This window comes from Amblyomma maculatum, chromosome 4 (genome assembly GCF_055883805.1).
Source record: "Amblyomma maculatum isolate TAMU_Amacu chromosome 4, ASM5588380v1, whole genome shotgun sequence".
Lineage (NCBI taxonomy): Eukaryota > Metazoa > Arthropoda > Arachnida > Ixodida > Ixodidae > Amblyomma > Amblyomma maculatum.
In genome coordinates, this window is record NC_139347.1 from 49,704,768 (window position 1) to 49,776,572 (window position 71,805).

Consider the following 71,805-nt stretch of genomic DNA (forward strand, 5'->3'; position numbering starts at 1 on the left):
TGACTACGAGGCAAACATCCAGGGATCATTAGAATAGGCCTCTTCTCTATCCCATGGGTGCACCCCACACATGGTTCCAAGGTCGCGGTGACAGGAATTACTCTTCCTTTTTCTTTTTTTTTTTTTCTACCCTCTTTAGCGCGCCAATTTTCGCCTGAAAACACATCGTGTTGGAGCACAAACGCTCAAAAGAGGATAAAGTATTTGCACTCAGTTTTTCCGAAGAATTCGCGCCGGAGACTTCGGCGAGAATTTAGCGAATCTGGGCAGGTAATTGAGACCGCGGGCCGATCCGTATAGTCTGCATATTAAACGACACGGGAGGAGAGAAAATGTGCAGCGACATAAAGACCGAGTTTCTTCTGGGTATTCTCGTTATCTTCGCAGCAGAGGCTCGGTCTCATGGGACGAGACGCGGGAGGAAAAGATAAAACAACAGCGCTAAAGAAGAACGCGAGGGAGGAGCGCTACATCCTGACACAGGCGCCAAGAATAACAAGAGTTGAGAGAAGCGCCGGAAATGAAAGAAGCGCCAGTGTGCCACGATGGAACCGATTGAAATTAATAAGCGAGCTGTCTCGGCAGAAGCGCCGAGCGAGGCAGAAATTATTTTTTTACGTGTACAGTTATTCGAGGGGTGGGTGGATATTCGGGCCCGGGCTTGGTTGAACGGTCAAAAAATAAGTCAGGATTGGGGCCGGGATGAGGTGGATTCTCGGCGGCTGCAGAATACATGCTACTGTGCCGAGGGAAGAAGAAACACGAAACAGCGCGGCCAGGGAGGAAACTGTCGCCTCCCCCTGCGCGTCGCCTCAAATTATTGCGGCGCGACGCGTCGGTACACTGCGGGATCTTAATCATCATTAACAACCCTTATTGGATGGCATTTCTGGCGTCCCGAGTTTAGGAGCGGGTACGGCCCAATGTGCAGCCTCCCCCTCCCACCCCTCCTCTTTTTTTTTTTTTGTTCTCATTTTCTTTTCCTTTTTCTCGGTGTCTTTTGAATTGCCGTCAACGGCGAGGGGAAAGGGTAATCGAGGCAGAGGAACACGTCCAACGTCAGTAACGGCAAAAAAATAAATAAAAAAAAATGAAGGCCTTGAAAAGGGAAAGAAGTGGCCGCTAACGTTTCGAGCCATGTTTCGGCGAGCCGGTGGTGGCACCGCTTGCCATTACAACGTCGTCGCAAGCTTGTAGCAACAAGGTTTCTCGCGTGTAGCCGTCTACAAGACACTGCTGGGAGGGGAAAGGAGGTATAAGTGAGACGAGAGAAGGAAGCTGGAAGGCAGGCCGGAAAGAAAGCTAAACTGAGGAGAGCACATAAATGTATACATGCACATTCTTGACGTGAAAACAAGAGACTGCGCCAAGGAGCGGCCAGGGCTTGAAATATGTAAAAGGGGGGAGCTCGCGAATAACTTTTCAGGTTTCTGCTCTGGCAACGCAACTTCCGCTGCTTGCTTTTTTTTTTTCTTTCTTTGTCTCCTTTCTTTCGTACTATAGCTTTCGGCCGTTAGTCCAAGTTCCTGTTTGCGTACATGATCGATGACAAAAAAATGTACCCCAGAATCCGAAATGCGCCTCTGACACTTATAAAGATGGACAATACGCGTGGTGTCCCTCGCGTTGGAGGACGTTAGCGGAAAGGAAAGGAGAGCGGAACGAAGAAAAGAGAACGAGGTGAATGATAAAACCGTACAGTGTTATAGAAGTTATATAGACCTGGCTGCAGACGTCAAGGATTCGAATGCGACAAGCTTACTGCGTGCAAGAAGGATCCGTCCGCGTTGCACTGACTGATTCAAATAGCCAAAAGTGCACACGTGCGCCTGCAAAGTTGATTGGCAGTAAAACAGCCTCAAGGCCCCAGTACATAAGCACAAGAGGTCGACACCGCGGACTATGGTGGTAACCAGAGTTTACGGTGATTGCTTTATTTCGTATTTGTCTGTGTTATCTACCAATCAGTCTACAGACAATCGAGAATACGGGCGAGGTGGTGCTTTATTGCAACCAAGCAAAATAAAAGATGCAGACTATTCACTCATTCGATGTGCTTGTTAGGTGATGTCTGGTTGAAGGCATAGCTTCCAAGGTGGTGTATGGATTTAGGGAGACGGAGTGTGGTGCGACCTTCAGGGTATAAACGAAAAGAAGAGCGTATCGCCCTTTTTGTGAGCTAAGCTTTGCATAAGTACCTACTTTATATCCCTGGAGAAATACGGCGGCTTTCCCTGGCCGTGTCGCCGACGCGCTGCAAGACATCGCTTTACGATGGATGACGGTGATTGTTCTCTCGAAGGCGATATGTCCGCCCAGCGGTCTTACCCCGTACACGCGCTGGCACTTTGTACCATGTTGGACAAAAAACACGCAATTATGTGTGACAGAACAGAGTAATTGATGTTTTCGACGCCTTACTGTGTTACCGTTCAGAAATTCGTAGATGCCGGGGGAGAAGGGCAAGTTCAATGTGATTCACATTGAGAGCGTTACGTGCGAGCACGGTGTCGGAAAACAGGATGGACAGGAGGAAAGCACGGTCGCTTCGCGCTTTTCCTTCATTTTGGGGATTTAGCTCTTATCAGTTTCTTGATCGATTTCGTGTCGTCGTCGGCGGCGGTGTCCGCAGCGCACTACGGTCCACATGTGGAAAAGTAGAGAGGGAAATCCCATAGAGGGTGGAATTGTTACCCCAGTTAGTAGCTTGCGAGGCTGTGGTAAGAGTGGAGCAACGCGCAACCGGAAGGTGGCCGCCACGGATAAAAGTCGAAGGACCGATAAGTATACCATGGAAGGAAGACTCATGGCGAGGGCGTAGGAGTGTATGCGATCTTTTGAAAGAAGATGACTTCAAAGTGATACTGTAGCCCTGAGCGAGTCCGGATGTGCCTCTGACGCGAGAAAAAAAAAAACATGCTTGTGAAAAATTATTTCCTGCCACACAGCAGCTAGCAGTAAATAACTGCCCTATGATTTTAGAGCGTAGGTCTACTCGACGCAAAAGCCAGTTTTCATGTCATCGCTGGCATTTGACCTTCAGCCAATTTCGAAGTCAAACAACAATAGCATCAGTATTGACTCATGACCTTGTCATGACCTTGATTTTTGACCTTAAATGCAAGAGCCAAATATTAGTTTGCGGATGACATGACCGATTACTGAATTATTGGAAGGGTTGTGTGACGTAATTATACCGCATGCTGTCTCAAGGTTAGGAAGCGCTGACAACTCACATTGCTCATTTGAGATGGGGGCGAGATAGTAATCAATCTTCTAGGGCTTTTGGATATCAAGCCAAGCACGCTACTCCTGTAGGCAATCCTGACACATCCGTATACAATATAATACATATTTATTTTCCAGGAAGAACTGGGTGGACTCTTCGGCTAAAATATACACAAAAAGCTTGAAGAGGCCTTGATGACTTGGTTAAGGTGGGTTATGTCGGTTGGTCAATTGCGACCAGCAGCTGAATAACGTGGTGTCTGAAGAGGGTTGCCGTGAAAACTTCCTGGGCCAATGAGATCGTTGCCAGCCATGGGCTAGAGACCATCTAGTACCTCTCTTTAACCTGCTTTGAAGGACGAAATAGATGGTTTACACTGTAGTCACTGTAAAAAACATTCCCAGAAAAAAAAACGCTCATGAAAAATAAATGACTTCTCAAAATGTGGCCCCTGTAAACGATCCTCATTTGCGAAGAAGGAAAAAATGCCTCCAAACTAGTGCATTGCAACGCATCGTAATGTCAAGCTTGCCTGGCGCCTGGCTTATCTGGGGTGAATTGCTTTTACTCTGACCCTATTTTGGTGATTGAACATTGAATTTCTTTTGTGGGTTTAGCATGAACCTTACTTGTATCTTTTTGTTTACTGTCGCTTATGCTTCCCACGTGCTGCAATTCTGTTTGCTTGTTTATTTTATATTTTGTCTCTGGATCATTCTACGCATCAATAACACGACTTATTGAGGTGATATGTGTTGTGGTTTTTCATATGGATGGATGGATGGAATATAGGAGCGTCCCCTTTGAAACTGGGTGGTAGCAGTTGCTATCATGTTCATTTTTCTCCCTATATCTTAATTATTGTATTAGATTGGTTAACTATACCATCATCATCTATTTATTGAATTTTAGTTTCTACATTACTAAGCATGATCTGCGCAGCTCTTGTGGTGATCTGGTACACCAACAGCGGCCCCGTCGACAGCGGCTTCCTCTTAAAGCTAGCGCTGACCACCTGCTTCGGTGGGCTGGACTTTGGGCGCGCTGCTTCAGGGTGGTCATGGTCAACGGCTGGTTAAGGCCCCAGTCTGTCTTCCCTAGAACAAAATCTCCAACAACATCGGAAGTACAGCAAGAATTTTACACCACCGACGCCGGAAAGGTTGAAACTGTCACGAGGTCTGTTCCAGAGACACCTTCTGTAGTGGATAGTTCTCCGAGACTACCAATGCTCTCAGCCGATCGCACCTTTCTTAATGAGCAATATTGGACAGCCTATTCGAACTGCCTTAATGAGCTGGAAAACTGGGGAGCACGCACTGTATAAAACTAGCCGGACTGCATGTTATGGCGGCAACTTCCACTATGGTTTTTAGTCATGCATTCTCTAGTGCCTGCAGATATATCAGATACCCAAAAGACCCAGATCTCGTGCAATGGTTACATTGATTCTCAAGACCAAGAAACATCCAATAAACTCCAAATTTCTATGCAAAGCTAGTGCCGAAAAGAATCATTATTGAGGACAATTTTTGTTCGGGACGTTTTAGGCCGCTCTCTCAGGGGCCATTTCTTCTGGGAAAGACTTTTTTTTTTTCGAGGACATTTTTGCCTACACCCAGCTGAGTACTGTATGCTAATGCTACAAGATCGCGTGATCATTTTTTATAAGAGCCTGCGAACCTCTGCCGAGCCTGTTATGAATCAGGAGCCGAGAACATCCAGCGTTAAGCCCACAATACTGCCTAACTTCAGTGTCGCCAACTATGCCGAAATCAAATCGCCCAATGGGCATAGCTCGTCGAGAAAACGAATTGGTGAATCAATGATAGCGAAAGCAAGATAATAAAAAATTGCCCACGATTACGTTACTTCCTAATGCGAAATCTAAGCGCAGCTAATCAGCTGTTTCACCTTTTCCATAGATTGAGGCGAATATTTCGAGCAAGACAATTACAGACAACTTTTTAAATGTTCCACACGTATTCCTCCAAGAAACACTCCACTAACAGTTATTGGCTGTCATGAAAAAAGCTTTGTGGTCGGAGAAATGAAGAGAGCAATTGAGTTATCGGGAGGTTGCGGGAAGCAGCGCATGGACCCATAGGAACGTTGCGCGACGAACAGATAGCAGCGACTGACTGATGCCGCTGACACCGCTAGCGAGTGAAGCGAGTGAGAACGGAATGCACGCACCGTAATCCGCTGATAGCGAGCCGGCGTTTCGGCAACCGGAGAGCACCCTCGCCGCCGCGCAGGAGGAGGGGTCCCCTGCTTGGCGGCGACGGTGATCTACGCAGTCACTTATAGTCCCGTTGTTTTGACTCGCTAGCGGCGTCAGCGGCATCAGTCAGTCGCTGCTATCTCTTCGCCGCGCAGGCAGCGATCCCCCCCCCCCTCCTTTCTTCGCGTTCCCCGGTTGCTGAGCGCGCTCCTGCCCCCATCGTTCGCCGCTGAGTGCCCCCCCCCCCCTTCTTCCTGCGAGGCTCCGGTTGCCGAAGCACCGGCTCGAAATGGGGGCGAAGCTGGTTACGAGGCCGACGAGGCCGACACCGACGCTGACGCGAAACCCAGGAACGGCCGCCAAAGAGCTGCGCTCTAAAACAGTGAAACTCCAGAACTATCAGAAGCACTGCTCGCATCTAACCGGGAACGTACTCGTGAACGAAGGCGCGCAAAATGTGCTGTAGAATTCGTCACACAAGAAAGCGCTCATGCATCTGATGTCGCCAACCGAACCAAAAACCTATAGCGCAGTCACAACGAGTATAGCTCGAAAAGAGGTTTAACCAAATTAAATAACTGCTATTTTTGCTCTCACTTGAGCGTAGTTAAACGTATATTAGCCTCGAGAACACGCCAGCGCAGAAAAATTTACAGGTGTCTACTTAACTCTGCTTACGTGCATAAATGCGAAAGCATCACGAGTTCCGTGTTGTTTCGTTACGCGTTCTGCATTTTGTTCTTTAGTACGTTGCTTAGTTGCCGTTTCTATTGGTTAAATTCGGTCAAAGTCAAATTTTGCGGGTCAAGGACCTACCTTTCGCTGTGGCTAACTCAATTTTGGAAATCACCACGAGTTAGCGATACTCGAATTAGGTTCAACATCAATTCTAGCCAAAATTTGACTAGGTGAAATATTGGGGGTCCAGTGGTTCACGTTTTGGGGGTGGTCCATCCAAACTGGAGGTTACCATTGAAACTTGGTCATGCATACACGAATTAGGTTAGACATTTATTTTGGTTCATATCTTACGAGGTTAAAATTTTGGGGTCCAGAGGGCCAAATTTAGGGATGGCCCATCCAAATTTGAGGCACTGGGGGTCCAGAGGGCGAAATTTCGGGAGTGGACCGTCCAAATTTTTTGGACACATATCAAATTTGGATGGAGCACCACCAAAACTTAATCCTCTGGACCGCTCCTCCCCCTCCTATTTTGACCTCGTCAGATGGACCACCCCGAAATTTGGCTCTCTGGACCCCAGTGTTCCAAATCTGGATGCCCCCCCCCCCCCCCCCCCCCCAAATTTGGCCTTCTGACCCCTAGATTTTGACCTCGTCAGATATGGACTAAAACTGATGTCTAACCTAATTCGTATAATAACCACAACTCCTGTTCACAGCTCCCATCTAAAGCTCGGCAAGTAATGGTTTCGCTTTTACGATCCTTTGTTGCAATTTCGCCTTGAATGTTGTCACAAAAATGAAAGAATAAGTCTATCTGACACTACGCAATACGAGTGTTTGACTCATATACCCGAAGACCAAACTGTGCAACCTACAAGACCGCTACGCAGAACTTTATCTTTTTTTCTTTTTTAATATGGATCTCAGCGATGCGTTTTGGCGCACCGCCTACAATATTATATGGGCAGCTTGATCGAACGTGTCCATATCATGAACAGAAAAACAATGTTGTTGCGAAGATCCTGCACTGCATCACAATGCACATGAGTCAATGCTGTACTGGTGAAATATGGGATGACGGGAAAATGACTCAAGAACAAAATGTCAAGGCTTTTGCAAGAACTAAGACCGCGCTAGATATTGAGCATTTGTCAAGCAATGACTTGGAAGTTCCGAGCGCCAGGCATCTGCACACCACCAAAGATGTCCAATCGCCATTTTAGGTGATCGCCAGAGCGTTAGCTCTACTGCTCACATTAAACCAATTTGGGTGATGCCGCAACCGACCTTTGACGTTACATCAGGTGTTTGCGTCAGTGTTGAGACAGTGCACGTTTCTACCGCGTGATCTCATGCATACCTCATGGTTGGTTGGTTCACAGGAAGGGAAAGGCGCAGTATCTGTCACACTTGCTCTGTGGACACCTGAACCGCGCCGTAAGGGAAGGTTGGTTGGTTGGTTGGTTCATAGGAAGGGAAAGGCGCAGTAACTGTCTCACTTGTTTTTTGTGGACACCTGAACCGCGCCGTAAGGGAAGGGATGAAGGTGGGAGTGAAAGTGGATAGAGAGAAAGGGGGGCCGTTGTGGAGGGCTACGGAGTAATTTCGACCACCTGGGGATCTTTAACGTGCGCTGACATCGCACAGCACACGGACGCCACTTCGTTTCGCCTCCACCGAAACGCAGCCGCCGAGGCCGGGATTCGATCCCGGGAACTCCGGCACAGTAGTCGGGCGTCTTACCACTGCACCACCCCGGCGGGGCGCCGTAAGGGAAGGGAGGAACGTGGGAGTGAAAGTAGAAAGAGAGAAAGGGGAGCCGTAGTGGAGGGCTATGGAGTAATTTCGACCACCTGGGGATCTTTAACGTGCGCTGACATCGCACAGCACACGGACGCCACTTCGTTTCGCCTCCATCGAAACGCAGCCGCCGTGGTCGGGTTCGAACCCGGGAACTCCGGCACAGTAGTCGGGCGTCTTACCACTGCGCCACCCCGGCGGGGCACATACCTCATGCAAAAATGAAAATAATAAAACTAAAGTAAATCTGTCGCGACATTGTACTAGCTCCACCGATCAATTTGCATATGTCCGACAGATGAAGCCCTGGTGTTTCATAGTGTTTCATGAGCTTATTGATCATCGGCAACGTCGAACGGCTTGAATTTTTTTAGCTATTTTGTTTGTGTTAAACACTAAGAGTGGTGTAGCATAACAACTCTGACCGAAATATATTCCGCTGCTTTATTAAAGACCATGTGTAAATAGTTTTCTCATAGTGTAAAGCTATCCATAAACATTTCGTGCGTTGCGCTCTTTTTTGGGGCAATAGGTGATTAAATCCATACATTTATACATATTTATTAATTTCTGCAACTTTTTATACAGATACTAAACAGTTTGGAGGTTGGCTGAATTGATAACAACGAATCAAAGAACACCGCAAAGCAATCAGAAGCTATAAAGTGTAATGTTAGACTATTTAACGCTGACAGCGGACTTTGACGTAGCCTGTAGCACGGAAAAAAAAAAATCGTTGATTACACCGAACGAAGAAGGCACACGAAAAAGTGCTAATAGGCTTTAGTGTGCGTGTTAACACGTGTCTGATTCTCCATCTTGGAGCATGCACACTTAATTAGCTTTCACTTTAAAATTCAAATTGCCTAATAGCCACCGCATATCTTCAGAAAACATGTCTAATGCACGTCTCTCTTGGTCCCTATATCACAGAAGGTAAGTGTACGAGGAAAAATATTTTATGTGATCTATGTGCTTCAAAAGAATTTTCTTCAAATGTAGTGGTCTTAAAAATGTCCAGACAAATTATGTTATATAACTGCTATGAAATTGAATATGTGTCCTCAGAATTTCGCCTTTTTTATTGCATAGTCGCTTTATACTATTCAGTCATTTAAGCATCTAGGACCAAAGCATTGACCTACAGTGAGGTTAAATTAATAATAAAAACCATAAGGGTTTAATTCTGAGTGCTCCCAAGATCGGGCGACAGCTGCACATTTATATCTACTCGTCGGAACTTTTTCAGCGGTATACGACTTGACGGTGTATCGTAAAGTTGATTTGCGTAATTATAGTCATTAATACCTGTAATTAGTGTACTGTTGTCGTACTAGATATAATCTATTCAATGTATGACTTGATGCCGCAGCGTAAACTTCAAATTTTATTCACAATTACCTAATTAACGTTAATTAATACCTAACATTAGGCAAATGCTGTTTTACTCGACATTAGCTATTCAAAGATGTATGACCTGCTGCTGTAGTTTGACGTTCGATATTTACTCATAATTACCTGCTTGACTACAAATAATTACGACGCATAATTAGTAAAGTGGTCTGTTAGTGGCGTCGAAAAAACATTCCGTGAGTACTATGAAATCTACGGTGCAGAAATGCGAAAGCTTGAGCGTTGCTGCTGCACACGGTGCATCACGATTGCTCTTATTATCATTTCAACTAAATGCAATTTGCCACGAATAACTAAAAAACAATCTAGCATGCCTTTGATCGAACTGTTGACCTACCTCGCCTTTTTCGGTCGCAGAAGTCGCGGGCTCTAATTAGTTTATACTGTGAATGAAGGCTTGCCTCGTCTCATGGAAAGTTATGTAAAACTATACTGGTGTGCTACTCCCACAGGGATAACGATGCGAGCGCGTAAAGCCAGCGGCAGCCGCGGCAAAAAGCGCGCGGTTCTGGCGAACGCATAACGCGCGTTTCGCGACTACATTCGCTTGCGTATGAATGAAAGATTTTGGTATGTAGTACGTACCTGTCGCTATTCTTAGTCGGAGCGCAAATGTTTTGTTTCATGCGCCTCATATTGAGATGAGACTGGACAAATTCCATCCAATGGTGGGCTAGTCTGCTGATTTTGTCAATTGCTTGGGCTAGAAAACGTTTTTCCGCAGTATCGTATGAAATTCGCATAGCGCACGTAACGCAACTGTAAACGAGTGCTGAATTAATGCGCACCACCTGCTGAGTGCTATATTTCGAATTAACGTATACGCCTCTATGGGTTATATCTCGATTTGCAAGCTTTCGCTGCAAATAAGCGACGACATTTGTTGCAGGTACTAATTCGATGCTACAGAATACCTCTTCTATTTAAGTCGCATAAACAGCAAATAAATGTCGCATTAACACTGCGTGAATAGCACGCAAAGAGCAGCAAATATGAAATACTGCACCGATGGCGTTGTCACCCTATTCGTGCAATTTAGCAAGATCTCCAGAAAATTCGACATTCCCGGCGTTGTGAGCGAAAATTCAAATGTGGCAGGTGGTTGGCAGGTATGTAGAAGTCACGAAACCGCATGGCGTGGCCCAATTCGCATAAGCTGTTTACGGAGGGTATGTGAGATGGGAGTTTAAACTGTGGCCCTTAGGTGCGCAGTCAGACACACGGACTACGCGCACCTTAGACCACGCAGGCACGTTCCGCAGGTTCAGTTCAATTCGGCACCGAACATTAGAATAATGTTATAAAAGTGTTATGTAAGTTGCTGGAATGTTTCCAAACGTTGGTGTGACTAACCATTAGCAGAACATTCAAAAGGAACTATATGCCAATGTTGACTTTTTAATGTTACTATAATGTCATGCAATGTTCATATTTTATTTTAAACATTATTTTAATGTTTCAAAGAAATGTTTTAATATCCTCTACACATTAAAATAATGTTTCATTGCAAAACAACATAACAAATACATTTCTAGCACAGAGTTCCAGCACATTTTAAATTTTTCTTCAATAAAAAATGCTTTTAAGAACACTTATTTGGAACGAAATCTTAGAGATTATGCCTGCCATAAAGCTGGTACATGCATAACCCTGTTAGGTAGCTTTGCTTATTATCCATTCGCCGCTATCAATCATGGGACACCACTCGGCGATGAATATACAAGCATGAATCTATGATATTCGTTCAAAGGGGGGGGGGGGGGGGGGGAGTTGTTCTGTATCATGGAGTTGTGCTGCATTGTGGGCTTTGCAAAACGTGCAAGCTGTGTACCATCACGAGCGGTTCATGGGCCTACATACTTGTGCAAGGTTACTCTATCATTTTCAAGGGTGTTACATTTATGTTGCCTAAAGATTTATCTTGGTCGAATATTTTGGGGGAATACCCTAAGTTGAGTAGGTTTGCAGACAGGGAGTAATTACTCATTGACGTCCACCCAAGTGCAGCCATAGTACAGTGAACTAGAATATTGTAGTTCACTGTAGCCATAAGGTTACAAAGGAAGGCTGTACAGCTTTTCCGGACCAGGAGGAATTTTTCCTTCTCTGCGATATTTCTGAGAAAGCTTTATAGCTTTCCTATGTAGCCGTATGGCTACGCTTAGGTGGATGTCAATGAGTAATTACTCCCTTATTACAGGTTTCATCATCAACATTGTTTATGTTGTTTAAATTTTTACTGAAACATTATACTAACCTTTATATGTAACATCAATGTAATATTTCGGTGCTACCTGGGTCACACGGATTTGTTAAGGAGAGGCTTTATATCTAGTCGAGTGGCCTTTCCCGAATAAAATATGCCCGATGTAATTATGGGGACAAATTAGGGGAATAATGATTGAGCCAGCTGCAAATTGCATGTAAGCGAACGAGGACACGCGAGGGGAACCGCTGTCGGAACGCAGTCATGTCATATCCTTATTTTAATCTATTATAATAACCTTTATTATGGCCCCGACGTGATGAAGTTTTTCGTTGGAGACGAGGCGCCCATGTACTGCACGGTGTCAAGGCACGTTAAAGAAGAACCCCAGGTGGTCGAAATTTCCCCTCCACTAAGGTGTGTCTCATAGCCAGAGTCGCTTAATTTGAGACGTTAACTCCATTACCAAACCAAGCTCGCGGCTACGGCGTCCTTCATATCACTCTTTACACGGCGTTTTGGAACGTTAAACCTTATAAACCAGCCAATTTTAACAACTCCGATTCACTTTCGCGACATCTGCTACTTTACTTATTTCATTCAATTGGTACAGCCTCCAATTTGCTGGATTTCCGCGTGACAACGGTAGGAAATTTCTCTTCAAAACAAGTTACATGTCGCCCGCCGTGATGTCGTCGAAAAGGGTAATGTCTCCACATAGAGCTAATACACACAGTTTGTGTATTAGCTCTGTGTGTCTCCACCAAGAAGGTTATGTATGTATATATATATATATATATATATATATATATATATATATATATATATATATATATATATATATAAAAACTTGTCTCCACCCTGAGCAAAGTAGGGTAGATTGAAGGGTTAAAGTAGTAGAGTAGAGCTGTGAAGTAGAGTATCAGATCGAGAAAGCCACTTCAGTCCAGCGCAATCCAATCCAAGTCGTTACAAGCGTTCTTGTTTTGATTATGGTAGGGTTTACCTGTGCAGAGGCGTTGTTGGCGGTGCATTCTAGCTCCAGGCGTGCTTTGCTCGCCTGTCTGCTTCGAAATGTACTCATTGCCGGCTTTGTCCTTTAGTACATTAACGTGCGCCTGATTACATGATCGTTAACTTGCAGTACTGCATATATATCTCAGCGTCGTCACCTCAACGTGTATTATTATGATATCGCTACTGCGATCGCTTCATGCCACAGCGAGACACCGCCGGTACATCAGCTTGAGCTCCTCGGCTTGCAGTAAACTGCGCAAGTACGTATGGCATTTAAATATACGTTTTTCATTTTCTTGCCGGCTGTGAAAGCTAGACAATAACCGTGTTTATCCTTTTTTTTTTTTTTTTTTTTTTTTTGTCAGCAAGCTGAAGGAATGGGAAGCTGTAATTGGCATTGAAGTCCACGTTCAAATAGAATCAAATTCAAAACTGTTTTCAAACTCGCCCTACAAATTCGGTCAGCCTCCAAACTCCCAAGTTTCAGCATTTGACGCGTCGATCCCCGGAACATTGCCTGTAAGGTGTACAGTTCATGCTTGATAGCTCGCACCTCATCTTATGTGGTGTTGGTTTCGTTTTCAGGTCCTCAACAGGAGATGCGTCGAAGCAGCGATTTTGACTGCGCTTGCACTGAATTGCAACATCCACACTGTGTCGCACTTTGACAGGAAACATTACTTCTACGCAGATATGCCAGTAAGAATGTTTTGCCTGCCTAGAATGTTCGTAAATAATTGAGTAACAGAAACATGGGTTTCCATGTTTCCACGATCGCTACGTACGAACTCTTTGTGCATTTTGCGTTTATTGTGTGTAATCTTCTATGAGCAGTTACTACATAATTACCCTTTGTAATTTGGCTTGGGAAAAAGCATGACAACAGATCACATCTCATTCCACAGTGTGGTTACCAAATTACCCAGCAAAAGTCACCTTTGGCAACTGGTGGTTACCTGGACTTTGTTGTTTTTGCGCCTGGCTCACAAGAGACCTACTCCAAGCGCGCCACTCTGAAACAACTCCAGCTTGAACAGGACAGTGGAAAAAGTCTGCATGATGTCGTGCATGGTAGAAGCCTTATTGATCTCAATCGTGCGGGTGAGTCACCAGCTCCACAGCCTCTGAGTGCCTTTCTATTCTAAAAAATTAATGAATTCGCAATTAAACCCATGGAAAATTTTGCAATCATGTACTGGTCATATCAACAGGAGTTGGCCTGATGGAGCTAGTTTTTGACGCTTGTCTCAAGGATGGTGAAGAAGCAGCCAGTCTTGTGAAAGAGCTACTGGCTACACTGCGCACTTTGTGTGTATGCAACTGCAAGATGGAAGGTGAGTTAGCACAGGCCAAAGTAACAACACGCAGTTCATCTTGTTTACTGTGGGTGCAGCTGTTGGACCTTCTGAGAAGTGAATGCCTACACTTCGGTTATTTACAGTGCATGGTGCTATATGTCTTCAATAACTTTACTTTGCAGAGGGTGCACTTCGAGTCGACGCGAACGTGTCTGTGAATCGTCCAGGAGAACCTTGGGGAGTTCGGACAGAAGTAAAAAACTTGAACAGTGTGCGTGCTGTCGCTAATGCCATAGGTATGCTTGTAATTATAACATACCATTGCATTCACTAGCTGTACACTGAATCATCTCAGGCAGGCTTGTTAATACTCAAGCTGCTTTCACCACTGTCATCTTACGGAATCAATTACCATATGTTCAGGGATAGCGAAGGCAATTATCATGAAAAGCTCAGTTATATTCTTAACCGACATAGACAAAAAAATTAATGAAGTTGTTCCTGATCATAGTCGGGGGCTAAAATCCACGGGGATTTCAAGTGGCTACATGTAGCATGTAGTGACACCCATTTTGAATGCCTGCATTTTATTTAATAAGTAAGATACAGCAAGGTAAAAAGAAAAGAGTGAAAAGTAGAACAGTTTAGGTGAAGTAGTTTTATGTATGTCTCGCTCACGCACTGTTAAAACGTTAGCCAGTTTTAAACAGCAGCAAGAATGCGAAGAAAGCGTTGAGGGTTGCATGGGTCCATTACTTGAATGTGCAGAATACACTTTGGTGTCTCAGTTTCAGTCACAGATTGACTCAATGCCAGAATAGCAGGGGCTTAAAGATAAATAAGGTCACACATAACCATGGCATATACTATGATTGTTGGCTCCTTGTAATTATGACAGCACTGTTTTATGAACATCTGAATCTATTGAACCATTTTATGAAAGTGAAATATCTTTATCCCACGGCTTTCTTTTGTTGCATGTGTGGCTCATCATTCAATGCCGACCACATAGTCTTGGAGCGACCCTTGGGCAACGGTGTAATGGTGTCCCCCACCCCATTGCCTAAGGTAGCACCCTTGGCAACATGGCTTGGTTGACTTTCTGGCACAGAGACAGAGATATGACTCGGAAAAAGTTTGGGCAATAGAGGCAAGCTCTTTCTTGGCGGCAAGTTGGCGTCTGGTGGGTTTTTTGAACAGGTCGCAGAGCTGCTGCTTACTTACGTCCCAAGAAGCCAGGTCATCTCCGTGTCTCAGACTACATCCTTGCCCAGACCCAGTCAAATAAAAGATGACATTCCCGAGCATCAGCATTCTATCCCACCTACTGTACTTGCTGACGCATTCGTATAGAGCCAGCCACTCATCCACTCATCGACGTCAGCGTCGTCGATCCTGCAGAAGATTCCAGGGTCATGGGGGTGGGCCATGATGGCAGTTGATGCAGCGGCCATAGTGTGGGCGGCATCTGTAGATATTGCAGTGGTACCGAGTAGTGGCCGCTGCGGAGATCCAGCTTATGGCTCGGGATTGAATGGTGTCATCTCCACCAAAAGTTGTTACGTGAGAGATTAGCAAACGATAGTCTTCCGCTAATTGAGGATCGATGGCAGTGTGAGGCAGTCTGCGACACTTCATTGTCCTCTTGTGCCCCGCCGGCATATACCATTAGATAGCAATTTTTTTTTCTGTGGATGCACAGACTAACTCTATGGAAAAATGCCAGAGGCTCACCAATTGTTCTGTTCATGAAGTGCTAATGTCACTTGCCACATACGTAAAAACATTAGTTCCATAAGAAGAGAAAGTTAGAAAAAAAAGTTGTTTTCAGTCATAAGCTTGTATGGCACACACACTACCTTCCTCTTCAAATAAACACCAGCAAGAGATGCATAGTCCTGCACTTGCCTTTGTTTTTTCCTTCAGTGTGTTTGTGGCATGCTGGCATGTTAAGAAAGCTTCCAACCTTTGACTAGTTTTTCTGTTCCATTGTTAGGCATGCTTTAGAAAATGTAATTTGTTTTGGTATCAGAATGGGAAAAAAAAAAATGTTGTGAATGTTGTCCATGATGCATGTCTTCCTCTTCGGTCTTTTTGTGCGCTAACTGAGTGGACTTCTCATCATGGCTCAATTCAGAGCCTCTTATTATCTTCAAGGTGCTTGATCACTAGCTTTATTTGATTTACAGAATATGAAATTTCAAGGCAGATTGGAGTTCTTTCACATGGTGGCAAAGTTGTCAACACAACCATGGCCTTTGATGCTGTGCAAAGGTAACATTCTTTTTTGGTATGCATACCTTTCATGGTAGCTCGTATGTTCATTACAAAAAAGTCAAATATAAAGGTTAGCTCACGCTAGAAGAATAAAGAGGAGTGTTCGTGCTGGAATAGGAGGGCAGTAAAGTTGGCAAGTGTGCACATTTAAGAGCTTTCATCCACACGTGAAAGCTGTGGCTTCTGGCATTATAGGCAAAAGGTGAAGTTGATTTAAATAAGGGCAATAGAGAAAAGAAAAAACACAGCTGCACGTGCAGCACCAAATGGGAGCCATATAGCAGAAAACAGTCAAACAGGAGGTAAGAATGGAATGGGGTGAAAAAGTGTGTTCGACCTGTGGAAGCAAAAGGAATTGCAAAAAAAAAAAAAAACAGCAGCTATTGAGATTTCAGAGATAACCGATAGCAGTGGGCTTAGCACAGGATGTGGTTCACCATTGCGAGTTGTGCGCACTTGGTATCTGTAAGCAGTTTGATTCTGTGTGTTGAATTTTGTGCTCATAAAATGGCATGAACTGTTCTTGCATCTGCTTCTGTCATAATGGCAACAGCACACTATTTTCATCACAAAAATGTAACAAGCATGGAAATGTGTGTAAGCTTTAAAATGCAGTGTAGTGAATTCTGTTAGGCTGATTGATTAGAAGTAAAACTTGGGGAAAGCAAACATTGAGGTGAGATTTAGAGGTTATGACAAGAATTATCATTGTGCATTTTCTTCACTTCTAGAGGTTAAGTACTCATGAGCATCTGCCCTATTATTATTATTTTTTATTTTTTTTTTACTAAGGCTTCATATACAGTCCGTTCTCTCTCTTATATCCTCGTTGCCTTAATCCTTTTCTAACTGCGAAGTTCAGGCACTGACAAAGAGTCACTGACGATTTCCTTTTAAATGTCCGATAGACTCCTTTCCTTCTTCCATCTGCCCCATCATTCATTGACACAGCCCACTAATGTAGAGTCCTAATGCGCAAAGGTCATTTCAGGCAACAGTGCAGGCAGTGTACTGAACATGCTGTTCTCTTACAGATGCACGGTTCCTATGCGAGACAAAGAAGTGGTTCAGGATTACAGGTTCATGCCTGAACCAAACTTGCCCCCTCTGGTGGTTTCCTCAAGTGAGACAGATGACACGAGTTTGGTCAGCATTGAAAAGTTGCGCAAAGAAATGCCTTTGCTTCCATGGCAGCAAAAGCAACGGCTCATAGAAGATTATGGCTTGACGCCACACCAGGCACAGACAATAGTGGTGAGTTGTGTCAATATGTAAAGTTACGAAAGAGTGGGAATTGTGTAGAATGGTTATCTTTGCTTGCCTCAGAGAATAAAAAATGCAAGGCTCTTTTATTCTCAAACAAGTCATGAGCATATCAACGTCAACTTGTAATTTCATGCTCGAGGTCTTTTGTTGCTTGATGGGCCTTTTCAGGTGTGGTGAGTACAGTGTTCTGCAACTTTATTGGAACTGTTTTGAAAAATTCTCCAGCCTCAAACGGAGGCTCAAAGAAAACCCAGCGTGGGCGAATTGGGAGGTGGCCCTGTCCAGCTCTGACCTTGCTGCACAAAGGACCTTGCTTGAGAGAGCTCAGGCAGTGGCTTCAGCCAACAGAGTCTCAGACTGAGGACCCGACTAAGCCCGCCCTTAACCCAGAACCCATTTTCCCAAATAAATGTTTTATACTACTGCTACTACTACTAGGAATGGGTCACTCCAGAGCGAGCCAGATCTTCGGAGCCGCTCCTTTCAAAGAGCAGGGGAGCCATTTGGCTCCGCAAAGTCTGAGCTGAATCCTCCGGAGCCGACGGATCTGGAGCGGTCAGAGCCTGACCGGTCGGAGTCGTCAGATTTTTCGGAGAGCTGGTTGCTGGTTCTCTCGTTCAGTGAACATTTTTCGTCACAGGCGGGTGTGACTTCCGCGCCATCTATTAGTGATGTGAGGAAGCAGCCTCCTGCCCTTTCTCGCAAGATTCGTAATAATGTCCTCGTCCTCGGCTGTCTTTTGAGAGGAGTGGGCCGCTTTTTTGGAGAGCGAGTGAGGTGGTTCTTTTGAAAAGCCGGTCCTCTCTCGTTCAGTGAGCCTTGTCTGTCGGAGCCGGGTGAGATTTTTCAAAACGCAAAGCGAAAAAGCAACTATATCGCCCTTCTGACCTTGTCAGTGTCACAACCAACCTATTGCCTTCGAATCTTCCCGCGGGTACCGCGGGCGCACTGCTGCTGGTGCCCGCACGTTTTTTTGCCTTGCAGTTTAGTGGTTTCGTTCCATGCCGACGAGTGGGGACGTACTCGTATTCGTCTGCTGTGTAAAGTGGTCCGCGGCAATCCCTTGGGCTCTGTATGCATAATATAGTGTGACACCCGATGCCACTGAAGGGGGGAATAAAGCAGTCTTAATTGACAAAGAATGGCGCCGTTCATTGCCATGCTGCTGTTCGAACGATGTCTCACGACACACATCGGTCGTGCATTGTTCGCTGTGCAACAACACCATTTGAAGACGAAGTCATTCGTGTCTCAAAAGACAATCGAGCGTGTAGTTTACTCTTTTAATGAAATAGCGCGTAAGACGAGGACGATAATAGAAGGGGACACAGAGAGCACTGACTACAATTATTATACATCTGATTGGAAGAGAAGTGAAAGAAGTCAGTGGGAGGTAAGAAGAGGGAAATAATAATCATATGCCCGTTGCACTCATCGCACAACTGCCGTTTGCGCCAATCACAAAGAAGGGACTGGTCACCAGGTCACTATCATGAGCAGCAGAAGACCCGGCGACGACGGTTCAGGGCCATCTTCCCCTGATGCCCTCGAGGCCGGGCATCAGATGATTGAGGCCAATGTTGTCATACTTCAAGCGGGCTTGGTACGTGCTGTTTTTTAGTTTCCGGAGAGGAGAAAAGCAGAGCGAAGTGGTCCGAATGTTCCGCGTTCTTTCGTAGCGCCTTCCTCAGTCGTCTCAACAGGCAGAAACTGCAACTGCAATCACAACCGCAGGCAGAAACTGATGCTACATGCCACCGCTTGCTGTGTCACGTGAGGGCCAATATTGATTTTACTTTTTATCAATATATATATATATATATATATATACATATATATATATAAAAGATCTGGCCCGTCCTGAGCGATCTACTCACCTCTACAGATGTAAGTGAGCCAGTGAGCCGTTAAGTAAGCGGGCTCACTTTAGTGAGCGGAGCAGCTCCGACCCACTCAGTACAGTGAGCCTTCTTGCCCATATCTAACTACTACTACTATTGATCCCAAGGTCATGGAATCGAATTCAAGCCATGGTGGCCACATTGCACCTCTGGCCGTATTTCGATGGGGACCAACTGTAAAAATGCCCATGTTGTGCAGGATGTCAGCACATGTTAAAAGACACAGATGTAGTAAATTAATAAAGAGCTGTCCATTCTGCCAGAGCCTGCACAACCTTGCTACATGATGTCAACCTCATTTGCTTGAATGCACTCAGCATTGTACTTTTTGAATCTGGTCCACAGTCGATGTGTGTTGGAAGGCCTTGCCTGAGGTTGATTTGCTTTTTTTCCGATGTGAGTTATTGTACGGATTGACAACAGAAAGCTCAGAGTCAAAAGAAGGCAGCTAGATTAACAGCGTTTTGGGTAGCAGTAACATTGACTAGAGCAATAGGCTGAACGCTGCACAAGAAGCAAAGTTACATTTGTTATTTCAGTACCCACTCAAGGTATTACTTTTTCTGTGATTGAGTCAATATGTGCTTTACATCTCTCAGTTAACCTTTAAAGATACGTTTGCTGAAATTTTTGATTAATGCTTTTATTGGAGCTAAAAAAACGAGAGAAAATATATTGCACAGCAGTTTTCTTTTTGCTGCAAGTAAGAAAAACCAAAGGCTTTATCAGGGGTTGCTTCTTAGCGGTTTAAATGGCATCTTGCCCATTCAGTCACAGGGGAGAAAGGGTACATTAGAAAGCTAGTGAAAGTTTTTTTTGTGCACTTTTGACGTTGCTTCAGTGTAAATGGTTCACACTTTTCTCTTATTGGGTTTCCACCACACTAAGATTGACCATTTCACTGTGTGACTTGTTCTGTTATCTTCTGCCAGAGGGAAGATGGATTCCTGGACCTTTTTGAAAAATTGGCCAGCTTTAATGACTGTGAAATCAAAGCTATTGTCAACTGGCTTCTCATTCATTTGCTTGGGCAACTACACAAGGCTGATATCACCCTGCCATCCAGGTACAGTATAAATCTCAAGGACATACCAGAGGTCCAAATGACAGTGGGTTGGTTTCTACCATCAACAGTAAAAGTTTATGGAAAGTAAAAAAAATGTTATTTCGACGTAGTCACTTAAGGCAATCACTTGTGTGTGAAAGTGGGAGGGGACTTGTGTCATTCATAAATCGATGACAATGCTACCTGGCTGCTAGACCACGAGGCAACGCGAGCATAAATGACTTTCTGAGAACATACATCCCATTAACTTTTGCTTTTGCTGCCACATATCCGTGGCTATACACGCCGCGTAACAGACAAGTTATGAAGAAATAAACACCAAATTGATGCTGCACTCGTAGCTGAAGCTCTTAAGATTAGCTAACAAAACTGAGCGCAAATGCAAAAATCAAACAGCCCAAGATAAAGCTGAAATCCCCAAGATCATTCACCTGTATAAAGCAAGTGTGTCACTTTCACATCAATATCAAATTTCAAGTTTTCCCTCCTAATATTAGTCTTATGTAAAGCTAGTGATGGCTGACTAATGCAGACATCCCCTGCTATCTGGACAAAAAGTCCCACGTACCACTCTATTTTTGTGCGTGAATATAATATTTGTCATCATTTGAAATATTGATCAACGGGATCATTCTAGGCAGCAAATCACAAACTAGTGCCGGTGCCACTTCTGGCATTGCTGGTACACTTCATATACTATTTTGTGTTTGCACACCGACACCACTCCTGCAGGCCTACCTGTCTGCATTTTCTCCACTCCTAGAGAATTAGCTGGGCTCCTGAGTGCACTGACATCTCCCCCGATCATAAGTGCACTAGTCCATGCATACCTTATCAGGCAACTGAGAATGATTGCTCCGTGGTCCCAACTTTCCCTTTTTGCTTTTTCTCGTGTATCTAGCTGAGCTGCACCTTGCGTGGAGAATCCTCTCCCCTGTCCTCACGTTCATTTCTGGGTGAAAGCTCAAAACTGGCATTTTTCTAGGCGCCCTCTCATCTCCCACTTATAAACCTTTCCTTGGTCCGCAGTAGCGGTGCCCTTCTTCACATGGTGTTTATGCAGTGCCAAGGTGCTCCCTCGATACTTTCTATTCCTCACCCTGTACCCATGTTTTTAGTGGAGTGTCTTATCAACCAACACTGCCACTGGCCAGCAGTAGCTTCTGGTACATGTGGTCACTCTAGGGTCCCCACTCGTGAAGAAAGCACACTACACCGCTAGAGCAAAGATTGTTCATTCATGCACATGGTCTCATATTCAGGACAGTTGGCAGCGGCATGCATAACACAATACCTATAATTTTTTGCAAAGTATTAATTATCATGCTCACTCTACAATATCACGTTTCTCCTCACTCAAGGCCTGCTAAATAGTTTGAATGCTGCAGAAAAAGAGAACACTGTACCGTTAGACTACACATTCCCACTGTCTTTTTTTAATGCCACGAAACAGACCTGTGTACAGCAGCCAGCAGAACATAAATATTGATATGTGGAAAGAAGGTTAGCCCAGGAAACACAGGAGACCTAACAGCTGATGACTTGTGTAAATGTTCCAGCAAGCGCCAACCTCCTTCTTAGCACCAACCACCGTTGCTACAGCTTCATCTTCTGTCTTCCTGTTATGTAAGGTCGTCTCCTTTAATGGATGTTCAGGGACGCAGGGCATATATGTGACAGTATTTGATGCGAACATTCCAAAAAAGTCTGTCTAGTCAGCATGTCAACTAGACAGAAGAGAGCGTGGCACCATGACGAAAAACGTCATGAGAAAGCGCCTCCTTTCTCCCCTTCTTGTCACACCCAAAGAAGCCAGCCATTATTGAAATTTCAAGTTCCTTGCTATGTCACGTTTTATCGGAGTGTTGCATTCTTTTTTGTCATATATTGGATGTAATTAATGAAATGTAATCAAATCTTTAAAGAAATAGTTTGTCCTAATCATTTTTATTGCTTGATACATGTACATAGAATTATCAGAATTACAGGAAGTAATCCCGAAGTGTGCATTCTTGGGAGAACCTCCTTGAAAAACAGTTTGGCTCAAAATGTTTGCAACAAACTTCCATTTACATACCTTTTTACCTGCCTAGTGGGAAGCACCGCAAATTCAGGTCTACCGTCTTGAGCACCTCAATGTGCCTTGTGAGACAAAAAGATCCATTTATCTCCGAAAGGCTGTTTCTGGTACTGGGCACTGAATAAAGGCTAAGCGGGGTCTTTTGTCTGACCTTGCATCTGGGAGGCTCTAATAGCATCACCATTACATGGTCGATTTCATATTTTGCATACTTTCTTCTAAATGGCAATTAAAGACAGCTGCACAAACAGTGCGTACTTTGTTGCAAACGTTTCAGCCAGTCGTTTTTCAGGGTGATCTACAGTGTTCAGATTAACACAATTTTTAGTGAAAGCTACACTACGGTAGGTTTTCAAGACGTCAGGTGGCCGAGGCGTAGGTACAAGAGGAAGAGGAAAAAGAAGAGGATGAGGAGGAGGAAAAGGAAGAAGATGAAGAAGAAGACAGCGAAGAACAAGAAGACGAACAAGACGACGCAGAAGAACAAGAAGATGAAGAAAAAGAAGACAGAGATGAAGAGAAAGAAGAACGGTCGGTCACCCACAGCTAACATTTTCGCTCCGCATTCGGTTCAGCAGTGTTGAAGCCTTCTCATTTTTTCTAAAGCCAGTATTAAAACAATTAGGGAGAAACTTAATCGCTGCCTTTGAGTGTATGCTCCCATCTGCAAATCCTTATTCACTTTTATGTACTTGGCTGCTCTTTTAATAACTTATCCTTTAATTTTTGCCTCTATTATTTCATACATATTTATTAGCACACAGTCCTAAGCTACCACATTTTGTGAACAGTCGCCTGACATACATATAAAGCTCCGCAATAACCAAGCCGTACAAAGCTGCCAGAGTGACCTAGGGTAGACTGGCTTATTCAGAATGCACGCATTCCAGTTTCAGTTCCCATCTCATCCTCCCATCCCACAGGAGCTATCTAATGTGGCAACCCTGCCAACTGTGCCTTGTTACGTGGTCTCGTGATGTCACATGACCAGCCGTCCTATCAGTGCCCAAACATGTCACCTGTCAATTATCAGAGGCACGCTCGTGGTTTTTTACCTCACAATGCTGACAATCCCAACAGTGAATTTTCTGGAAAACAACATTTAACGCCTTTAACTTAGAGCGGCGGTCTTTATTGCCATTGTGATGCAGGCCCACTTGCATAATATCCCCACTGAAGGAACGACAAAACCCAGTTTTTTTGTTGTGATTCAGCAGGTACACTAATGTTACCGACGTCTTCAGCAAAATCCCCTGTACAGCTATATCACTCTGAAAGGGAATGGAATCTGGTCACTGATTTGCACATTAGGCCTCATGCTCTCCATGGGAATGGTGGTGCAGCTTTCTTGTATTCTGGAAATGTGGCGCAACAAACACAATCACATGAGAAGAAACACAACACAGGCGCACTGTTCTTCTCATGTGATTGTGTTTGTTGCGCCACATTTCTGGGTACTATGCAGCACCAACTTGCCCCTCAAGCTGTTATTCTTGTATTCTGCTTTGAAATTCAGTTTTTTGTTTGTTTGTTTGTTTGTTTGCTTTGTTTGTTTGTTTGTTTATTTATTTATTTATTTATCTGTGTGCCCACAGTGCCTGTATGGCATTACATGTTGAGCGGCACTACCTGCATAAGACTGTAGTTAGAGCACACGAATTACAAGTTAAGAAACAACTCTAGGTGCTAACAGGTCAGTCTTGTGCACAAGCGTACCTTGCTCATGAAAATAAACATTTGCAACTTGACCATCGTGCCTTGTTCGCTGCAAACAGCAGATATTTTTCCTTGCAGCTCCATATTACGCTTTAAATATTATTTGCCTTGCAAGGATAGTAATACCGTAAGTATGATCAATGTGTGCTTTTCATTGTCGCTTGAATGGATTGCTAACTTAGTGGTAGCTGGCCGAAGCCATTGCGCACCGTTTGATAAGTGTCGTGCATGCAGATTGGTCTGGCAGTAGAACTAGAGTGCTGTGAAATTTTGTAATAGATTTCAATGCGCTATGAGAAATTGCACGCTTATATTTAGAAACAGTATTTTAGTGTAAGCCAGAAATTAATGATAATTTCCAGAAGCATCAGACACGGTTGTGAATTAATTTATCTCAAAATAAAAGCATATGCTGCTGAATATCTATTGCATATATATTTTTAAAAAAAGACAGCTTGTTTGGGGCAAATATTTGATACAAGAATGCTGTCTGGATGAGAGAGTACCCAGCGTGATACCCTTCGGGTGCTGTGCGTAATAATGAGCCACAAGGTGCAAGAGTTTGAAAACGTAGTTCTCCTGATGCATCCTGTCCAGTGGGCTTAGGCCAGCCTACACAGGACACAGAGAATAGTGTAGAGGCCAGATGCGAAAGTGAACATTCTGTAGCAGAAAGAGTGTTGAGCCCATCACATGGTGGGCCCAAAATAGGAAGACAAAGTTGCCAGTACACAAATCCTGGATGTCCACAGCAAATATATAGCCAATGTTGAATTCTATCATTCGTTTATCATGCATGTATTCAAGAAAAAGGCCATACGACATATTACTAGTGAAGAAGCAAATGCACACACAAGTCCGCTTTTCTGAAATTTAGGCTTGGTTTCTGTTCGTGATTTTATTTATTTAATTTAGTGAAAAGATATAGAAATTCTGAGCACTTTCTGAAGACAGTGGCAAATCTGTTGCCGACGATTCGCAGTTTCACTACGCGCTCATCTGAACTTTGGAATGTACCCTTCTCTCATTCTTCATACAGTCAACAAATGTATCAGCACTGCCTTCCGACTTTGCTGAACTGTTTCAATTATTATAATATTTCCCTCGTAAATTTGAGCAACAAACATCGAAATACTGTATAATTTTTGTTTTCCTGTATCACAGATGTACTGTTTTTGTAAATACTCGCTGTCTGCTATTGTCGAAAAGAGGCACGAATGCCGTCAAGTAGAAAGTTTTCTACTTTTTTTTTGAGCCCCTCTGTTTTGGCAAAAATAAACTCAACCAATCAATCAATCAAAATTCTCAGTCACCAGAGAGCTCGGAACAAGCCATATTTCATGTCTGACGCCTTGCTGTTTGAGTAATGAGACAAATGAAATGCCTGTTATTGCAAGTACACTGTGAAAAGAATAAAGCTAGAAAGTTATAGAGTTTCTAGAAGTTACCTGGAGGAATGAGTTGCGCCACTACCTATGTTCATTTCTTAAGCAGCATTTCATTCACCACAGAAATACCAGGAAGATAAGGTTTCGTATTTTGCTTGGCTAGTGTTGTACTGAAAATGGGGATTCTGTCTCTGAATTGATAGCTCTCCTCGCTGCACAGGTTAAATTACTTTTCTTCACTTTAATAAAATTAAGGCAATCAAAAGTTTCACATTAGACTGGTATGAAAAGGCTTCCAACATTTCTGAGATTTGCCTTCAGAAAAGCTGTATTGTTATAGCTGTATCCACTTTTTATGCCCAACAGCAGCGAAGGCAAATTTGAAACCATGTTTTCCTAGCGTTCCTGTGACTGTCCATGGCAGATGAATTACTATTGCAGTTCCACTTTTTCCTATTGGTAATACATATTGCAAAACTTTGTGCATATCATATTGTAGCGAGTGTCACATAACAACAAAAGTGCTCCAAGTGCAGCTCAACATTCTATTCTATATTTTGTTGACTTTACCTCTGCTCAGTGCCTTCAGTGCATCGATTTAATGCCTGCTCTTACTAGCTCACCATCTCACTGTGAGAAGCTTTTAGCTCTTAAGTGTCAATTTATGGTGTTCAAGTATTTGTCACATACCAAGGGGCATATACAGTGGTTGTAATTTTGAAAAATAGTGCATTTTTTTTTATCTATGCAATATTGCAATATTTTTGCACAGCAGGTACAGCAAGTATAATTTTGTTGGCACGCTTAGATGTGGTAAGATCTTTAAAGTGCAGACATGTGTTTCTCTCCTTTGTAAGTCTGAAAGACTCTTCTAACCTGAAGTTTGTAGCTGTATGATTTGACTTTAGACACAAAGGAGTAGGCTGGTAACTTTTCCTGCTTTAAGCTTCACAAAATTACATACTCGCTCCTCTCTTTTGTACTCAGTTTTGTAGATGCTGCAAGATTCCACGAGCTGCTGCTGCTTCTGCAGCAGCAGCAGGTTAGCCACTTCACGGCACAGGAAATTTTGGAGCTGCTAATGAGTGGGGACTCAAGGACTCCCAAGGAGGTGAGAAACGGACGGAGAAAAAGAGAGGAAATCTCTGCGTTGTTAGGTGCCATGTGGTGTTCATTCCTGTGGTACGGGCTGTTTTGTAGTGGTGCTGACATCCATATGTATTTGTTAACAAAGTGCATACGTAAATTTCTTTTTTTTTTTCATGGCAACAGAATGAAAGATTTACAGTCACACAAATACAATGTAAACTACGGAGCTTTGTTAGGTATCTATGCATGGTCAAGTTTTTGTGGAAAACTTACCTAAGCATATCTCTTTCCAGTATCTGTCCCTTTTAAAGTCACTCCTTGGAAGACTTCTATATTCAACGTGACATAACATGCATCATGATGCTGTGATGTATCGGGGCATTTTTGTTTGCACGTTGTGCAAAATGCGTCATGTTCGTCATATTCAAATTCATGCACCAAATTCACATCCAGTCTTTAGTATGTGCACTTTTCTAGGTGTATTAAATGGGATGGAATACTATTCACACCGTAAATCTCATTGGCAGTGCCAAATCATAAGCCTAAATGATGCAGAGAAAATAATGTTGTTTTCTAATTAAGATATTGCATTGAGTGGTACAATTTCTCTGGATTATGCACTTGACCACGGAATGTTAAACTAGAGTGACTGCATAAGGGCTATTCACAAATTACTCTTTTCATGTCCAGTTCAGTAGGTAGATGCCGAAGCCAGTACCATCAATTGTGAGCATTCCAGCATGTGATCTTTACTTAAATGTAATCAAGAAGCAAGTCATGGCTTACTTTTGTTGCCTTATACTTAATTGCAACTTGTGCTTCCATAGTGGTAATTTCCCTGTAGGCGTATTAAATTTTTGGTAGTGTAGCCTCTGTATATGCTTGTATAAATATTAATAACACTACTGGTATGTCCTCAGTATTCATGCAGTGGGTCTCAGCTTCTTTGCAAACAGGTCTTTCCTAGCATCTGCAATTGTTAACATTCTTTGTGTGTAATTAACAGTTGTTACTCAATTGTACTGGCATTCTCTTTTACAGATTGTTGAAGACAACAACTGGTGGCTAATCACAGATGTAGAACGGCTTAAGCATCTATGTCAGACTGTGATTAATGATAACCCAAAAGATGTAAGCACTGTCTTGTTTTTTTTTAATCACTTATTTATTCAACCATGTTACTGTGCTACCACCTTTAAAAAAAGGAAAAGTCAAGGCTCTGTGTTGTGTATTGAGTAGCTGACAGTTTTAAAGCTCAACAAAATTGCCATGCTTAATCAACTTGCAAATTAAGAATTCTGTTAAAAATGCATTGCACATTAAGAAACTAGAACAACCAAGAAAAGCACAGCAAAATTTCATTTATGTGACAGTGTTAAGGCTCTCGCTAAGTGGAAAGCCCAGCATTGGCTTTGTAGGAGTTGTCAGTGTCGTGAGCAAAAAATCATGATCATGCCTCTGGTGGTAACTGGAAAGTGACATGGCCAGGCACTGATTGTTCGGTGGGTCTTGTGACATAAGACCACATGATATAGCCATGTGAGCAGGAGCTTTACAGAGGGCGAGATGGGGATCAAACCTGAAACTCTTGGATGCTGATTCAGGCATGCTACCACCAGGCCACCCAGGCACGTTCATACGGATTGGTTAAGTCAGGGCCTTAGATCTGTGTTGGGGGGGGGGGGGGGGATCTTACATTTATTATGGCGAAAGCCTTTAATGGCTCATGCTGTCGTGGACAAAGTGTGTCCCGCTTTTGGGGCGTTCTGATTGGCCGAGGTGAGATGCGTCCCTGCCATCTGCAATGGCACACTTGAATGCGCGCCAAAGAACGCCACGCGACAGGAGCGATGGTGTGCCATCCGAATTCACACTTGCCGGAGAAAGTTTGATAGATACTGCACCTTTCCTTTCCTGTAAACCAATTATAATTATATGTAGCACTGCAACGAATGCCGACAAGAGGCTAACGATGGGAGGCAAATATAGGATAGGAAGGGTAGGCTTTCGCCATTCTCCTCTTAAGAGACATCTAAGAGACCCTCTATATAAGAGCGACCGACCCCATTGTTATGATAGCTTGCAACTGTATGCTAATGAGTATATATGATATATTAGAGGCATAAATTAAGGGATTAGGGATTAAATAGAAAAGTGCATGTAAAGTTTGTCTCACACTTACAGGGAAACTAGGAATGCGTGGGCGCTACACCGTGAGAAGTGCTGCCGCCAATAACAGGGGAGAATTCGCACTCACACTCATCACCAGGCAGCTTACTAGAGCTTATACCTTTTTGCTCTAATATTTAAAGGAATCCCCAGTATTTAGTAAGCCCTTATACGAACAAATAAACATGGCAAATTCATTACGCATAAGTTATACACTACTCTTTCAACAACTTTAGCTGTACATTCAGAATTCAAATATACTGCTTCTTCTATACTACATTGCATCCTTTTACACTAAGATTTTCAGGTGATTTTCTCAGTAGTTTGGCAGTTTGCTTGCTATTTGTCATTAGTTCTGTTTTCGTGTACCTCATTTTCTTATTTTTTGTGCTGTTTATTTGAACAGGTGAAGAAAGCAGTCAAAGGAAAAGAACGCTACCTCAACGCACTCATAGGAAAAGTGAGCACATTGTCGAATGGTCAAGCACATATGAAACTCGTCAAGGCTATCATGACTGAGCTTATTGACAGATTGAAATAAATACTAGTTGATCAGTTTTCTCATTAGTAGTTTTAAACAATACATGCAGATACGTCCAATGTATTACAGAGCATGCTTCAGCGTTTTAAATGTCCTCACTTTTCCATAGAGAGGATATAATAGTTTAGAAGGCTACTGGTTGATAAGCAAGGGCTTCAGCAGCATGTGATAAACATATGTGTTAAGTACTTGCTAGCTTTCCTTGCGTAACGCAAGAGTTGTATCGATGAAACCTGCTCGTATTATGGCCGAAACTGTACAAAGATCATGTGGTTTATTTTTTATTACTTTTTTTACAACATACTGCTAGCCTCATTCGAGAGTCTATTGCAGGACAGAGGTAAGTACATACGTGGCAAAAAATTGGATACATGCGCAGTCAGGTTACTTCGAAAAGGCAAATGAAAATTCTTGATTGCAGAACACATGAGCAAAGAAAAAGGCAGTGTAGTAAGCTTATCGTGCATATACACACACAAAAATTTAAAAAACTCGGGACACAGCACCTATTTCCGTTATACTATATTTCACGAGCCATCCCAAAAAACGTCTAAACAAAGAGCGGGTGTCAGCATCATTCTTGTCTCAAGTGTGAATTTGCAACCTTTTAGTGTTTCTATTTAGGGAAGGTGCCCCATGTGCATAGTTGCCAATGAAAGGTCTTCCTTATTTAGACCGAACTATGATATTGAATGTTCAGGTTTCAAAGCTACACTGTAGGCTATAGGACTTAACACCTTGAGGGCTCCAGTTTAGTCGTAGCATAATTTTCAGTATCTTGGGCTACTTCAATAGCATAAAATCACTGTGCGTACACATTTTTCTAGTTCTGTCTAATAACCACGGTGCTGCAGATAAAAATGCAGTGGCGGTGTAGTGAACCACCCATAAATACTGTTTCATGGCATACTTACAGTATAGACCTTAGTGGTGTATTGTAGTGCATTTGCCTGGTGTCGTCCCTTCACGGAAAAATACTCGAACAAGACACCCACCTGCCCTATGACTCGATCATTACATATGTAGATCCCCCAGCATCTAGGGCTGCGAAATGAAAACTGCTTTTTACTGTCCCTTCAAGCCTGCACTTAGTAAAACATCCAGGTTTCAATTCGTGGAACCACCTTCCTTCTCTACTGAGCTGGATGCTATCCAAGACACACTTCATTCTGTGCCGCGCCTCCGCACTGGGTGCGAGTGACCCTAGCGACGCCACTGCCTGGCAGCAGTGGGTCTTTTGCCAAACAGCCCATCCTTTCCTATTTGCTGAACACAGGGGCCCCATCAGCGCTCCCTCCTAGACTTTAATATTAGATGGCCAATCTTTTCTCATTTATTTAACCACTCCATTTTTTCTTTAACTACTCCCTTTATATGCCGTGAAGCAATAAACAGCATTATTAAACAGAAAGTCTCTGCTACAAATTTAACAGAAATCAAGGTGCTGGGCCAATACATCCCCCAGGAAAGAGGCAACGACACCATAATAAAGAAACTATCCAACACGACAGACCAAATTTTAAGAATGGTCCGCAGTATCCGTAACAAACACCATGGCATCCGTAAAAATTAGGCATTTAGGCTGGTATAGGCCTTCATAGTCTCGAGAGTCACGTATGGTAAAGCCTTCGTCAACCTCAAGAAAAAGAAAGTGGAAAAGCTAGAAGTCTTGATCAGAAAAGCATAAAGGCGTCACTGGCCATACCAGACTCAACCTCAACGACATGACTCTTACAGCTGGGGACTGCAACACGATACAGGAACTGTGGACAGCACAGCAAAACTCACAACTAGTGCAACTATCCCTTACGACAACCGTTAAGGCACTGCTTTAGGAACTACAAATAACTCTTCTTATAGGAATCGAACAGAGGACGAGATCCTCAGAGAATTGTGGGCTCGTATCAAAGTGACCCCAATATCAAAAAACATGCATACGAAGCGCAATATTGGCCGGAGACGAGCAAGAGCCATACAAGTGTGGGATGAAAAGCCAAATACACTGTATGTGAATGCAGCAGGTTCTGTAAACGGGGTTACGACCGTACCGGTAGGGACCCCAAATGGAGACCTCATTAACTGCGTCTCGATCAAGACCACGGACTTGGACTGTGCAGAAGAAGCCGCGGTAGCTCTCGCCGTAACCACAGACCCAAAATCAAGAGTCGTCACGGACTCTCACAACGCCTGCCGCAGTCTCCTAGCTAATTAGAGGAACAATACACAAAACAGCACTAAACTAATGACCAGATGCCCGCCAATCCTTGCCACAGTGGCGTGGTTCCCAGTACATTTGGGACCTGACTTAGGGGAAAGTAATGAGGCCGCAAATAGTTTTGCCCGAGCACTTCTTCAGCAAGCCAACCCCCACCCTCTCGTATCCTCCACATTGCACGGCATGGAAAGGGATTCAGATCAACGTCAGCGCAATGCCGTACGAAGAACGACTGGCTCTACACAGAGTGCCTGCCACCTTACAAAACAATAAGCCAAGGAACATACGCTTTGGCGCATACAAACAAACACAATCACTAAACCGAAAAAGTTACATCAGTGATATACCGCACGCTACACAGCCTTCAATGTAGGCACTGTGACCAAATTTTAGACACATACTGCATGAGGAATGCCAGAACACACCCCTGGTAGATCCAGCCCCGAACCTGTCTAGAGAGCAATGGGAGGCCATTTTGTGCAGCGATGACCCACAAGACCAGTGAAGACTGGCGAACAGGGCGAGGATGCTGCGCTGAAGGCCAATGGACTACCAGACTAGAAGGTCCACCCATCATGGCTCTAAGGTGGCCTTTTGGAATTGAATAAAGAGTTTTATCCATCCACCAGGAAAAAGTGTTCTATGAAACGAAATTTCAGCCATGAAAGATATTAGGACAAAGAACTGCTGCTGATCACAGGCTGGCGAGCTCCTGGATATCGGTACAGATGGAAATGAAAGGGCCTACCTATCCCTCATCACTGTATATACCACTTATTCGCGTCTGAACCGTTTTCTTACTACACAACATGCAGCCTGTGTTGCACAGCCAAATAATTTATTTCGCGCGCTGCCTTTTATGGCAGGTACCTCTTTGCCTAATAAGGTGCCTGTCATTTTTCCTAAAATCTGACCTTTGATAAAGGAGGGGTCGCTGCAAGCTCCATCAGCACAGATACTTTTCCTGTTTCTGTGCAGTCATGCATAAATTTCTGTGCAGGCCTTCGACCGCCCAACGGCCACAATATGCATCGGCAACTTCGCATGGAGGAGACAAGAACGCTTAGAATTGCATTACATTTTTGCGTATGCTTGGGTGCTTCAAGAGCGCTGTTCGCCGCGCACTGGCAGTCGTGTGGTATAGCTGTTTAGCACTGTTCCGTGTCTGCCGAATGTCGTTACGAAGGGGACGCATGAGTGGAATCAAAATAAATTTACAGTTGCGACCGCCTCGTAGCAGACGACAGGTCAGTGTCATTTAGTGGCGGCAGGGGACGGTAGCTGACTACTATCGGCGTTGTTTGTACTGTTTGTGCGTTGCTGGGCTATTGGGTGGTCTGCTGCGCGCTGCATATTCACACTCACAAATTAATTACAATATTCCTTTTTATTTCTTTCATCTGCATGTTTCACAGCAGTATGCCAGGTTTGCTGGCGGAAACTTGGGAATGTATAATGTATATTTGCTGTTCACGCATGACGAACGTTGGATAAGTGCATACTAGTGGCACTCCTAGCGATGGCTGTGTGCAACAGGGTCGACCGGGCGACTGAGCTGAGCTTCCTTAACGTATTCCCCAAATGACTTTTTCCCTGTGTTCGTAATTGCTGCTATTTTTCCTCTTTTCGTGTTTATTTCTATAGTCTCGGGGCTTAGCCATGGTTGTTGCATGCTAATCTTGTGATAACAAATGGCTGAAGTGGCTGAAGCAACTGACGAAAGCTAAAGGGCTGAAGCTAAGGGATGGCTGTTGGACCCACGTGGGATTGTTTTGTTGCGGTTGAAGGGTTGGAGTGCGAAAGCTGGCGTGCTGCTGGCGTATGCAGTTGTATGGGATTGATTAGTTACATTCGAAGCGCGTTGCGCTTAATTGCACCGTGCAGAAGCAGTCGTGTCGACGGCAGGAAACCGCTGCAATGGTTCGCAGTTTGTGGGGTCGCGTGATGTTCCACATTGAAGCGTGGTTAAAAGTGCACATTATTGCCGCAGTGTACTTTTTCCAAGAGTGCGCGCAACGGCTCAAGGCTGTGTTTGCTCCATCGACGCCAAAAACATGTAAGTATACATATGTTCTACGTCGATATGTAAAGTGGTTCCATTAAAGGAAGCGTGCAAAAAAACGCGTGCTCAACTTATTTGTTCGCGCACTTTCAGACTCTTGTGTGGAGAAAAAAACTGCTGTCGTCACTGGAGGAACGCGGGGTTTAGGATTGGAAACTGTCAAATCGTTGTTAGCTCTGAACATGCGAGTGATAGTCGGTAAGTTTATTTACGCTGACTATGTATTTTTTAATACCGGCCGAGCCTTTATTAAGAACACGAAGGACCTATCTAGAACTGATTATCATAAGAATGCTAAATTGGGCGAGTTGGTGCATTTGCATTATATTGGAATCTTGATTAAAGGCCATGATCTCGTGGTACGTTGCGCAGCAAGTATACGGGCTTACTGTTTGTTCAGGACCTTTGTAAGGACACATTTAGTATGACCATGCCGCCTTTAGATGTGTGACAGTATAGAAACGTATGTAATCGATGAGATGACAAGCACTTGTTAACCTGTGGTCAACGTGACTTTTTTTTTTTTTTTTCGGTAAAGCTTAGCGAAAAACTGCAGACAGGTGCATAAAACTGTTAAAAATGATTTTCAGTATTCAGCTGCTATTTAACTATAGCTTAATTGTAGAACTTAAAATTAAATTTGTTCTAAATCACTACATGAATGAACAACGTTAAGAAGTTCTGTGCTGCACACAGCCACATCTTTATTTTAACAATGCTTTGCAATCACTGTTGCAGAAAGAAAAGTTTCAGCAGCTGTTGACATTTAAGGTATTCAAATTTGTTTGCTAAGGCATATAGAGTTATCAGGCAAGCAATGACACTTCTTATTTCATTTTTCTTCTGTGATGGCTGACACTACAGCTTCTACTTGACCACAGATTGATCTCAATTGCGGAGTTAGTGATTTTCTTGTCTTGGAATAGATTTAAAGGTCCTCATCAAAGCTTATGCAGCACTCAAATGCTTGCAGGAAGTTCTTCGCCAGAGCAGTCACAAGCTGCCAAGGAATGCTTCAAGAAATGCGTTCCTGGCAATGCAGGTTTGCTTTTCTCAAATGTGCATAAATAATTTGACAAATTCTTAAGTATTTAATGTTTGAGATATTAAAACTGCTTTTTTTTTTCTATCTATAATTTTACTTACAGTGGAAATATTGCCCCTTGACCTTAGGTCAATGGCTTCTGTCGATGCTTTTGCGCAAGAAATCCTCAGACGCAATGTAGTTATAGACATTCTCATATGTGGTGGTGAGTAATGTATCTTCTTTATACGAATGTTGCAGTAAATCTTGAGCATGAGTTTATACACACACACATTTTCATTTAACAGCCGGGGTCATGTTTACACCTTATGAAGTCACCGAAGATGGATTTGAATCGCAGCTAAGCATCAATTATCTTGGCCACTGTCTTTTAACTGCTTTACTGATTCCAAGGTTAATATCTGCTGGAACATCAAAGAAGATGGCTCGAATCATTAATGTTTCCTCCTGTGTGCACAAAGTTGGGCACGTCAACTTTGATGACATCCATGGCAGGTAGGCTGTCTTGTTCACTACAGGAACATGAGGCATTGTGTTTGAAGGCTTTTCTGCCATAATGCAGCTCTGTTTTTTTTTGTTGTTGTTGTTGTTGTTCTTCCTTCCCTTCCCTTTAGAATGGCCTATTCAAGCTATTTCAGCTATGCACAGTCTAAACTAGCCCAAGTGATGTTCACACAGTCTCTGGCTCGTTATTTTCGCTTGGAACATATTCCTGTGACCGTAAACTGCCTGCACCCTGGCATTGTGAATACAGACTTGTACGAGAGAGTCTTCTGGGCCCCTCTAGTTTCTGGAATTTTCTTCAAGGTATGCTCATTTATCTGTGCAACCTAGACCATTACAAAATTATCATCAAAACTGGTCAACCTTTTTCTAAATTTTAGTCAGTACCGTGTATCTGTTGGAACTGCCCTGTTTAGATACCATTGCCTCTTACCTTTTCAGCCCTGTTGCATCAGTGCAAACAACCTAAAACCAATTTGTAAGCTTGGCCTGTGTTTTGTTTGCAGCATGAACTCCTTGTCTGAACACATAGCTTGAGCCTCACAATTGAATAGTTGATATTGTCAAGCATTGTCTTGCCAGAATGCCGCACTTCCACTGCTTTTATTATTACCACTCTGTTAGCAGAAGTCGCAATTCAGCTCAGTCTTTAAGATTATCTTACAATACTCTTGTTGTAGAAGTTCCGTGAGTTCTGCTGAGCCTAGAGTCATGAATTTGTAAATGTAGAAACTGCATCTAAATAGAGTTGAAATGCAAAAATACTTCTATTGAGATTGCAGCATAGTACAAGGATTACTTACTGCAATATTTATAAGCTACTATCCTAGAAAATGTTGCTTTGACATCTAGGCCCAGCAACCAGTCAGTTTGTATTATTTCCGAGGGATAATGTGTAGGCTGGGGTCATTGTTTGTAGCGACATTGGTACACACAACCCTTGATTGTCAGATTAGCGTCTGTTGGCTCTTTCTGGTTACCGCACAGACACCTGAGGAGGGAGCGCAAACGAGCTTGTACGCTGCTTTGTCCCCGGATCTGGAAGGCATCAGTGGTGTCTACCTGGAAGAATGTTCTGTGTCTGAGCCAGGGTCACAATCCAAAGATCGTGTCTTGCAAGATAAGCTGTGGAAGGAGACCTGGGCCTGCCTACAACCTTGGCTTCCACCTGCTGCATCACCTCTTGCCACTCAACCATTCCTACGGGCCTAGCTGTCATTTTGCGAATTATGCTTTAAATCTTCAATTTATTGATTGATGCCTCTATATTGGAACTTAAGACGTTCACCGTGCACCAACTTGCCAGACCATGTCTATTATTTGTCACATTGAGTATTTTAAGTGATCAATATTTTTTGTTACATAAGGTGGCATAAGCAAAGAAGATCCAAGAAAAATGGATAGCTAAATGTTATCCAACAAGGACAATCTCCACCCTTCTTACGCCTAGCTTTTACCCCTGTCACACAGCGACTGTTTGAGTTTAGAGCCTTTTAGATTCTCAATCGCGATCAAACTCAAAAGAGTTGTGCCACTGCTACATGGCAAACTCGATCCCCATTTGGGAGAGCCCATCATCTCACAGTGTTGTGGCACCACCATTGCCCTCAATACTGCAGGCAAGCAAACAATCAAAGTATATAGTTTTAACCTCAAAAAGATCAAAAACAAAATTATTTAAAATAATATTTACTTTTGAAAGTAATACTGCATTTATTAAAATAATATTTACTTTAGGAATTAATACTATTATTTTGGAAAAGCTAGATGGGGGGGGGGGGGGGGGGCATTCATGCACTTTTTTCAGGAAGCTCGTGTTGGTTGTTGACCTCTGGCAACAATGGTATTGCGCTTGCTGCTGTGTTTCGAAGCCGGGATAATCTTTTTATGAAAAGAATAAGTTGAATATTCTGATGTGTCATAATTATTAAGCGGTTATGCTGCTCCGATTTCATTCCCCAGCGCATTGGTACAAGCACTCCGCATCTGAGCCTGCATGCTACCACCGCTTGAAGGCCTTTGAGATCTCGGTAGAGTTCCTAGGTGCTTCATTGGCTCGGTAGACTATTAACTCAATGGCCAGGAAACCACCCTTGCAGCAACATTTGGGACGATAGACTATCGTTCGAGGTCCTTTGAAATGCCCAAAAGACAGGGGTATTACTTACGCTAATAATTTACCTCAAAATGAACCAAAAAGCAATCTTCACACTTGGTGCCTTTCTTTTTAGGTCTTGCCTTCTTGAATATATGCTTCAAAGTGCAGTCTGCCAAAATGTAGTTCAAGAGTGATGAATTGAGAGAACAAGGTGTATGACAAGATTTTGTAATGCTAGGCAGTTCAGCTAGACTGAGAGATTAATGTACTAAAGTTCCAGAAATGTTACAGTAATAGTGGAACTTCGATAATCACAAAATTATGATTAAAATGATTAGCTGACAATGGCCCATGAGGATTCTAATGACTTCGTTTGGGTCAACTGTAGTAGCGAATTATACGCTGACTAGAATTGGATCATCAGTTTGATTTACAACACTGCTGAAATAGAAAGTGGCACCAAAATAGGAGACAAGCGCGACTGTCGAAACATGAGACTAAGGAGCATAATTCTTTTCATACCACCCAGTTGCCATACATGAAGTGTCTCATGTGCACTAGCTTCAAAGCACTAGCCAAGCACAAGCTCTTTCTCTTAAGAGAGCCAGGGACGTGCCATAGACTTTAGAGAATCATATTTATTTGTTTCAGGCCATAGATTTTAGAGAATAACTTTTCCTTTGTTTCAGAAACTGATGAAACATCAGTTTGTTCATGGTTTTGAACTCATCATTGAATTAACTGCCAAACTGCTAACTATGAAAACAAATTAGGCTGGTTAAACAGTGGGCTTTTATGACAACCTTATGAAGGAAGTGCCCCTTCATGGATCACTGCCTTGTCGTGGCGGAGGGGCTTGCGAAACTCGATGAAGTCGTGAGCTCTGCTGTGTAGGGCCACCCAAGATAGACAGGTCACGGCAGAGAGTTCTGACAAAATGTGATTCACTGGAGAAGGTAATGGCAACCCACTCCAGTATTTCCTGCCAAGAAAACCCTATGGCCAGTCACAGTACCATTATCGATATGGCGCCGGGAGATGAGCCCCCCAGGTTGGAAGGCGTCCCACATGTTACTGGGGATGAACAAAGGGCGATTCCTAGTAGCTCCAGGACGAATGAAGCGGCTGGGCTAAAGCCAAAAGGACGCTCAGTTGTGGATGTGTCGGGAAGCGACCGGAAAGTCCGATGTTGCAAGGAGATATATCACATAGCAACATGGAATGTAAGATCTATGACGCAAGGTAAACTGGATATCGTCAAGCGAGAAATGGACACATTGAACATTGATATCTTGGGTATCAGCGAGCTCAAGTGGACCGGAATGGGAGAATTTAACTCCGGCGACCATTATGTCTTTTATTGTGGGCACGAATCCAAGAGAAGGAATGGGGTCGCTCTCATAGTAAACAGAAGAATGGGCAAAGCAGTGCTAGGGTACAACCCCAAAAACGACCGAATGATTTCACTTCGGATCCAAGGTCACCCTTTCAACATAACAGTTATCCAAGTCTATGCACCGACCACTGCTGCTGAAGAAGCTGACGTTGAGAGATTTTATGCGGACCTACAATGCCTTTTAGACCGCACCCCATCATCAGACGTCGTTTTTCTCATAGGAGACTGGAATGCTAAGGTCGGGAGTGAAGAAATATCCGGAATTACAGGCAAGTTCGGTCTTGGTGAGCCAAATGAAGCTGGGCAGAGGCTAGTAGAGTTCTGTCAAGAAAACAACCTGACCATAGCGAATACTCATTTTCAACAGCACAAGAGGCGCCTGTACACATGGATTTCACCGGACGGTCTGTACAGGAACCAGATCGATTATATTATTTGCCCGCAGAGATGGAGAAGCGCTATACAAGCAGTAAAAACAAGGCCTGGGGCCGATTGTGGCACCGATCATCAGCTTCTTGTTGCCAAAATTAAGCTTCGATTGAGGAAAACGCAGAAAACTAGAAGGCCTTTCAGGTATGATCTGGATCAGATTCCATTAGAATATGCTGTGGAAGTGAGGAATCGATTTCAAGAATTAGATCTAGAAGACAAAGAGCCCGAAGAGATGTGGACTGATGTTCGTGATATAATACAAGAAGTTGCTACTAAGGTAGTTCCAAAGCAAAAGAAATGCAAAAAAGCAAACTGGTTATCTGAAGAGGCTTTGCAAATAGCTGAGGAAAGGAGGATGGCAAAAGGTATGGGGGAAAGAGAAAGATACAAGGTTCTCAATGCGGATTTTCAGAAAATAGCAAGGAGAGATAAGAATGCCTTCCTGAACATACAGTGTCAAGCAGTTGAGGACAACAGCCAATTAAGGAACACAAGAGCTCTGTATAAGACAATCAAAGATATCAAAGGAAGCTTCTGTGCTAAGCTGGGAGTGATAAAGGACAAACGAGGCAAGGACCTCACTGAAGCCTCAGAGATAAAGAAGAGGTGGCAGGAATACACAGAAGAACTGTACAAGAAGGACCCGGATGTGCAAACCCAACATAGGACGGTTGTGATTACTGATCTCGAGCCGGGCATCCTGAAGAGTGAAGTTGAATGGGCCTTAGCCAGCCTTGCTAAGAACAAAGCTAGCGGAATTGATGGTATTCCAGCTGAGTTGCTTCAAAACCTCAACCACGACGCTGTTAACACACTGCATACATTATGTCAAAAGATTTGGACAACCCTGCAGTGGCCACAGGATTGGAGGAGGTCAGTTTACATCCCCATTCCAAAGAAAGGCAGTGCCAAAGATTGTTCCAACTACCGCACGATCGCGCTTATTTCGCATGCTAGCAAGGTGATGTTAAAAATCCTGCAAGGTAGGCTGCAGCAGTATGTGGATCGGGAGCTTCCGGACGTGCAAGCTGGGTTTCGCAAGGGCAGAGGAACTAGAGACCAAATTGCCAACCTTCGCTGGATCATGGAAAAAGCAAGAGAGTTCCAGAAACCCATTTACTTCTGCTTTATTGATTATGCGAAAGCGTTTGACTGCGTAGATCACAGCAGATGGTGGCAAGCTCTCCAAGAGATGGGAGTTCCAATTCACCTCATCTGTCTCCTCAGGAACCTTTATGAAGGGCAAGAGGCCACAGTCAGAACTGGGCATGGTCTTACTGATTGGTTTCCGATTGAGAAAGGGGTGAGGCAAGGCTGCATACTGTCGCCCTGCCTATTTAACCTATATGCAGAGTGCGTCATGAGGAAGGCCGGTCTGGACGAGTCTTCAGCTGGAGTGAAGATGGCTGGAAAACGTATCAACAACCTTAGATATGCGGATGATACCACTTTAATGGCAGAAAGTGAAGTGGAACTCAAGAGACTTCTGATGCGCGTACAAGAAGAGAGTGAGAAGTTTGGGCTTAAACTGAACATTAAAAAGACGAAGATCATGGCGTCTTGCCCTATCAAGTCCTGGAGCATCAATGGACAAGAAGTGGAAGCTGTGACAGATTTTCTGTTCTTGGGCGCCAAGATTACCTCGGAAGGAGACTGCAGCCATGAAATTAGGAGACGCCTGCTTCTGGGAAAGAGAGCAATGGTTAGCCTTGACCGCCTAGTAAAGAGCAGAGACATTAGTCTGCCAACCAAGATCCGTATAACCCGTGCTATGGTCTTTCCAGTTGTGATGTATGGATGCGAGAGTTGGACTGTGAAAAAGGCTGACCGCCGAAGAATTGACGCGTTTGAATTGTGGTGCTGGCGAAGACTCTTAAGAGTTCCTTGGACTGCCAGAAGATCAAATCAGTCGATATTGTCAACCATAAACCCTGACTGCTCATTGGAGGGTCAAATTCTAAAGTTAAAGCTCAGCTACTTTGGTCATCTGATGAGAAGAGAGGAGTCGCTGGAGAAAGATTTGATGTTGGGAAAGGTTGAGGGTCGCCGGAGAAGGGGTAGGCAGCGAACGCGATGGTTAGATGGCATTCTCGAGGCATTGCAGATGAAGCTATGTGATGTTAAGAAGATAGTGAGAGACCGGAAAGCGTGGCGTGACATGGTCCATAGGGTCACGAAGAGTCGGACACGACTGAACGCCTGAACTGAACTGAATGAAGGAAGTGAAAGCTCGACAATGTCAAGGAAAGCTCGAGGGGAATGTTTCTTCCTTTTCTTATTTTATGGTGTTGATGGGTGGGAAAGCAACACTGCAATCATTTAATAACTGAAATATAATTGACTACAAGGCAAGGGTGAGATCTAGCTGTCGGTACATCTCGAAACGATGGGTTTGACGCGTCTTGAATGCAATTGTTGGCTGGAGAGGGCCGAGTTCAGTCTCGAACGCGCACACTGCCCGTCTAACTTTGTTGACGGAGTGCCGCCAGGCTGACTTAGGACTGCGCTCGCGCTTCGTCACATCCGTCCGCACCCTCCACAGAGAGTAGAGCAGACATTGTTAGAGCATCACGAGTACGCTGTCTCTTTTTGTGGCGGCGGACTCCGCAAGCACATTCAAGCGCTGAAGGCAGTCCCATGAGATGACCTACTTTAAAGAAAAAAAGCATCTCAATCATCCCAGGATATTCTCGGTGTATTGCACTCCAGGAAAACGTTCCTCTGTGTCCCGCTTGCCACACTAAAGAGGCAGTTGGCGCCCCATGGCACAAAGGAAACCCGTTCCTGCCGCATCCACACTGGCCGAGCACACCCGCGGAAGTCTATTGAGCCTGCGCGCGGTGGGAGCATTCAGACACGTCTCTGACCCGCTACCCCTCGCGAGAACCCGATAGTGTGCCTGTGGTAGGTCTTTAGTCAGATCCCAGAACAGGGTCTTCTGTTTCACTGTACTGATAGCGTAGCCGTTGTGAGCATGGGCCGTTTCTTTGTAGTAGGCGGTGATCTGGGTGCCATGGAGCGGTCTCGTGATCAGCCATTGGGCCACGTGTGTGAAGCCATATGGGACTGCAGAGCGGCATGAGGGGGTCGCACTACTCAGTGGACCTTGAGTTTCAATTACACATACACTAGACCAAGTCCGCCTATCTTGAGAGCATTGAATAGTACCTATGTCGCCCTATGACGCGGCGCACTTTCGGTGTGGTCTGGAGTGTGACTGTTTCGATGGCTCAGATTCTGGCAGAGTAGAGGACAGTTGTATACGATGGCGTTGCAAGCGCGTGAGCATGAGTGCTGCATGCCCCCACGCCTGTTTTCTCTCCGCTGCAGCTATCTTTGGTATCCACAGGCCGCGTATTGCAGTGTCAAGACCAATGGTTACCCTGAGGGTGAGGTACCGATCAACTGTGTCGCTCGGCATAATCACGAGGAAGTTGACAGGTTTTCTGAGCCAGGCTTTCTTTGATTCTTGAAGGTTCATCCCGGCCCCGGAGAAGCGATAGAAACAGCGGGTGATGTGCATCACCTGTTCTGCGCGGGATGTTGCGGTACAGGTAAAAGCGACGACATCCACTTGCTAATACACGATTATTCCGCGCCTAGTTTTAAGCGGCCTGAAACAGATGTAGAAGCGAGGACCAAACGGCATGGGGCAGCCCTGCCGAACTGATCTCTTAATGTCAATGGACCCGCGACGTCAAAGTTGGATCATAGTCAGGCTTGGATATAAGGAAAATGTTGCTTTGGCGCATTGTATACAAGGGAGCAGCTTTCTATTTCTGAAGTCGAATACGGCCGCAGCGATGGTACTGAGTTCATCACTAAAGGCCTGATCAAACTGTGAAATAGTGCCATCAGGTGAAGGAGCTTTGATTTTAGGGAGGTTATGACACGTCGGCAATCTTCCGTGCTGATCGGAGCATTAACTACACCTGGGATCTCTGGTGGAACATTCGGGAGGGAGGTAAGAATTTTCGGTGGCATGGTGTCTTGTTTACCTCGAGGTTTCAAAATGTCACCACTCCAAAAACCACAGAGAAGACTGCAGGCTGTACATGACATGAATAAAGCAAGCATTCTACGCTCACATTCAGAACCGTTGCAGGGACAATTTAACGGTTTGTCACTGTAAAACAAGCACAACGACTTTTCGTCCACCTTGGTATAAAACTAAGCCCGCGTTTTGCATCGTGCACACCGCAGCGAGCGAAAAAAAAAATAGGCTACAGACCGAGACCATAGTCCGCCCACTAGACTTAACGAGCCAACCCGGTTCTATATTTATTGTTACTTTTTCCCATTAGTCTTAGAGCTAGAGATAGAGAAGGTAGAAACGAGGACGCGCGCCATCGCGCACGCCGCAGCATACAGAAGCAGACGCAGTACAGCACCTAAGCGTAGCCATGCAGAGGTTGCTCTCGCGTAACTCCAGGTTTAACCACAAGCTAAACCACAGTCTTTTTTTTTTTCGTGGCCACCCGAACCACGCATAGGGGGGAGGTGATGAAGGGTGGCAGTTCCTGGCCCTACGGGGCTGGGACGGTAGGTCAACTCCGCTTGCTGCGGGGGCTAGCCAGCCGCCGAATTTTATCTGTTGTAGGCCGTCATTGCACCCGCCACTGCTTTGGTGGTGGACGACGGCTGTTGTTGCGGTGCGCGCCTTTCTCTCCCTCTTCTTTTACCTTCTCTATTTTCTCTTCTGTCCGCACGAGGCAGCGGAGGTGGAAGAGAAAATAGAGAAAGAAAAAGAAGCGGGAGAGAAAGGCGCGCACCGCAACAACAGCCGTCGTCCAACACCAAAGCAGTGGCGGGTGCAATGACGGCCTACAACAGGTAAAATTCGGTGGCTGGCTAGCCCCCACCGCAAGCGGCGTTGACCTACCGTCCCAGCCCCGTAGGGCCAGGAACTGCCACCCTTCATCACTCCCTTCCTTCTCTATTTTCTCTTCTGTCCGCACAAGGCAGCGTACTCCGTAGCCCTCCACTACGGTTCCTCTTTCCACTTTCACTCCAACCTTCCTCCCTTCCCTTACGGCGCGGTTGAGGTGTCCGCAGCAAACAAGAGACAGTTACCGCGCCTTTCCCTTCCTATAAATCAATCAGGCAGCGGAGGTGGCTCAGCTACAGAGCCAGTAGCAGGCCCGTGCATTTTATTTTCCTTTTTCCTACAGTCACAACAACACCCGAACCACGCGGCTTAATTTCGACCACCTGGGATCTTTGTGCACTGACATCGCACAGCACACGGACGCCTCTTCGTTTCGAGGGAGGCGAAACGAAGAGGCGTCCGTGTGCTGTGCGATGTGAGCACGGTGGATGTGAGTGCACGTTAAAGTAACCGAAATTACTCCAAAGCCCTCCACTACGGCCAAAGCCTCCTAGAAAACTCTAGATGGCGCTGCTACGGCTCCCCTTTCTATCTTTCTTGTTTCACTTCCACCTTCTTCCCTCCCTTTACGGTTCTGTTCAAGTGTCCATCAAAACAAGCCTATTGCGACCCTTCCTGTGAACCAATTATCATTATTATTATTAACCGCGCCATAAGAGCAGGGAGGAAGGTGGGAGCAAAAGCGGGAATATAGGAGTGGAAAGAGAAAAGGTGCTGTAATGGAGGGCTTGGGAGTAATTTCGACCACCTGGGGATCTTTAAGGTGCACTGAATTCTCACAGCGCACATAGGCCTACCGTCGGTTCGAGCCCGGTGTCCACGGAGAAGTGTGGCAGATACTGCAACCAATTTACGATTTATTTGTATAAGGACCGAAATAGTGAAGGGCTCCGGAATAATTTCGACCATCTGGGAATCTTTAACCTTGGGCCGTTCTTAAGTGGTGCCAACTCAAATATAGGAGTGGCGCGAACGGGCGCCATACTTCGGTGGATCAGCCATACTATACGGATAGCGGTCACTAAATTTTCTGGAGCACTCCACTCTTTCGATCCCTGTTTCCTTCCCTTACGGCGCGGCTATGTTCACCCATAACTGTGACAAATACTGCCCCCATTTGCTTCTAAACCGATTTGAAATTTTACTAATCACCATAGAAACCGTTGCTACTTCAGTGAGCACGTCTCTGTTAGAAATCTCTATTAGCAAGCAAAGAAAATCTGTTCGAGATTTGCCCAGTAATGAAGGCTGCACGCTGGCCGCGCTGGGGAACACTTGAAACAGACCATGTTGAGAAAGGCAATTATAGACTAATCTGGCTGGCGTAGAAGGCGCGAGAATTTAATTTAGATTTTTGGTGCTATTTTTTAGATGAAACTATGGAATATGGGCGGATATTTGGCGGCGTATTGTACAAGCAAGTCACTTCGGAAGCTATCAACTACGAGAACAACCACGGGGGCGTTGCTCTAAAATATCTAGAAATTTAATGCCGCATTGTGTTCGCAGACCATAAGCCAGTTCGTAATAGTAATAAGCTACATGGATTACGAAGATGGCGCATTGTAGCTTAATAGTATATTTTGCTACCAGCTAAAATGTCAGCTAAGTATTGCTCGCCGTTATAAAAGTTTGCGTTTTGGACTAAGAAAGGCATAATCAGCGTTGAGCCAATTAAGCTTTGAAAATGCAAAATTGTATCAGTTCAGTTCAGTCGTGTCCGACTCTTCGTGACCCTATGGACCATGTCACGCCACGCTTTCCGGTCTCTCACTATCTTCCTAACATCACATAACTTCATCTGCAGTGCCTCGAGGATGCCATCTAACCATCGCGTTCGCTGCCTACCCCTTCTCCGGCGACCCTCAACTTTTCCCAACATCAAATCTTTCTCCAGCGATACCTCTCTTCTCATCAAATGACCAAAGTAGCTGAGCTTTAACTTTAGAATTTGACCCTCCAATGAGCAGTCAGGGTTTATGGTTGACAATATCGACTGATTTGATCTTCTGGCAGTCCAAGGAACTCTAAAGAGTCTTCGCCAGCACCACAATTCAAACGCGTCAATTCTTCGGCGGTCAGCCTTTTTCACGGTCCAACTCTCGCATCCATACATCACAACTGGAAAGACCATAACACGAGTTATACGGATCTTGGTTGGCAGACTAATGTCTCTGCTCTTTACTAGGCGGTCAAGGCTAACCATTGCTCTCTTTCCCAGAAGCAGGCGTCTCCTAATTTCATGGCTGCAGTCTTCTTCTGAGGTAATCTTGGAGCCCAAGAACAGAAAATCTGTCACAGCTTCCACTTCTTGTCCATTGATGCTCTAGGACTGGATAGGGCAAGACGCCATGATCTTTGTCTTTTTAATGTTCAGTTTAAGCCCAAACTTCTCACTCTCTTCTTGTACGCGCATCAGAAGTCTCTTGAGTTCCACTTCACTTTCTGCCATTAAAGTGGTATCATCCGCATATCTAAGGTTGTTGATACGTTTTCCAGCCATCTTCACTCCAGCTGAAGACTCGTCCAGACCAGCCTTCCTCATGATGCACTCTGCATATAGGTTAAATAGGCAGGGCGACAGTATGCAGCCTTGCCTCACTCCTTTCTCGATCGGAAACCAATCAGTAAGACCATGCCCAGTTCTGACTGTGGCCTCTTGCCGTTCATACAGGTTCCTGAGGAGACAGATGAGGTGAATTGGAACTCCTATCTCTTGGAGAGCTTGCCACAATCTGCTGTGATTTACGCAGTCAAACGCTTTCGCATAGTCAATAAAGCAGAAGTAGATGGGTTTCTGGAACTCTCTTGCTTTTTCCATGATCCAGCGAAGGTTGGCAATTTGGTCTCTAGTTCCTCTACCCTTGCGAAACCCAGCTTGCACGTCCGGAAGCTCCCGATCCACATACTGCATTGTATCGTACCCGCATAAAAAGTATTTACATACACTGCGCTACTCTAGTACACTCTAACTGCACACCGTCAGAACTCCTGCATTCGAAGAGGAGCTATGGTCTTCCGTTTCACGAGCTTGATAACACCATCGAGGCGAAAAAAAAAAGAAAAAAAAAGCATTTTGCTCAAACTGCATTGGAAGAAAGCGTCCAAAAATGGCGACAGCTAGTAGGTCACAGCGCAAGCCCATCCTGATGGTGTTCTCGGGCGCCGGTAAGGATTGTGAAGTATGCAATTCCATATGCCACGAACTTAGTTTATGCTGCCGCACAGATGTATTGAGGTGATTTGAATAAACTTTCTGCTGTGCGTAGAAAAAGCTCCTAAGCAGCTTGCTATACACGAATCATCCTTTAGCTTTCTTTCGATCTTTACTCCCTTCGTCGCTCATTCCCCCGAGGCACACCTGAAAATTAAGACCGTCGATAGTGTGAACAGGTGCCGTGCCTATATTTTCTCCATAGTCTGTTCTGAGCGCATTTCCTCACCTCAAGCCAATCGTTGAAGCCTGTCTTGCTAACGTTCACGGACCTCACAGACGTTGCTGCGAGCTATTCACGCCATCTGCGGCTTTAAATCACTGCCGGCAACAGCATGCCATTTTCATATTTGTAACAAAGAACAAAATAAAGAAAAATAAAAAGGGTAAAAATGAATGGAGGCAAGATGAAAGGAAAAGAATGGGCATGCCTTATAGTTACGGGCTAGAGCGCTAATATTTAAATAAAATCCCGAAGAAATACTTCCATTCATATTTTTTTTATTGTTTGCAGTTTCACATCAAAACAAGTTAAATTATGATGAAAAAGCGAGGGATATTATTTGGTAAAACACTAACAGCGCACGTCTAACGGACAGTCTATCCGAGACAATTTTAATCATCTATATAACGCAGAAGTTTGAACTTTTTATTAATTGGCATATAATTATAAAATAAATAATAGGATCAACCGTGCAGTTAATTGTTTCTCACCGTTATTTTGTTCACGTTTGCGTTTATATGTTTCAGCGAGCTACGACTATATGACAGCCTTCCCAGGAGACAGAGATTGATATGATATTAATCGTCCCGGACATCCTCACTTTCATATATCGCACGCGTCTTTCTGAATGGGAGCTATACGGGGACAAGATGCGTACGCTAACCACTGGTTTCATATAGCAGTTTAAAATGTGAGGATTGTCAGAACCCAATATTTCGTGCGCGCTAATAATAATTGCACTGGCAATGTCAGTGTCATTTCATTTCAGATCGCTGGATTTCCAAATATGCTGGGAGCTCAGGACGGCACTCACATTTCAACACGGTGCCTCGTCAACAAGGCCAAGTCCAGTTTTGTCGACAGGAATGTCACACCGACATATGCCCAACAAGGAGTGTACAACGAAAGGAGAATGTTCACAGACTTGCTTTAGGCCCCACAGAACGGTCCACGATGCTAGTGTAGAAGGCTATTCCTTTCCTTAGTGAGAAGTTGCCGGCAGCTTGTGAAGCGGGCCGCTTTCTTGTTCTAGAAGGCGCCACGTGACCACTCCAATAGCAGATAATTACATCATTCTGCGACCATAGACACATGGCAGCTATCGAAAGAAGATTTAATTACAAAACTATAAGCCAACACATGTACGAATAGATTACACATTCGCTATTCTTAAGGGCAAATTTCGGCAGTTAGTGCAGCTAGGGTCCCACAGCATGGCCACTAAATTCATTATGGCTTGGCCCCTCCAGGGTGGCGCGGTGGTTAGGGCGCTCGACTATACTGTGTTTAAAGACGCGGGATCGAATCCCGGCCTCGGCGACCGGTTTTCGATGGAGGCGAAAAGCTAGGCGTCCGTGTGCTGTGCGATGTCAGTGCACGTTAAAGAACTCCAGGTGGTCGAAATTTCCGGAAACCTTATCTCATAGGTATCTCATAGTCTGAGTCGCTTTGAAATGTTAAACACCAAAACCAAACCATTATGGCTTGCTGCGTACTGCACAATGTTTGCCTCATGAACGGAGATGAGAGCAATAATGAAGAGTGGACTGGTGGCCACAACCCCAACAACAATAACGTACCACAAGATGAGACCGCAACAGATTGCTGAGGCAACTTTGAGATATGAAAAGGCGCACTTTGGCGCATTCCTTTGCATTATAATGCGAGAAACCATGAAAGTGACACAAGATTTTGCAGACCCTTATTTGGATTTACAGAACAGCTTTCTAGGAACACGTTAATGCATAGTGAACCTGGAAACGAGTGCAAAAATGTCAGGGGGCACTTTTGGTCACTGAAGTGCTTCAATGCGGAAGCCTTCCCCGCCGTGTTGGAGCACTATTTGTACGCGCTTCCAAAGGAAAACAGGGTAACACCAAATCCGCTTCAGAAACGGTTTTGATCGAACGACATGCTTAGACAGTTTTAGCATGTCCTGTTGACAAACTTTAATTAGTCTCTTTTGGACGTCGGACCAAGGAAGTTGGGTGTCTGAGGCAGCAGGGGCTTCCTTGGCGTGTGACCGTCTACTGCTTTGGCGTACCAGGGGCAGGTCCCATCCTGAAACAATTTAAGGTTTGCTCAATGCGTAAGCACGCTTCATTTTTTGATATAACCACGCAATAATTAGGCCTAAATAATGGGTGAAGGTTTTTATTTTTACATGAAATACATCAGATATTGACCAATCAGTTACCGATTTGATGCTTTTTTATGCAGTAAAACTGCGCCCCTAACCAATGAATCATTTGACCAATTGAGATGAAGGTTCATGAATGAGCAGTTGTTTTCATGCAAAAATTCGAAGCCAGAGATCATCGGTCTCTGCTAGTCATGACTACATACAAGCGCAGGCTCTCGAGTTCATTTCGTCCAAGCGTTCAGTAGCTAGCTTCACAACCCTGGGCATCAGCAGGCACCCTTTCTACGAGAGTGCCTTCGCAAGCAGCGCTTTTCCGCGACAACTGTTCGCGCTTCAGCCGACAGATTGTGGCATTAACGCTGTCAAGTTTATCGACCTCGCCTTTTCGCTCCCACCGAAGTCGTATAATATCATATTTCTGACATACCAGCACCACTCATGTAAAAAAAAAGACGCTCTATAGATTGCACGCACATGATATAGAGATGGCCAGCGTTTTTAAAGCAGTCTGTACTTGTCAACAGGAGTCAATAGCCACTGACGCAAAGGAAAGCGCAGCGGACTATTTGTTCTTTGTTGATTAGTCTACAGCAATAATAGATCATTGAAGTTATTGGCTAGTAAGCGGAAGAAAAAATAACCATCTGCAGTGGATGGGATTCAAACACATGGTCTCCAAAATGCCCTTCCGGTGCTCTACCACTCATCTACGGTGATGACTATTTTTTTTTTTCTTTGTTAGGCGACGGCAGTTTATTCTTGTGCTTTATTTGGTAAACAATTAGATTAGGTTCTACGCGGCGCTCGCAGTATGACAGGACGTTCCACGTCCGCCGCTATGGATAGTGGCGCTGGCGAACACTCCCAAGAATAGGTTATACGCAACATAAACACCGAAGGAAGTACTAGAAGTGAAATTCGGAGATCCTAGGTTTGAACCCCACCGGCGGCATGTGTTTTTTCAACTTCCTAGTCAATTCAGCGATTAATTATTACAGCACATTAATCACCAACAAAAGCATTCCCCTATGCTTTATCTGCCGGGAAAAGGTGCAACTGCAACCATCGCACCCTCGTGTGTCGGTGTGACAGGCATACTACTTTGCACTAGTTTTGGAGAGCAAAAAGGCGCGGGCCGCGAAAACGAACCCACGAGGGTGTTCAAATTTCTATGCAGTGCAGAACAATCTCGAACTCAGAACTTTAGCTGGCCGCGCGGCAGCATTACTCTGACCAAAAGTAAAACACGGCCAACAAGAACAAAATTATGTTCTTTTTATGAGCTTTTACTTTTCATGCAATTGCTATCACTCATGATATCTGCTTGCCATGTGTCGTTGAATTACAAAAGCTAGAATGACTCTGCTATTTGCTTATGATTCCCAGCGAACAAAAAACGACGGGAAAATGCGCTATAATCACGCGTACACAAGAGAAGGACGTCATGAAAAGGGACGAGCCAAACGAGGACGACGAAAAATGCTAGATTTTACCTTATATTTTGACAAGTGTCAACCATCTAAAGAAACAATCAGCAGCGTCATTGCATTCAAGTGAGCTTTATAAAGATGTGGTCGTAACTAATTGGTGCAGTTTCTCCTTAAATATATAACGCCTCGGAGATGACTACGAGGTTATTCTATACCAGTTCGGTCCTAATCAAAACGCTTATTATGCAAATTATGCAATCAAGTTGCATAATTTATCGAATTTGATACAATTCATTTATTAATTAACTGGCGGGGATTATCTTTATTAAATCGATTATAGTGGCAAAGCATGGACTTTTTTTGTCTTACTACACTCGGTGTAAGTGCTGTTTTTCACACCATGCCTGCCTGATACAAACATTATGTGGGTATGAGCCTGGTAAGCTGCAGTTACAGCCAAGGACGTTAGAGCTGAATATGCGGCGCCATATTAAAGCCGTTATGTCGCATGGTGGAAGTAAAGCTGTGGCCATCGCGATCAAAACCGGTGATGGTGCGTTTGGAAGGAGGAGGAAACAACTTTATTCAACGCATTACTGAGCGTCAAGAATGTTCTGGGCCAGGGTCACCAAGGCCAACTGATGATTCTATCTCGGATGCCATGAGTTTAACCTTACTTTGGAACCAACTAGGGGCCGCCGCATCAAATGGGGAATGTTCACCCCTAATTATAACGGGCGAAAGCACCAGACGCGGTGTCTCAGTGGTTGAGAAGCTCGGCTAACGAATGAAAGTGCATGCAGGGTTCGAAACCGACCGACTCTACTTCACTATGGTGTTTGTTTGTTTACCTTATATTCTCACAAGTGCCGACCATCTAAAAAATAACCAGTGGTGCCATTATATCCAAATGAGCTTTGTGAATTTGAGGGTGGTTACTAATTGGGGCTGTTTTTCCCTAAATACCTAACGCCGCGGATACGACTAAGCCTGCACCTCATCGCCGCCCCTAGGCTGCTCGTCGTCTCCTGTGTTCAGAAAGAGCCGGACGACGCGGTCTGTGCAGAGCTGCTTCCGACAATTCGGGCATCTGCTAGATGTGTCCAGCCAATGCTGCAAACAGGCCTCGTAAAAGGCGTGGCTGCATTCTGCCACGCTCACTGTGCCGCTGTGACCGCTACTGGGGTGACTGTCGTCGCTGCCGAAAGCTGCAGAACGCTGCACAGGCATATGCTGTAGCTGCTCGCATAGCTGATTCTAGTGACTGGACCTTGTGCCGGCGTGTTTACCGTGCTATAAAGAAAGAGGTCATGGTCAGTCGCTGGACAGTCATGGGCTGAATCACGCTCTTTGTTGGCTGGAGAATATGAAAGACCCGTAAGGAAGACTGCCGCTTTGGAGCCACAATACGACAATTACTATAAATTACCTACGCGAGGCCACGTTGTTGTGACCTCACGAAAGAGCTCAGGCAATCAGAGCGACGCAAAAACAAGACCGGACAATTTTCTTGAGATGACTGCTTCCCAATAATAGTTTCGAGCTCAACGTTCAACCTTGAAGGAGCCAGGTCTGTTGGTCCTCTAAATATGCGCGTCGACTTAGTGTGTGCGTAAAAAAAAGGAGAGTATGCTGACTGTGCCGTTAGCCAGCTCGCGCACTAACCTCTCCGGCAAGGTGTCGGCAGCGGCCAGCGATCTTCCACTCTCATCTCTCCCAGAGAGTTCAGTCTGACGCCTTGAGCAGCGCAGCATGACTTGGTGACGCTGCAGTTCCTGCTCGAGGTGCTGCACGTGGAGCGCTTGCGCCCGGATTTGGGACTCGCGCCGCCGCAGCTCGTCCATCAGGTCAACCTCCACGTGGTTGATGTAGCTGCGCGTCTCCCTGGAAGAGATTTCGTGCATACCTTTATCACAACACATTTTCTTGCAGAGGCGTTCAACCAGTGGTGGAATTCAATCCGCCGCAAATTATGGGTAACATCGGAGTTTGCTCGAAAATGAGATGCATGCGCAACAGAACGATAGACACGTTATTTCTCGTCGGCAGGATCTAGGATTTTCGATTTGTATGGTATTTTTCCATCTACGGCTTGAGAGCTGTCCAGCCGTGGCGCGTCCTCCTTCCTCTGGCGCACGCAAACTTGTGATCGTAAATCTGCCGGTGAATCAGGCGTCTTGAAGTTTCCCAACAACTCTCATTGCGATCAGACATGATGCGTTCGTTTCCAAGAAGAGGGCATGTTACGATCGCCTTGCACTCTGGAATGCTCGATCGCGACCATTAGATGCCCTGGAGGCGCGACTCTCAGCCGCAGAGAAAACATAATACTCCTACCAACACAACGAATTTTAGCATGACCGCTACTTCATTCCATGATAATGCAATTTATGAACTTTACTGGGAAGAGCAAAACACAGCTGCTTCCGCAGAAAGGCCAGTTAAGCCGTGGCCCGTAAGGGCCCTGGCCTGTCCGCACTGGGTAAAGGTGCTGCACTGTCGGAATTCCTTCACCTTTCTATTTTGCGTCAAGCGCAGCCTGGAGCGCCGAGTTGTCCCTGCGCAACTGCGTTAAGTTCATCTCTCCTCTCATGGTCCTAAGTTCAAACTTAAAGCGCAAATTATCGTGAAGTGCGTCCGCGCACATGACATGGCACACATCCGCGCTGCTTTGAGCGCGGTGCACCATAGCGCAAAGTTCGCTGGTCACTGCCTCTAGCTTCCTGTCTGCCTCAGCAGACGCCGATAAATGCCAGTTTTTAGCTTATATTTTCACAAGGGCCGACCATCTAAAGAAACAGCCAGTGACTTTATTGTATCCTAATGAGCTTTGTGAAGATGAGGCCGTAACTAATTGGTGCAGTTTCTCCTTAAATATATAACGCCCCGGAGATGACTACGGGGTTATTCTGGGCCAGTTCGCTTCAAATCAAAAGCTTATTAAATGATATCTAGAAAGCTGCACAATTTATCGAATTTGATACAATTCATGTATGGGTAACGAAAACCACTTAGTGCGTGAGTAAAAAAAAATACAAGAGTTCAACGCTGCTGAACCAAATATTGAACGAAAACTTAGCCGCGGATGACCGAGCGTTCTTTTTCCTCAGCCCACATATAAGGCCCTGCTTTAACCAAGCCGTATGAACGTGTCTTAGTGTCCTATAGGGGGAACGTGAATGCCGGGGTCCTAGCTGGCTGGTTGAGACGTAACCGTCCCATGTGAAACGAGAGACCCAAGTTGGCAGCTCCTGCGAACTGAGCCGCGGCTCCGACCGCGCCACGCCAACCGCTTGAGTTGGGAGCCCATCTCTCGCTCTTGTGTCACGTGGGGTGTGGCGTCACAGCGTCACGTGGGTAAGACGTGGCTACCGCCGCGCTACGCCGACCGCTTGAGGTGGTAGCTCAGCTCTCACGCTAGTGTCACGTGGGGTGTGACGTCACAGCGGCACGTGGGTAAGACGTACGTGGCCACCGCCGCGCTACGCTGAAGGCTCGAAACCTAGGGTAGTATTGATTTCGCAATAAAAAAGTGCAAGCAGGCTGTGCCGTTAGCAAGTTGGCCCACTAACCTCTCCGGAGAGGTGTCTTCGGCGGCCAGCGAACTTGTCAGTCTCATCTGATCCTGAGCGTTCAGTTTGATACCTGAGCGGTGTAGCATGGCCTGGTGACGCTGAAGTTCCTGCTCGAGCTGTCGCGTGTGCAGCGCTTGGGCCCGAATTTGGGACTCGCGCCGACGCAGCTCGTCCTTCAGGCCAGCCTCAACGTGGTTTATGTAGTTGTGAATCTCTCTGGAAGGGATTCCGTGAATACCTTTATCACAACACGCTTTCTTCCAGGGGCATTTAACCAGTGGCAAATGTACATGATTCAATGCGCCGCCAATAATTGGTAACATATATGACTTTGCTCGAAAACGAGGGGCATGTGTATCAGATCGCTGGACAAGATAGTTCTCGTCGGCAGGCCCTCAGATTTTCGATTTGTATGGCAGGGTTCTATCTACGACTCCAGAGTTGTCCAACCATGAAGCGCCCTTACTCCTCTGGCGTACGCGAACTTGCGATCGTAAATCTGCCGGTGAGTCAGGCGGCTTGAAGATTCCCTCGCGGAGTTCTTTCAAAGTACTCAACACCATTAACTTTCATTGTGAACATATGATGCCTTGGCTTCCAAGAGTGCACCGTTACGATCGCACTACACCGTGGAATGCTCGATCGTGACCATGAGGTGATGTGGAGGTGCGACGCCCAGCCACAGAGGACACACATTCCTCCTAAGAATGTAGACAAAGAATTTTGCCACGACCGCTACCTTATTACATGATAATGCAATATGAAAAACTTTACCACCTTCTAAAGAGAAGAGTAAAACACATCTACTTCAACAGAAAGGTCCGTTAAGCCATGCCTATCTGACACACGTGCGGTACGAAGCAATAATCTCAGTGGATAATGGCGGTGCACTGTAGAAATTCCCTCACCTCTCTTTGGCGTTGAGCGCAGCCTGGAGCGCCGAGTTCTCCCTGCGCAGCTGCCTTAAGTCCATGTCTTCCATCATGGCCCTCATGTCAACCCTGAGGCGGAAATTATCTCGAAGTGTGCTCGTGTACATGTCACGGTACACCTGCGCTCTACGTTGAGCGTGCTGCGCAATGACTCGAAGCTCTTCGGTCACTGCATCCAGCTTTCTGTCCGCCTCGGCCAGTTGCAGCCGCAGTGCTTGCACTTCATCATCTCTAGGCTGCTCGTCGTCCCCAGTATCGAGGAAGAGACGGACGACGCGGTCTGTGCGGAGCTGCTTCCGACAAGTTGGGCAACTCCTAGATATTTGGAGCCAAGGCTGCAAGCAGGTATCATGGAAGACGTGGCCGCATTCTGCTGCGCTCAATGTGCCGGTGTGACCGCTACTGGGGTGACTGTCGTCGCTGCCGCTGGCCAGAACGTTGCAGAGACATATGCTGCATGCTGCACGCATAGCTGATTGGAGTGGCTGGACCTGGGGCCGGCGTCTTTACCTTGCTATAGAAGGGCAGACTTCTTCCTGCTTCTGTGGATATGCGGATATGCGCAAAATGGTGCGGTGAGCCGAGCGTAGCCGCTAGTTCGAAATAAGGCGTTCTTCTTCTTCTGCCTTGATATTTGGCACATACCAACAAAGGGGGATTGGCCAGGGTTCAGTATGGACTGCCAAATGTCGTACACAAACTGAATTAGTGTACTAAAGTAATTTATAACTAAACAAAAACATAATATTTAAGATCACAAAAGTTATTGAAAGAAAAAATATGAAGCAAAAATTTGGAATTTTGTAAATTTGAAATGCGATTAGCAAGGGAATCTGTCCGTTTCACGCGCCCCAATAGCTTTTTCTTCGTCGTCGCTTGCGCAGTGCTCTGCAGTGCATCCTCCTATTTGCACTGCCAACTGAGCCCTGTCTTGAGATCAGCTGTTTTGCTTTACGCGATGATATATCGCATGCGTCCCGTCGCCATTTGACGGCCAAATAATATCGCATACATTAATGATTGGTCAAAATTCATTGGGCTTGCTTTCGAGCTTTCAACTTTTGGGCGCCTGTCCTTACTCATGACAAGAATACGCTGTAAAGTAAACATTGTGAACTGAATACTTTTGGTCGACGCCGTGCGCACAGATGGTGACAGTCAGGCGATCACAGGCATTCAATGCCAACCGCAATTTCGGCCACCTCTTAAAGACACCTTGACGACGGCGGTGCATATGGCCGCATACTTTTATGTAGTCGGAACTGAAGTAACCAATGCTTCTTACCACGCTATAAAACCCCAGCCATGGCGGGTGTGTGCTACATACATATTCGCAAATAGTTTCCTAGCCCGCAGTACCATCCACGCGCCATCTCGATATGGCCAATCTTATCATGTGGAACAGAAAGCGATCAGGCCACGCTATAGGGGCAATAATAATAAAAAAAAGAACACCGTTAGAAGGATAAATAGTGCGCCTTAGTGACCAACATTGCTGACATGCAGGCAGACGTCTTTGGAAACTTTAATCGCGAGAAGTTCTACAGTGATAAAATACAAATGCCCGCGCCCAATAAGGTTTATTTGATTACAAATAATTCCTAGTCCCACACGTACCATGTCACGCATCAAGTGACCTATAGAGATGACTGGAGCACCTGAAAAATCTACACATTTTTTCGCCTTAGTGAAAAAGCCTCTGAATTGCGAACGGCGCCTACTCCACAAGTCTAATGGACCCAGACGACCACGAAACACACACACCGCTATCAGACCTGGCATGGACGTTATCTGCCATATACAGAAAATGTTGAATCTCAATGGACAGCCCAAAAAGCATGAGTTTCCTCAGTCATGCATCCAAAAGAATTTTCTATGTGATGGAAACGAAACTATAATGACTGTTGGCATTGCTTTGGGAAATCGGTGAGAGCTCCTGGGGTCAAAAGGCTCAAAATGAAACATCATCCTCACTTTAACAAAGTGAACTCTATGTGTCGCAAGCGGTATATGGTGCGGAATGGTGCATGCGAGCTTTAACGGTGGAAAGTGATTTCGGCTACGACAAAACCTCATCCCCCGACCCTTCTCGAGGGATCGGGTAGTTTCGATCTGGGGTTGCTTAAATACTTCCTACATAGCACAGTACACAGGCGCCTTGCGTTTCTTCGCCGAAGAATCGCGGCCGCTGAGACAGAGGTCGAACGCGTGTCTGATTACATAGTTTTATAGCACGAATCACAAATTGTTGGGAAATGTCTTTCTCTCTGTGAGAGAGAAAGACATTTTCCAACAATTTGTGATTCGAAGATTAATAGGCAAAGAAGCACAGACTGAGATAACCTTTTCATCGATTTAAATGCTTCACTAGCGTATACAGTGCAGACTGAGCGAAGCACCGTCGAGGTGGTCTTATCACTTAATCCAAAGAGATTGCAGACCGAATCTCAGTATCAGGCTCAACTACAGTCAACAATTTGCCAGGGACACTATCCTAACCAAAAATCCAAACAATTGATAGGTTCCAAGCATAGAACAGCCTTAAAAATGATATTTTTTACCTGGAGGACATGTGCGGCTCGTAACGTCACAATGATGTCTTCCCGCAGAGCTGCCTGTATGGAAGAATAGTTACGGCTGTCAAAAAAAAAAAAAAAAAGCAGTACATCCTGCCCGCCATATTTGCTGTATAGAGTGCCGAGCAGCGTCGAACAGAAAACTGCGCGCGGTGTTCACTTTTCATCATTCTTGCAGGAGTATAGTGAGCGCCAAAGTCTATCCGCTCACTGAGAAAGTGTTTGATTTCAAATTTGAATTTTGAAAACACTTCTATTCGGTCAAAAAAATGGGGTGTAAGGTGGCCGCCCCTTGATGGAATTGCACAGGCTGCCTGTTCTGTATGGCTGTGAGCGGGAGCATTATCAAATATAAAAAGTGCTTCGGCATCAGGTTTTTCACCTAGCACACATGCTTATATTTCAACCAAAAAATCGTTGAACATGACATATTGGACTAATTGTGAGCTTCTGTACAATGAATTACACCATTTGCAGACATGCGGGCGATATCGTTAAGAAATAATTTATTTGTACTCGTCGAAAGGTTGGCGAGGATCCGAGGCGCAGCTCAGTTTGTAGGCTTTCCTGAACGCCTTTCTTTCGGTCGCTGTAATAGACCTTGCGGTATTTATACTGATACAAAGCATGTTTGCCATTTTCTTCACATCTGCGGCGCGCCCGCCTGTACATACCAAGAATCTAGCACTCTATTGTGTTCAGAAACTCTTTACTGTTCTTTCTTCTAGACGCATTTGGAGGCCTGAATGGAGGTCCCCGTTTGCGTTTTCCGTTTGAACTTGAGAACATGAATCATTGCCTTCCATGCAGCAAAATCCGATGCGTCAATAATACATGAGCGAACGGAAAGGCCAACACAAATACTCGTTTTTTTTTTGTCTGCGAGGACGCACCACAATCCATATAAAAAAAAAAAAACACCACAGCGTCTTTGGATTCAATGTCTATCATCATCATGATCATCAGCCTGACTATACACTATACGCACTGCAAGGCGAAGGCCTCTCCCATATTTTTCCCTATGTCTATAGTAGCACTAAATTAAGGAAAACGAGCTTTGGCCCAATCTTTTAGGCGACTCTAAATCTTGCAGGCAATCACTCAGTAATTTTTGCTGGAGATTACCAATTACCAACAGGCGGCTTAGGAGTACGCACGTGAGGGCATTAAAGGCCGTAAATTGGGGCTCAATTCACAACAGTGTGTGTTGACCCTTCTTGTAAACCAAACAGTGCCCACCCATTTCGATGACAGTGTTTCCAGAGATACGTCCTCCGAGTTGACATTTGCCAAGACAGAGAGAGAGAGAAAGAGAAATAACATTTATTTGTACTCCTCAAAAGGTTGGCGAGGATCCGAGGCGCAGCTCTGTCCCAGCCATGTCCTCCCCCGCAGCCGTCGACCTGGATCTCTTGGATCTGAGCAGCGGACAGGGCGAGACGGATGACATCACGTTGCCCTTTTTCAACTAGTACCTCCCAGGACTCATCTGTTCTGTCAGATTCTCCAAATCTAGGATACTTCCATATTGTGCACTTCCATATCATGTGGATTGTGTCCGCTATGTCATCGCAACGTTTGCACCTGAGGCTAAAATTTCCGGGTGCCACTTGCTGTAAAGCTGGGGATTCGGGAATAATCCAGTTTGTAGCTTACGCCACACAACCTCCTCGTTTTTGGTGAGTTGCTTACACGCTTTTGGAAATATTGATCTAATTTGTAATGATTCAGGATATCTTAGTAGGTACTGAGGTCATCATTCAACTGTAGGTGCTCCTCATCGCGCAAGACGTCACTGGGATTCCGGAAGGTAGTAATCCTCGGGCCAGTACGTGCGCTTTCTCGTTCCCCCTGAACCCCTGGTGCGCCGGTGTCCAAATGAGCGCGACCTGCTCTGCCGGGTGGTGGACCATTGCCAGCACTCTTGCTGCTAGGCCGAAATGCGGCCCGCGTCAATGTTTCTAATCGCTGAGTCTGTAACTATAATTTTGACCTGTTGTTGGGTTAGAGCTAGAGTAATGGCCACCTCTTCCGCCTCCGTTGAGGTTGAGTGTCAGGTGCTGCAGCAAACTACCGAGCCCCCGTTTTCTCTAGTTGTAACTGAAACGCGTCCCATACCATCCGTGAATTACGCGGCATCGGTATATAGGACGTCCTGCCTGCTCTCAAAACGGGCTTGCAGCGCTGCTGCTCTATCACTCCTCCGGCTCTCATGGTAGACAGAGTGCATATTTTTGGGGAGCGGAGGTATTTTTAATTTGTCCCTATTGTCTAGGAACCTTGTCTGTACGTTTGGAGAATGCTTGCGGCTCATAGCCCAGTTTCTCGAAAATACTCCGACCAGTACGACTGCGCAGCAGTCTCTGGTATTGTGAGGTCGTTGCAGCCTCAATGAGCTCTTCGAGGGTATTGGAATCCCCTAGCCTCAAAAACTTGCTTGTCGATGTATTGGGTGGTAAACCTAGTGCCGTTTTGATCTCTTTACAAATGAGGACGTCAAGTTTTTCCTTTCCCGCCTTGTAAAGCCGCAAATACGGTGCCACATAGACTATCTTGCTGATTATCAAAGACTGGACTAGCCTAAGAAGGTTAGCTTCTTTCATGCTCGCAAGTTTGCTATTCGCTTCAGGAGTCTACAAGTTTGACTGGTTCTAGCGTCTAGCCTCTGTATTGTTTCCGAGTTCCTCCCATTAGCTTAATTCGTAATCCCAGAACAATGCTTGCCACCGTTGGTATAACGTTGCCGTTGACCCTGAGTGTTATTTCTGGGTTATCCTGCTTTATACGGCGACGATGGGGCGATCGCATTGGCGTGAGAGCGAGAGCTTCCGATTTCGATTGGTTCTAAGTATCTTTCTATAACATCGATCGCGCGTTGGAGTGTCTGTTCAATTTCACCGTCACTGTTCCTGCACATTCACAGAGTCAGGTCATCTGCGTTTAATGTATGGCTTAGCCCCGGGATTTCCTCTAGTTTTGCGGGGAGGCCAAGCATGGTGATATTAAACAGGGTCGAGGTCAACACCGATCCCTGTGTTGTGTCCTTGTTTCCCAGTCGAATACCTTCCACTGTGCGCCCCTCCATACTGATAGTTGCCATTCTATATCGCTGAGAAAATCACGTATGTAGTTGTATGCGCGAATTCCTACGTCTAATGCACTGAGATTCTGCAGAATAGCCGATTGCTCCACATTATCAAAAGCTTTTGACACGTCTAGACCAAACGATCACCCTGGTGTCTACTGTTGAATTGTATATGATCTCTTCTTTTAGCATTTCGATGGAGGCGAAATGAAGAGGCGTCGCGTGTGCTGTGCGATGTTGTTGTTGTTGTGACTGTAGGAAGAAGGAAAAGAGAATGCACAGGCCTGCTACTGGCTCTGTAGCTGAGCCACCTCCGCTGCCACTAGCAGACAGAAAACTGATTTATTTATAGGAAGGGAAAGGCGTGATAACTGTCTCACTTATTTTTTTTTGTGGACACCGCAACCGCGCCGTAAGGGAAGGGAAGAAGATGGGAGTGAAAGTGGAAAGAGAGAAAGAGGAGCCGTAGTGGAAGGCTACGGAGTAATTTCGACCACCTGGGGATCTTTAACGTGCGCTGACATCGCACAGCACACGACGCCTCTTCGTTTCGCCTCCATCGAAACGCAGCCGCCGAGGTCGGGTTCGAACCCGAGTACTCCGGCACAGTAGTCGGGCGTCTTACCACTGCACCATCCCGGCGGGGCAGACAGAAGAAGACGGCTGTTGTTGCGGCGCGCGTCTTTCTCTCCCTCTTCCTTTTCTTTCTTCTCAGACAGAAGAGAAAACAGAGAAGAAAGAAAAGGAAGAGGGAGAGAAAGACGCGCGCCGCAACAACAGCCGTCGTCTACCACCGAAGCGGTGGCGGGTGCAATGACGGCCTATAACAGATAAAAATTCGGTGGCAGGCTAGCCCCCGCCGCAAGCGGCGGTGACCTATCTGTCCCAGCCCCACAGGGGAGTCTCGCGTTGTCAGCGCACGTTAGTATCCCCAGGTCGTCGAAATTACTCCGTATACCCCTCCACTACGGCTCCTCTTTCTCTCTTTCCACTTTCACTCCCACCTTCCTACCTTCCCTTACGTCGCGGTTGAGGTGTCCACAGAAAACAAGTGAGACAGTTACCGCGCCTTTCCCTTCCTCTAAATCAGTCTACGGGGCTGCAACAAGACATCGCATGCAGCCAAATGCGGTCTATGGTGTTCGGATAGATACTGTTGTCCTCCAAAGACCGGTTCAGCCGGGCCTGAAAAACATGCTCCATTAGTTTCCCCACGCATGACGAGAGCGAGATGAGACGTAAGTGTTTCGAAACCCGGCCGTTTCCCCGCCTTCGGGAGGAACACGAGGTTTGCGGCCTTACATGTTGCCGGCAGCCGACCGGCCTCCCAGCACTCCGGCATGAATGCTGCGAGGTGTCGGGTCGACGCATCGTCCTAGTTTCTTAGCATTCGATTGCTGACCCTGTCCGGACCTGCAGCAGTCTTTGTTCTCAGTCTATTTCTGTCCGGACTTCGGCAACCGTTATCGGGCTATATAGCTTCGGGTTTTCCTGACCCTTGTAATCAGGCATTGGCTGACCTGTACAATTTGCGCAGTTTAAATACCGGTCTGGGACTTGAGATATGAGTAGCTGCTGTCCCGTCAAAGGTATGTAATAGCCTGTTAAATTGCTGTCTGGCCTCCAGATTAGACTTGCCAAAAATGCGAGCACTGCCACATGCATGAACGCTCAATAAAACTTCGGCAGCGACCACTACATATTGAAAATAGTGGCTTCCACCTGCCCAAAACGTCGCTGAACACACGCGCCCCACCTTTGTAGCTTAGGGCGCATTCCGCATTAAAAGAGCCGCAAGAGAGGGAGATACCGCCGACATTCTGAACATAGATATGTCTGGGCACAGGATCTGTGCAAGGATATCAAGATGACCACTCGCTCGTTAGAGCAGGCTGACCACCTGACCAGCCGGCTGTACATGACATGAGTGTGTAGTGCGGGGTAGTCAGGTAACCGCCGCTTGCGGCGGGGGCTAACCTGCCACCGAATTTTTATCTGTTGTAGGCCGTCATTGCACCCACCACCGCTTCGGAGGTGGACGACGGCTGTTGTTGCGGCGCGCGTCTTTGTTTCCCTCTTCCTTTTCTTTCTTCTCTTTCTCTTCTGTCTGAACGAGTAATTTCGACCACCTGGGGATCTTTAACGTGTCAGCGCACGTTGAGGATCCCCAGGTGGTCGAAATTACTCCGTAGCCCTCCACTACGGCTCCTCTTTCTCTTTCCACTTTCACTCCCACCTTCCTCCCTTACCTTACGGCGCGGTTGAGGTGTCCACAGAAAACAAGTGATACACCGCGTCTTTCCCTTCCTATACATCAATCACTTCGGCAGCGGAGGTGGCTCAGCTAGAGCCTGTAGCAGGCCCGTGCATTTTCTTTTCCTTCTTCCTACAGCCACAACAACAACAGCTAAAGGATGAAGGACACAGAAAAGGTACACAACACAGTATCTACTTTGTGTACCTTTTGTGTCCTTCGTCCTTTTGCGCTACACACTCATGGCCTGGAACTGGATCCCATATTTGGTCTCTATCTTCTCTTCGAATCACTCTCGCTGGCGTCCCTGTCTGCACACCTTTATTTGAAAATAAATATATTCTGCCGGAAGGCAAGTGCAAACTTCGGTAAGGTAAAGAACTCAATAAAAGCAAGGCGCCCGTGTGCTATGCGATGTCAGTGCACGTTAAAGAACCCCAGGTGGTCGAAATGTCCAGAGTCCTCCACTACGGCGTCTCTCATAGCCTGAGTCTCTTTGGGGCGTTAAACTCCACAAACTACAAACCACCAAAAGAAGTCGGTGGTGATTTAACATGCCAATGTGAATATGTCGCTCCAATACGTAGCAGTTGCAAACGAAATAGGCGTTTGAAAATTACTTGTACACACTTAAAAAAAAAAAGACAGGATGACACTAGAACCGCTTCAGGGGTGGTTTTGATCTAACGACATGCTTGGCATAGCCACCAAAACCAATGTAGCATATCCTGATGACAGACTTTTAATGAGTCTCCTTTGGACGCCGGGCACAGGAAGTTTTTGTGAGGCAGCCTGGGTTCCTTTGTGGCTGCGTCACCGTCAACGTGCTCCAGGAGGAGGTCTCATCCTGAAACAAAATAAGTTTTGTTCAATGCATAAGCCCCCTTTATTCTTGCTAGATGCACAAGTTACTTAATTGGCAAGAAATAACCACGATGCAGGTCTTGCATGAAATAGATCCGACATTCACCAATTAGTGGACCATTTGATTTTTGCCTGTAAAACTGCGTTCCTGACCAGTAAAGCGTCTGATCAATCGAGATAAATGAAAGTTCATGAGTGAGCAGTTTCTTTCGTGCAAAACTTCGAAGCCAGGAATAATCGGTCTCCGATAGCCATGCTTACATACAAGCGCGGGCTCTCAAAGTCATCTCATTCAATTGTAGCTTACGGTCAGTTGCTAGTTTCACAGCACTGGACACCAACTGGGACCCTTTCTACCCGAACGCCTTCGGAAGATGCGCAGTTTCCACGATAAGTGTACGCGCTTCAACCAACAGACTTCGGCATTTACGGGGACGCATTTCTCGACTTCGCCCTTTTCGCTCCCACCGACGTCGTATATCAAAATTTTGACATACCAGTACCACTCCTGAAAAACGGAGGCTGCTCTATAGAGTGGCCCCGTAAGGGTGGTGCTCTGATAAGACGCCTAACTACTGTGCCGGAGTACTTGGGTTCTATCCCGACCGCGGCGGCTGCGTTTCGATGACGAAGAGGCATCCGTGTGCTGTGCGATGTCAGCACACGTTAAAGATCCCCCGGTGGTCGAAATTACTAAATAGCCATTCACTACGGCGACCACCGGGGGATCTTTAACGTGTGCTGACATCGCACAGCACACGGATGAAATTACTAAATAGCCCTTCACTACGGTTGCCCCGCCGGGGTGGCGCAGTGGTACGACGTCCGACTACTGTGCCGGAGTTCCCGGGTTCGAACCCGACCACGGCGGCTGCGTTTCGATGGAGGCGAAACGAAGTGGCGTCGTGTGCTGTGCGATGTCAGCGCACGTTAAAGATCCCCAGGTGGTCGAATTACTCCGTAGCCCTTCACTACGGCTCCCCTTTCTCTCTTTCCACTTTCACTCCCACCTTCCTCCCTTCCCTTACGGCGCGGTTCAGGTGTCCACAGAGCAAGTGTGACAGATACTGCGTCTTTCCCTTCCTGTGAACCAATCAACAACACTACGGCTCCTCTTTCTCTCTATCCACTTTAACTCCGACCTTCCTCCCTTCCCCTACGGCGCGGTTTCGGTGTCCACCGAAACAAGTGTGACAGATACGGCGCCTGTCCCTTCCTGTGAATCTATTATTATTATTATTATTATTATTATTATTATTATTATTATTATTATTATTATTATTATTATTATTATTATTATTATTATTATTATTATTATTATTATTATTATTATTATTATTATTATTATTATTATTGAGTGCACCAGCGTTTTTGACCAGCGTTTTTAAATAAGTGTAATTGTGCAGCCAGCATTAGAAATAAACATCCACTGAAGCAAAGAAAAGTGGAAGGGAATGTTTGTTCTTTGTTGATTAATGTGCAATAATAATTGATCATTGAACATACGGCGGCGGCTTTTTTTTCTTGCCTTTTGCTGGAAGTTAATTTGTTTGTTTGTTTGTTAGGTGACAGCTGTTTAATTTTGTACTTTATTCGATATATCTGCAGCATGTATCCTATATTTAGATCCGCCGGGGTGGCGCAGTGATTACGGCACTCGACTACTGTTCCCAAGGACGCGGGATCGAATCCCGGCCTCGGCGGCCGCTTTTCGATGGAGGCGAAAAGCAAGGTGCCCGTGGGCTGTGCGATGTCAGTGCACGTTAAAAAAACCCAGGTGGTCGAAATTTCCGGAGTCCTCCATTACGGCGTCTCTTATAGCCTGAGTCGCTTTGGGACGTTAAACCCCGCAAACCAACCAACATATATTTAGAGCGGTCGCGTAAGAGGGTAATCACAATTCCCCTCTTCGCGTTATTTTACGTTCTACGTGGCGTTCGCCGTTTAACAGAATGTTCCCCATCTGCCGTTATGCTGGAGGGTGGCTCTGACGAATACTCCGAAGAATGGACTGCACGCAACATAAACACCGAAGAAAGTACGAGGTTAAACAGCCGTCGGCATAGATCAGCCATAGAGCACTGGACGCGAAATTCGGAGGTCATTGTTTAGGATCCCAGGTGGTCTTTTTTTTTCTACTTTCTAGCCAATTCAGGAATTAATTATTACTGCATATTATTCACCAACGAAGATACTCCCCTATGCTTTTTCAGTCGGTAAAAGGTGCGACTGCAACCATCACACCCTCGTGTATTGGTGCTAAAGGCAAACTTTGCACTACATAGTCTCGGGGAGTGAAATTGTGCGTGCCGCGGAAACGAATCCATGAGGGTGCTTCAATTTCTATACCGTGCAGAACCAACTCGAGACCAGATATTTAATTGGTCGGGCTGATGCGCTGATGCATTAATCTGATAAAAATAAAACTAGACCAACAAAAAGAAGTAAGGTTCATTATATCGGCTTTTACTTTTTCTGCGATTGCTATCACTCATAATATCTGCTCGCCATATGTCGTTGAGCAACAGCAGCTACAGTGATCCTGCTCTTGCTTATGCTATGAGCAGAATCATAGGGAAAATGCGCCAAAATCACACGTACACAAGAGAGGGACACGTAAAACGGGGCGAGCCAAAAGAGGGCGCCGAGAAATGGTGGAAAATACCCTATATCTTAATATACCTTATATATTAAAAAAGAAACAGTAGCGTCATTACATCCAAATTGGCCTAGTGAAGATGCGGGCGTTAACTAATCGTTAGTTTTTCTTCAAGTATATAAACCCTCAGATTCTGCAGTTCGCTCCGAACGAAACGTTTATCGGAAATAAAAGTTGCATAATTTATAAAATTTGATCACAATTCATGCATAAATAACGAAACATAACTGGCAGAAATTATCTCTGATAAATCGATTACAGTGGGAAAGCGTGAACTTTTTCTAGTCTTACTTGATTTAACTGGGTGTAGGTGCTGTTTTTTACGCTACATACCAACCGAGGTTATGTGGCTATGGGCCTGGAGCGCTGCAGATACAGCCAAGAAGGCTACAGCTGTATATGTGGCGCCATCTTAGAGCCGCCACGTCAAATGGCGGAGGTAAAGCCATGGCCACCGCGATAGAATCCGTTAACAGTGCGCTTGATATCGGAGGCCACGGGTCTAACCTTACTTTGGGGCCATTTGGGAGCCGCCCGCCCTATCAAATGGTGGATGCTTACCCTTACTTATAACGGGCGAAAGCAGCCGACACGGCGGCTCAGTGGTCAAGAAGCTCGTTTATATAACGAAATACGAGGATTCGAAACCAACCGATTCTTCTTCGCTCCGGTGTTCGTTTTTAGTGTAAAAACACTACAACCGGTAATGGTCAGTCGCTGGTCAGTCGTGGGCTTCATCGCGCTCTTTGTTGGCTGGAGAATTAATTTGAAAGACCGGTAAGGGAGATTCGAACTTAGGGGCCACTATATCAAATCAGTTTGAATTACCTATGCAAAGCCTCGTTGTTGTGACCTGCCAAAACAGCTTGTAGCTTAGATCGATGGCAGAAACAAAAGAAGACAGTAACATTTTCTTATTATTTGGTGAGGAGCGTATGACTGCATTCGCACTAATACTTTCGAGCTCTGCGTTCAACCTGAAAGAGCCAGGTCAGCTGGTCCTCCTATACGCCTCGACTTAGTGTGTGCGTAAAAAAAAAAAAAAAAAAAAAAAAAAAAGTATGCTGACAGCGTCGTCAGCCAGTTCGAGGACTAACCTCTCCGGCAAGATCTCGGCAGCGGCCAGCGACCTCTTCAATCTCATTTCTCTCTTCAGTCGGGTGCTTTGAGCAGCGCAGCAGGACCCGGTGATGCTGTACTTCGTGCTGTAGGTGTTGCACAAGCAGCGCTTGCGCCCGTATTTTGGACCCGCGCTGCCGCAGCTCGAACTTCAGTTCATCCTCCACATTGTCGAAGTAGTCGCGCATCTCTCTGGAAGAGATTCCGTGCATACCTTTATCACAACACATTTTTTTGCAGGGGCGTTTAACCAGCGATGGAATTCAATGCGCAGCAAATAATGGGTGACATCGGATTTTGCTCGAAAATGAGATGCATGCGCAACAGCACGGTGGAAAATTATTTTTCGTCCGCAGGATCTCGGATTTTATATTTGTATGGCATTTTTCTATCTACGGCTGGAGAGCTGTCTAGCCATAGCGCGTCCTCCATCCTCTAGCGCACGCAAACTTGCGATCGTAAATCTGCCTGTGAGTCAGGCGTCTTGAAGATTTCCTCGCGTCGGCGTTCTTTCAAAGTACGCAACACCAATAACTTTCATTGAGACCAACGCATGACGCGTTCGTTTCCAAGAGGAGGGCATCGTTACGATCAGCTTGCACTGTGGAATGCTCGATCGCGGCCATGAGGTGCTCTGGAGCTACGACTCTCAGCCGCAGAGAACATATACAACCCTCCTACCAAAACAGCCAACGACTTTTGACATGACAGCTACTTTATTCCGCGAAAACGCAATTTCAGGAACTTCAACACCTTACTCGTGGAAGAGCAAAACACAGCTGCTTCCGCAGAAAGGTCCGTTAAGCCGTTCCCCAATTACACAAATACGGTACCAAGCATTGGATTGGATTGGACTGGTACTGAGACTTCCCTTTTTTTACCAGGCAGACCAGAAAGGTCCTAGCCAAGTCAATTTCCTACTGTGACGGAGTGTCAGTCCCGCCATGGCGCAACGCCACCAACACTATTTATCTAGTGTTGGTGGCGTTGCGGAGCAAGGCTGCAAGGCGGAGGAGCAAGGGCCCTGGCCTGTCCACACTGAATAATTGTGTTGTACTATGGGAATTCCCTCACCTTTCTTTTGCGTCGAGCGCAGCCTGGAGCGCCGAGTTCTTCCTGCACAGCTGCGTTAAGTCCATCCTGAGGCGCAAATTGTCGTCAAGTGCGTCCGCGCACATGGCATGGTACACGTCCAAGATGCTTTGAGCGCGGTGCACCCTGGCGTAAAGCTCGCCGGTAACTGCCTCTAACTTCATGTCTGCTTCAGCGAGCTTCGACCTGGCCTCGGCCAGTTGCAGCCGCAGTGCCTGCACCTCTTCGCCGCTGCGCTGCTCCTCATCTCCGTTGTCCAGGAACAGCCGGATGACGCGGTCTGTGCGGAGCTGCTTCCGACAAGTCGGGCAACTCCTGGCTCCTTCCAGCCAAGTCTGAAGACAGGCCTCGTGAAAGACGTGGCCGCATTCGGTCGCGCTCACTGCGTCACTGTGAGCGCTACTCGGGTCGCTGTCGTCGTCGCCGCCGCTGGCCAGCACGCTGAACAGGCATATGTTGCAGGCCGCCCGCATAGTTGAATGAAGTCGGCGTCTTTAACGTCCTGTCAACAAAGACCAGAGGGGCAGTCTTCCTCGTTATGCCTCTGTACTACGTATGCGGTGTGTGCAAAGGCGGTGCGGCGAGCCGAGCACTAAGTTCGAAATAGCACGTTGTCACGCGCTCACTTGATTTTTCTTTGTCTTCGTTTGAGCGGTGCTGTGCGGTGCACAGTCCTCTTTGCAATGCCAACTTAGTCCTGCACTGGAATTAGCAGTTTTGTTTTAACCAAAGATATTGCTACGTGAAGACTTAATGTATAGAAAAGATTTTAAAACACGGCCGCAAGTGGCATAGTAACGAAATGCACCGCGAAACAGTCCCACTTCGTCATCTGCCTTGTCCCTTCCGCGAGGCCAAGGGAGGAAAACACTTCGTCTTCATCTTTTAGTAACAATATATCGCATACACCCCGCAGCAATTTAACGGCGGAATAATGTCGCGCACAGTGCTGGCCAAGAGTCACTGGGGCCTGCTTTTGTGCTAGCGCGTTTGAGGCGCCTGTCCTAACTCGGTGTATGTTCTAAAGTATACATCGTTAACCGAATACTTTTGAATAGCGTCGTGTAAATCGGTGGCGACAGTCGGGCGATCAGAAGCATTCAACACCAACCGCATTTTTGGCCGGTTCCTAAAGACACCTTAATTGACGGTGGTGGTGTATATGGGTCACACTTTCAGGCGGTCGGAACCGGTGTGACCAGTGCTGTGGACCGCGTTATAAAAAATACAGCCACGATGGGCATAGACTATATACATACTCGCAAACATTTTCGAAGTCAGCAGTACCATCCACGTGCTATCTCTATATGATCAGCGTTCCCATGCGGAACGGAAAGCGATAAGGCCACGTGATAGTGGCGGTAAGCAAGAACATTAGATAAATAAACAATGTATGTACCTTCGTGGCAAACAGTTCTGACACGCAGCGCAGACGTGTTTCGGAACTAAACCGAGAACAGATCGACAATTATAAAATGAAAATGCCCACACAGTAAGGTTTCAGGGATCATAAATAATTCACAATCCAACACGTACTAGAGGTTTTCCCTCTGAATTTAATCCTATAGTACCAGCGGAAATAATCTGAGCGCCGTCTGATGTGTAATCTGCGTACCTTGCAATTTTATTCAAGTGCCAAGCATTTAATCAAAGCGCCAGCGTATTTAATCCAAACGCCAACTCGAACAATGCCAGCGCCAACTAATTTAATCCCAGTGCCAACGCGATTAATACAAGCGCCAGCGGATTTAATCCGGGTGCCAACTAATTTAATCCATGTATGAAAAATGAAAGCGGTAGAGGGTTCCAGAGCACGAAACATGAATTCCAGAAATGAATCATCACTTTGCAGACCATGCGACGCTTAAGCGTCACATCTGCATGCACTGTTTCGCTTAGTTCTTATATCTTGAAACAACCAAGAACCACGCGCAGCTGAAAAACTGCAGTTTATGACACGTCTCTTGGAGCCTTTAGGTTAGACGCATGACAAGTGAACAAATATGGCTGTCATCTTGTAATTGGCTGGTTAAGCACTGCTTATTATGGGCTGTCATACGCACTGAATCTGCATGCTTATGGATGTGCGGCCTTCACGCAACAGACGGCTGTTTTTATGAAATTGCAACCGGTGCAGAAATGCATTTGTGTTTCCGATCATGATTCAAAATCACTATTAGAAAAGAAGGATTAGTGTAAAGCAGAGTTGATCGAAGCGAGAAGACTTAGAGCCAGAGAAACATTACATCATTTTCATGTACTTGTGGTTATCAACGCGACATTCCACACCTCCTACGTCGGTGTCAGCTCGTCAGCTGTGCCATGACGGTGTTTGCGACAACTCAAGAGCCGACGGTGCGGTGCGTGCACTACTGCTCGTTTACTACGCGTATACCTTGGATCGCGGAAAGGTCCGGTGGACTCAGTCTTTAAAGGAACGTGTGCTGCCCTCGATACGACCTTGTGATTCAAGAGCGAGTGGAAATTTATGCCGAAGACAGTATCAGAGTTTATCGGCGGTATGCGTGTTAGATTCCCATGCTAGAAGAGCAGCAGATACGGCGAAACCGGGGCATTCCCACGACACCTTAGGTTTCTGGCACTGGTGTACGTGACCATGACCGTGGGTTTGAAT

At 45.5% G+C, this 71,805-nt stretch overlaps 2 protein-coding genes across 3 annotated transcripts; both read left to right on the forward strand.

Annotated features, from left to right (window-relative positions):
* Window positions 1-12,551: 12,551 nt before the first annotated feature.
* Window positions 12,552-29,387, forward strand: GatB (glutamyl-tRNA(Gln) amidotransferase subunit B, mitochondrial). Its single transcript, XM_084601355.1, has 12 exons — window positions 12,552-12,833; window positions 12,939-13,092; window positions 13,159-13,272; window positions 13,479-13,674; window positions 13,785-13,907; window positions 14,054-14,167; window positions 16,061-16,145; window positions 17,183-17,402; window positions 20,248-20,381; window positions 26,553-26,676; window positions 27,696-27,785; window positions 29,230-29,387. Exons 1-12 carry the CDS (start codon window positions 12,745-12,747, stop codon window positions 29,362-29,364), a joined length of 1,578 nt encoding a protein of 525 aa, XP_084457481.1. The 5' UTR covers window positions 12,552-12,744; the 3' UTR covers window positions 29,365-29,387.
* A 3,711-nt stretch (window positions 29,388-33,098) lies between these two features.
* Window positions 33,099-36,958, forward strand: LOC146190954 (polyprenol dehydrogenase-like). Of its 2 annotated transcripts, XM_084601357.1 has the most exons (8): window positions 33,099-33,176; window positions 33,570-33,635; window positions 33,735-33,839; window positions 34,615-34,683; window positions 34,790-34,891; window positions 34,974-35,181; window positions 35,301-35,493; window positions 36,178-36,958. In XM_084601357.1, the coding sequence occupies exons 1-8, from the start codon at window positions 33,161-33,163 to the stop codon at window positions 36,400-36,402; spliced, it is 984 nt and encodes a 327-aa protein (XP_084457483.1). In that variant the 5' UTR covers window positions 33,099-33,160; the 3' UTR covers window positions 36,403-36,958. The 2 variants fall into 2 exon arrangements, with proteins under 2 accessions (XP_084457483.1, XP_084457482.1); XM_084601356.1 differs by lacking the exon at window positions 33,099-33,176 and having other exon boundaries at window positions 33,191-33,635.
* The last annotated feature ends 34,847 nt before the right edge of the window (window positions 36,959-71,805 follow it).

What these genes read in the sequence shown, in the direction of transcription:
- GatB (XM_084601355.1), top strand. Translation starts at nt 12,745, where the DNA reads ATGATATCGCTACTGCGATCGCTTCATGCCACAGCGAGACACCGCCGG. An exon ending in GCTTGCAGTAAACTGCGCAA is followed by an intron (nt 12,834 to 12,938) that starts GTACGTATGGCA and finishes TTTTTTTGTCAG; the next exon opens with CAAGCTGAAGGAATGGGAAG. An exon ending in GCCTTTGATGCTGTGCAAAG is followed by an intron (nt 16,146 to 17,182) that starts GTAACATTCTTT and finishes GTTCTCTTACAG; the next exon opens with ATGCACGGTTCCTATGCGAG.
- LOC146190954 (XM_084601356.1), top strand. Translation starts at nt 33,497, where the DNA reads ATGGTTCGCAGTTTGTGGGGTCGCGTGATGTTCCACATTGAAGCGTGG. An exon ending in ATGCGTTCCTGGCAATGCAG is followed by an intron (nt 34,684 to 34,789) that starts GTTTGCTTTTCT and finishes TTTTACTTACAG; the next exon opens with TGGAAATATTGCCCCTTGAC. An exon ending in TTTCTGGAATTTTCTTCAAG is followed by an intron (nt 35,494 to 36,177) that starts GTATGCTCATTT and finishes GTTACCGCACAG; the next exon opens with ACACCTGAGGAGGGAGCGCA.